This window comes from Polistes dominula, unplaced genomic scaffold, assembly GCF_049000335.1.
Source record: "Polistes dominula isolate Pdom_NZ unplaced genomic scaffold, Pdom_raw_medaka contig_18, whole genome shotgun sequence".
Lineage (NCBI taxonomy): Eukaryota > Metazoa > Arthropoda > Insecta > Hymenoptera > Vespidae > Polistes > Polistes dominula.
In genome coordinates this window covers 3,329,562-3,401,650 of record NW_028301164.1, presented here as the reverse complement: position 1 = coordinate 3,401,650, position 72,089 = coordinate 3,329,562, and the positions used below count along the sequence as shown (strand labels likewise).

General features: G+C 30.8%; 5 protein-coding genes across 5 annotated transcripts in view; 2 read left to right on the top strand and 3 right to left on the bottom strand.

The window, feature by feature from the left end:
- Positions 1 to 31,571: 31,571 nt before the first annotated feature.
- On the bottom strand, positions 31,572 to 35,345 carry LOC107072355 (facilitated trehalose transporter Tret1-like). Its single transcript, XM_089178985.1, has 3 exons — positions 34,721 to 35,345; positions 34,376 to 34,638; positions 31,572 to 34,122 (listed from the first exon to the last, which is right to left on the bottom strand). The coding sequence occupies exons 1-3, from the start codon at positions 34,797 to 34,799 to the stop codon at positions 33,052 to 33,054; spliced, it is 1,413 nt and encodes a 470-aa protein (XP_089035111.1). The 5' UTR covers positions 34,800 to 35,345; the 3' UTR covers positions 31,572 to 33,051.
- A 4,504-nt stretch (positions 35,346 to 39,849) lies between these two features.
- polybromo (protein) lies at positions 39,850 to 50,567 on the top strand. The gene is made up of 27 exons (XM_089178986.1): positions 39,850 to 40,431; positions 40,654 to 40,768; positions 40,912 to 41,157; positions 41,264 to 41,392; positions 41,469 to 41,647; positions 41,729 to 42,174; positions 42,265 to 42,377; positions 42,475 to 42,573; positions 42,669 to 42,752; positions 42,872 to 43,024; positions 43,090 to 43,257; positions 43,354 to 43,521; positions 44,067 to 44,357; positions 45,505 to 45,710; positions 45,806 to 46,145; positions 46,224 to 46,811; positions 46,927 to 47,084; positions 47,167 to 47,339; positions 47,487 to 47,659; positions 47,808 to 47,879; positions 48,674 to 48,847; positions 49,081 to 49,203; positions 49,392 to 49,638; positions 49,717 to 49,867; positions 49,955 to 50,004; positions 50,079 to 50,196; positions 50,336 to 50,567. The coding sequence occupies exons 1-27, from the start codon at positions 40,418 to 40,420 to the stop codon at positions 50,550 to 50,552; spliced, it is 4,995 nt and encodes a 1,664-aa protein (XP_089035112.1). The 5' UTR covers positions 39,850 to 40,417; the 3' UTR covers positions 50,553 to 50,567.
- A 1,355-nt stretch (positions 50,568 to 51,922) lies between these two features.
- Positions 51,923 to 52,569, bottom strand: LOC107072359 (uncharacterized). The gene is made up of 3 exons (XM_015332225.2): positions 52,432 to 52,569; positions 52,227 to 52,322; positions 51,923 to 52,153 (listed from the first exon to the last, which is right to left on the bottom strand). The coding sequence occupies exons 1-3, from the start codon at positions 52,502 to 52,504 to the stop codon at positions 52,014 to 52,016; spliced, it is 309 nt and encodes a 102-aa protein (XP_015187711.1). The 5' UTR covers positions 52,505 to 52,569; the 3' UTR covers positions 51,923 to 52,013.
- Positions 52,570 to 52,614: 45 nt separating this feature from the next.
- Positions 52,615 to 55,578, bottom strand: Edem1 (ER degradation-enhancing alpha-mannosidase-like protein 2). The gene has a single exon (XM_015332224.2). It carries the CDS (start codon positions 55,208 to 55,210, stop codon positions 53,141 to 53,143), a length of 2,070 nt encoding a protein of 689 aa, XP_015187710.2. The 5' UTR covers positions 55,211 to 55,578; the 3' UTR covers positions 52,615 to 53,140.
- A 14,896-nt stretch (positions 55,579 to 70,474) lies between these two features.
- The window catches only part of didum (dilute class unconventional myosin), a 27,190-nt gene continuing 25,575 nt past the window's right edge, over positions 70,475 to 72,089 (top strand). Inside the window, 1 exon segment of the mRNA XM_015328456.2 lies at positions 70,475 to 71,494. Coding sequence (XP_015183942.2) covers positions 71,468 to 71,494 — 27 coding nt within the window. The 5' untranslated portion in view covers positions 70,475 to 71,467.

Here is a 72,089-nt window from a genome sequence, read left to right as displayed (position 1 = left end):
AGACAGAGTTGATGGTCAGCAAAGTTTCACGATTGGGATAGGAAGTGAAAAAGTATGGGACATTGCGTACATCGTTGATCGTTGCCCAGTCGTGCAGATAATGTCGAACGATGCTCTACTATAATATACAACCCTGTTCTAAAATACCATTCCCGACATTCGATAAAATATCACTTTAACCTTAGTTTCCTTTATCCGAAATTTTCTATCTCAAATTTTATTCTCTTTCTATGTGATTTCGATAATTTTTCTTTTGAAACTTTCATTAGATTTTTGTTAAATTCATTTTAACTTGAAATAATAATAAAGAATATTTTTAAAAACTTTTTAACTGGACTTTTTAACTGATGTACACAACTTTAAAAAAGGAAACCTAATCTGAAATAAACGAATGCATAGAAGACAAAAATGTTGTCAATACTATCGTAGGAAAAAACTTGCTAGTATAAATTCAGTTGTCTTATGAAGAATTTAAGCGATAACAAGGCAAGAATTAAAAAGAAAAATGAAAAATAATGATAGATAGAAAGAAAGAAAGATAAAGAAAACTTTCAGTATCATCGTAGTATCACCTCTTTTATAACCTCGTCTAGATATAAATTTATTATTACTCGCATAAAGTGTGCATTTAGCGCCAGTTTTACGAGCATTTGGCAAACTTGATATTTTTCTTACTCGGAAAGTATGACACAAGTCCGACAATGCAACGGGCCAACAGGTTTTTAAAAGCTTCAACGTTAGAGAGATAAGAGATTATAAATATATGTATAAGAAAACTTTTCGGAGAAGATCGTAAAACGGATTAATAGTTGATCGCATTCATTTGAAACTATGTCAAATATATTCTTTATGTTTGCATTATAAATTAAATATTTAACTTTGAACAAAATTAACTGGGAACAAGGGTCCAAATTTTTTTTGGAAACTTCAACATATTTAAAAACCCATCGTGATTCCTTAAAGTTATCATCTAACAGGATAAAAAAAATATATAACAAAAAATTTGATTTGAAACGTTTTTCCGTTTATCAAGAAGGAAAAAAAAGGAAAAATCCTTGACAATGTTATTACAGCCCATGGAATGGTTTTTCTGTAAAGAAAAATTTCCGTTCTACATTTCCATCTCCGTTTCGATCGGTCAACGTTTTTCCACTTCTAAACTTTGCTTACGATCCCTGTTAAGTACATTGAACGCCGTAAGAAGTGATCTGGGAAAACGTTAAGGAAACGAAAAAGGAGTGCATTAGAAAAGTGAGGAAAGCAAAAGGAAGAAGGTGTCAGAAGGATGGTAAACACATCGAGTAGTCTATCCCTGTTTGCGAAAGCATCTTATAAAATATACACCCTGGGAATGGTTCAATTTCCTCAAGGATCGGATGATCTCAGAAAATACGAGAACTTTTCTCTGAATTATACGAAACGATATACGGGTCAACATAAAACGAACTCATACTAGGCTGACCGATATCTTCTTCATCTCCTTTTTCATATTCTATAAATAAATATAAGTATGTGTCTTTTCTGATATGTATATGTATTCAAACGTGTGTTCTTCTCTCTTTCTTTCTCCAATCTAACTATTTTTGAAACTATAGTATTCTTTATTCTTATCATACGAACTTACGACTTTTCAAACAATCGCATTTTGTTACCACCTGAAACATGATAAACAGTTCAAGAAAGTATACATTTAAAAATGAAAAATGATATGAAATATAATATTGTTAAAAATAAATAGTAAGATATTGCTTGTTATTTCAACATTATATGAAATTCGTTAAGTGTTAAATAATTCGATACAAGAAATATTAGATTGTTCAGAAAGTTCGTGCTGATTTTGACGGAAGATTAAAATGCAACGCATTTAAGTTACTCTTTTTTTAGTAATATATTTATTAAATTATATATAAGTGTCATTCTGTTCCGCAACCTTTCTCCATCTTTATGAATAACTTCAAAATTTCGTTCTTCCAGAACTTCTCAGGTTTTTCAACGAAAAATCTTTATACCACCTATTGAAAATCGGCACGAACTTTCCGGACAACCAAATATATAACTTAAACCACTTTCATAATTGTGGTCGCAAATATGTACAACACATTACTGTCATATTATTTCATACGATATAAAGTCCGTTGAAACATTTTAATCGATCTCTCTAGAAAATCGATGCAGTTGGCAATCTAACAATAAGAGGAGAAGCAAGTAGACATAATGTTCGTTACAATGAAATAGCGTGACTTAGTGAACGCGTGGCTAAGCCACAGAATAGACGTCTATGAGAACATATGTATTACATACGTGTACGGGTACGTATATGCACATTTATGTAAATTCCACAACATACGATTCACGCGTATATGCACGCATATACTAGGAACTATTGATGACTTGGGTATTACAGAAACCTGTATACCCGTATACTCAGCTCTGTCTCGAGATATATAAAATAATCCTAATCATACAGAACTTACCAAGTATCTCAGTACCCAGTTAAAATACTTAAATTAATGAAATATTACAAATCTGATGTGCACGCACATTTATTAAATAAACTAATGGTAACCTAAAATATTTAGGGTACTTGGATATTTCTAGAACTGATTCTGCCTCAAGATATTAATTACATTACTCAAATCTTACATCGTCTGCTAAGTACTTAGATACTTATAGCTTATGATACATTATTTTAAAAATAATTACTAATAATACTACTTTAAATACTTTATCTAGTAACATAAATAAAAAAAAAAAACGAGCAAATTATTCAGATATTTTTCATTTATTTATTCTTGTATCTTATTGAGTATCGAGGTACTTGATGGGTTCTATAGTAACAGATGTAACACACATACTTTCATATATATCACGTATACCATTTTCCAGAAATCGAGCTTCTTCGTTGCTTGCATTCCTCCCTCTGTTCCCCCTTCTCATCCTTGACTCGTTCTACTGGCTTTTCCATTCACGTCCTGATCGTCCAGCTGCACCAGAGAAGATTACAAATATTTGTTGCATTATGACGCCTATAAATTTCGAAAATCAATAACGTCGCCGAAACGTTCAACGTAGTCGCGGTTCACCACGCCTATTGTCCATTCCGCACGCTTGTGTTCACCCTACGACACCGATATACGACTACCTACATCCGCAATATATACCGGGTGTCCTTCTATGGACTCTTTTAAAATCATACTTTCCCTAGATTTATGATCTATGAAAAACTTTGAATACTCCGATCGTTTCCATGATACGTTTATGACATACATTGTATGTATGTGTAAAAATGTACGTTCGTATTCTCTCATATTTTCTACATTTTCTTGTAGAATTATTTCTTTTCAATTTTGATACTGTGTTTAAATAATATATCATTTTTATTAACTGAATATTTGTGCTTCTAATGTATTACTTATTTATTATGAATATTACGAGATCAAAAATGACAATTTAATTAATTTAATATGCAAGATAAATTTGTTATGTAATATTCGCTGTATTATTTATTACACGATTTTCCTTTCGCTATTATAACATTTTTCATCTTTTCCTTGACTGTATATCGCGTGTAAAAGTTTTCAGAGCATAGAGGAAAGTACGTAGGTAAATACGATGTATACATAAAATATACCAGAGGGTGGTTTACACGCATGCACATAGGTATACACGCGTCATGTACATAGGCACCTACATGGAACTCGCGTGAAGTACCATAAACCAGACTGGTTCCACCTGTGAGATCCGTGTGACATATACACCGAGTGATACAAGCACGAATACGATTGTTCTATTCGCCCAACACGAAATACATGTAAGTCGCTACACGTAATGACGAATTATTTTTACTATAATTATATATATTTAACTATATTCGATATCCGTTTAAAGTGAAACTATTATACTTCTTTACAAAAAAAAAAAATGAACTAACTTTTTAATTAACATTCTCTTATTGGTGTCTTACAAGGAAACAATCTTATAAAACAATTAATTTACCAAAGAGAATTACATTATTCTTATTAACACAAAACTTAAAAAATTCTTACCTTTTGGTTTTTCCTACCTGACTAGAAATAATATTTATGAAAATAGAGCATTAAATACTTTCGGGTCAATTTCTCGTTAAAGATTTTCAAATAATCTAACGCTTTTAAATGCAATCCTGTCAAGCGCAGTAATTGCTTATTTTCCATTGACTCTTCAGTGTATTGACAGAAATAACGTTATAATATTTTTCTTAGTAAAAACGTGAAACCATTTCTCTTTGGAAATACAATCGATAAAATAAATCAAACGAAATATAAATGACCTGTGTTATTTAACTTGATTTAAATCTAAAGATAATCGAGAGTAACTTTTCCAGTCCAAAGGGTTATATTGATTAAGAATATTATTTGCATCATGCATTAAAAAATAATCCATTAAAAATGTCTATCAGTTTGTAAACAATATTTTGTATGTTTCGTTTTGTTTTTTTCTTTTCTTCCTATGTTTATGTTTTTGTATTCCATTTGAATGAACATCGAGCAGCAGGTAAAAGTAACGTAGAAGAAATTGAACGGTTCGATGACTCGATGATAGGATTGTAAATCACAGCTGGATGCCTACGGCGTCTTGACTGTGGAAGACGTACTCTACGAGCTTTCGATCTTCCACCAAGTACACTCGAATTCACAGTAAACATCGCGTAGAGATCTAGAATTTCTCTCTCTTTCTCTCTCTTTCTCTCTCTCTCTCTCTCTCTCTCCATCTAACTATCCATCTATCTATTTCTATCTTTCTCATGCTCGATCGACAGGTGACGCAAAACCGTTTTACAGTTCGGCAAATTGCTTACGACTCGAATAGCATCAAGCTTACATGAAATTCTCTTCCCATTTTTCCTCCACCAACACCATCCATTCCCCCTTTCTTTTACCCACTATCTTTCTCATTCCATCTCTATAGTTATCTCTCGTTTACCCTTTATCTCTTTACCTTTCTGCTGCAAACACGCGCGCATCCCTTATCCCCATGTCTCCCGGTTGAATTTCTGGGAATAACAGCGACGAGTGCACGTCATAAACTCGACCAATTTATTACGATGAAAATATGCATGTAATATTAATTGCCGGTAGCGGTTTAAATCCCGTTCTGGGTTTAATTCAAATGACTGAAATTATATACCTACGGCATCGATATCAAATGAGAACAAAATATATGCACATGGGTTTACATATCTTTAAATTCATTGTTATCAGAATAATCTCGATCCATCTCGATTTATTGTCATGTTCTATTTTACGTGTACATCTATGCGTGTATAGATTGAACATATATATAAATATTATATATGTATATTTATGCTTATTATTTAAATGAAATTTTAGATTTTTCATTTGAAAAATTCATGGTATGAAAATAATTTACGGAAAAATTTATTAGTACGGGTATTTGATATTAAAAATGAAGTACGTACCAATTAAAAAGCAACGAAAATAAATAAAATGTTCCCTCAAAAAATATATTCAAGTTTTAAAGAGAGAAATCAAGGAATTGCAATATACTGAAATATTCATAAACGATAAGGTGGATAATACGTAAATCATAACCGATTTGAGTCACTAAGATGGAAATGATAGTCTCGCAAATTTATCCAGAGTAGTTTCTCGCTCGTTCGTTCGCTCACTCGAAGGTTTGCTATCACAGATACAAAGTTTCTAAGCTACGTACGCCAATAAAATGAGCTTGTCTATATACACAAGCATATATCTCTATATAAAAATATATAGAAATCCGCTTTTAAGCGGCTTCATGAAATGAAACAATTTGCCGAGTCATCGATTAATACTTCCAAGCAAGAGGACTACCTCTAACGTATCTATCATACTATTACTCTATACAGAAAAAGATATCCAAAGAGCGAGAAAGATAGAAAGATAGAGGGATAGAGGATGAAAGCAGAAATTTACCGTAAAACAGGGTCAAAATGATAGAAATGCTGAACGATCAGATCCGAGGATGACAAGAGTGCAAGAACGCAAAAAAAAAGAAAAAGTTAGATGGATGGATAGATAGAAATAAAAAGAGAGAGAGAAAGAGAGAAACTCTTTTCAAAATTTCCATCGCAAAAAAGGAATCCGTTTGAACGGTCGTTAACGTGCCAGCATGACCGAACCGACCCACCCCGCAACGCCATGATGATGGGTTCTTCGGAAGATGAAGAAATAGAAATATAGAAAAAGGCTGAAAAATAAAAAGAAGAAGAGTGCTCGTAGAAAAGTGGGCTTGGGGGAGGGGTAGCTTCAGTAGCAACACCACTAGTACGGCTTGGTAATTTCAGAATACCGTCAGAGCCTTCAACAATGGCACAGTAATGCGGACGTCAGCCATCAACTACTTGATTGCGTATTGTTGTTTGCATTGTACAGGACAGACCTGGCCTCGCATACAATCACCCACTTTCATAGAACATCCGCGCTCACGCTTACGACGAAACACAGCTCTCCTCGCATACCTACCCCAATCCCCGTTATACTCAACTCACCCGTTCACCATCCCTGCGTCCTAGTGGCAAACTCCATCCGCACTCGTGGCTGTAGCTTTTCCGTTTTCCTCTCACACTCTCTTCAACACCCACCTCACCTACAACTCTATAAACCTCATTCTAACCTTCTCGGTCCTTTTCCTTTCGAGTTCATCGCATGCTGTGACCATGTTACTACGACCTCTTGCTTTTTCATACTCTACTGAGTGAAGATAGTCCTGATACAAGTTTTCTTTATTTCTATGATAAATTGTTTCTCAATATTCTCCTATATTAATGTACACAACTTTTATGTAAATAAAAAAATGTAATAACTTCAAGAAGAAAGCATTGCGAACATGTGCATGTTTAAATAAGAAAACAACATAGACCGGCATAGTCGTCATCCGCATTGGAACACGCACTTACATACGTCTTAAAAGAAGGTATGTACAATTTCTTCTTGGATGGTAAAAAGGAAAGGCGTTTCTTTAGAACATCAAAGGGAAAAAGATCTGTTCTGCGACCTCTGGTAAAACCCTTTGCAATTACACCTGAGACTACACCTAGAAGAAAAAGAAAAAGAAAGAAAGAAAGAGCCTGAAGGCGAAAGAAAAAAAAAAGATGAAAACCTTTCTGCCTCCTGCTGCTTTATGATCTTCTTTCTCTCTCTTATTCACTCACTCACTCATTCGTTTTTTAGCTTTTTCCTTCCCTGTCTACCATGAACTTACACACACATACACATACACTATGGTTGGATGTCTTTCACTACGGTTTAACCTTTCACGCCATAGCGGTGATGGTGATGTAAGGTTTAATAAAGCCCCCTAGGATGTCGTATCACGTTATGCATAGTATAGTGCATGAAATTTATGTAAACGGACCCATCCATGTCCCATAGAGTCCTTCCATAATCATTCGTCGCAGGATAAGTAGATATAATACAAGCGTATCCTATATTTTTCTTTTCTTTTTCATTTTTCAATTCTCTTTTTGGATTCTTTAGTTTTTTTTAAATTATATTTTTCTTATGACAAAAGATTATTAAAAATGTGTTTAGGATGGATTTTCTGAAATTAATAATTAATTACTAATTGTAATAATATGCTTCATTCCACATACACACACATACACACAAGTTGTGTTCATAATGAAATTGAAGGGATGTCAGATATCAAGGAGAAACAGCAAAATGGATTACGCGGATCTCTGTACCGATGATCAGGATTATCATTGGAGTAGGATTACTAAGGATGTTAGTATGCTTCGGTTACATCGAAATACAGGGATGTTTGGGAACGATATCAGATTACCTTACCAAGAGCCATTCCTAATCTGGGATATTTGATTCTGACTCAAACGATCGAAAAGATAGGCAGTCGAATGTGAGATCGTTGCAATGAATATGTTCTCTACATATGTAAATACTTTTACTTACACATATGCAAAGTCTTTCGCTTATCATCTACTTTGAATCACTAATAAATCAACGTTAATTAAATATACAGAGTGTCCTGAAACTGGTGATAAAAACGAGTAGAGAATGATTTTACATAAATAACTAATGGTAAGTCGAAAATGTAAAATAAAACGAACGAATTAACAAAATATTCAGTCACCTATAAAAAACAAGAAACAACATTTGAAGTCTTTAATCTTACAATTAGCCTTTATTACTTTCCTTCAAATAAATCTATCTTTCTTTATAGAAGATTTTTCTCACATTATCTATCCTCCCACCCTTTCCTATCGTTTTATATATCTGCCGATGTCACTAGCTGTGATATACTAATCACTAATTCCTAAATCACATTAAATATCATAATTACAGTGAACTTTCAATATACTTACACCACAAGTACAATTCTAAACATATAAATCACATAATAATAATAAAGTTATTCCCAAAAATATCTTCCAATAATTCATACGAAAATATTTAAATGAAAATTTTCATTATCTCTAATATAACGACAGCAAGACACATGTGATCATCTCTTAAGACAAAAGACAACCCTATCATCTTTCTAACTCGATATTACTTCTCAAAGATAATCGTTGAATGAAGGATACGCTTGTAGAAGAAGAATAAGGAAACTTTCTGATTTAAGACCGTTCGAAAAGTGGCAGAAAGGAACGTTGTCGAAGATATTTAACGTTCCGGTCATCAACATCTAACCAGGCTAACATTTTCTTCTTCTCTTCCTCTCTTTCCCTTTATATCAATGTTCTATGAAACGACTGAGGGAGAAAGAGAGATAGACAGAGAGAGGATAAGGGTGGTAGATATAGCGAAGGAGGTGAGGGCCGGGCTACAAGTTAGGCAGGACAAAGGAAACTTGCATCGTACGTTAGATAGCAGACGTGCCGTGACTCTCATACACTCCCACACATACACACGCATACAGATACACATGCAGACAACGTAGAATCCTAGTCGCATAGTCGTTGGTTGGCTCTTCGAGAAGTAGAGGGATGCCGAACAGACCGGAAATCGTGTGTACGTGGTACTCTCTTGCTCTTACTCTCTTTCTCTCTTTCTCACTGTTCTAGCCAATCCTTCCTTGTTCACGAATCTCGCGAGTTGAGTAGGAGAAAGAGAGAGAGAGAGAGAGAGAGAGAGAGAGAGAAAGAGGATAACGAAGAGATAGGAAGACGATGAAAGTGAACAGGAAAGGGGAAGATGGAAGGCGATGCCACGGAAATATGCGCTGCCCATTGTCTGCAAATATTAATCGTCTGCTGAAGTTTGAGCTTGAACGCTATGCTCCTCCTCCTCCTCCCTTCTCTCTCTTTCTCTTTCTCTGTGAAAACTTGTCTGTACTCCTTGTGCCTTTCTATTGCTCTTTCTTTATCTTACCGCCCGCTATCATATCTCTTTCATTCTCTATTTCTCTAGAAATGCATAAATACGAATACATTGAATTGAATAAAATGACATTATTTCACAATATCATATACGATGTAACAAACAAAAATCTATCTCGAAGAAGAAGATTTTTATTTTCCGTCCTGATCAATTTCGAAACCAAAAATATAACATAAATATTACAAATGATAATTATATAATATACTAGGCGTATAAAATACTGGGAGAAAAAACCACTAGGTAGACCGAGACATAGATGAGAGGACAATATTATTTTGGGGATCTTAAAGAAAGTCGGCTAAAAAATCTGCGAATGAAGGGTGGGCCCAGTTGCGTTCAGGGACGGGAACACTTGTGAGATTTAATATTTGCGGCAATGAACTTTCGAGTTCCTAATTCCAATTAATAATAATAATAACAATAATTATTTAATAACCCCAGTATACTACATATTTTTTTCATCAGGAAGAAATTGTTGTTGAGAATATTCAAAATGTATCGACACGATGAGCTTTCAAACTTCATGAATCCGTGATAGAATAGCTAACGTCAACGAGAGAAACGGAGAGAAAGAGAGAAAATAAATACAATAATTAAAAAGAAAAGCAAAGAGAAAATGAGAGAAAGAGAGAGAGAGAGAGAAAGAGTAATATTGAACCATTGAGACATGTACATAACCGTCGTATGTAGTATATACGAGCTTGCACACACGGCAGGTGGTACGTTGAAAACGGATGTAATGTTGTCTGGAAGCTTCCTTCCTTCGAACTTCCTGTTTCTACGTGGGTGGTCGCATGCTCGTTGAAGCATGCAGATCTGTACGATGCACCAACACACTAACATCCTATTCTATAACGTCGATACGCGAAAAGAGTTTTCCAAGAATTACTATAAAAGGCCGAGCCGTGAATTTTACCGGTCACTGCATACATACATTTATAATATATATTTATAATATGTATATGTATGTGTTATTGCATTGTAAACGATGTATGCATGTATAAATGTATTATATATACAACATTGGCCAAAAGTTTCAAATTATAATTAAAAATAAATACTATATGTATTTTTTTTTTTTTTTTATTTAAATTCTTTTATTATTCAAAAAATCGCAATTCTGATAAATATTAGGTTAATCGCAAAGTAATGTCGTTTTCTAACTTTAAATTCAAACAAATACATTTTTAACAAATTTTTTCTTGTAATCAATATTACAATCAACCCTCGTTATCAATAACCTTAACAAACTTTTTCCATCTAGTAATGCAAACTTTTAATGCCGGATCTATAAAAATCAAACGATTTTTAATTAAATTTAATTTAAATTAAATTTATAATACAAAAATTAATATGCGTATTTTACGATATTACTTTTCGATCCCTCTAACACAAAATAATACAAATTGTTAAAGATACTCCTCTCATAAGTGACAAATAAAATGCATACTGATGCATATATGTTTATGTATGTATATATGAATGTGTTATGATCTATATATTCTAACTCTGGAAAATTTAAAAAAGAAAGAGACGAAGAAGGTATGCAGCCTTCGTGACATCAAACGCATGATTTACTTTCATGGCCATCGAACTTTGGCCTTGTCGACTTAAAATCTTTTCCTTCTATTCGAATTTTCTTATCTTTATCGATAGATATCGGAAAAAGAAATAATTGACGATCTCATCGAAACGATCGTATCGTAAAATTTCAACGACGTGTAATTTTCAATGGTGCATTCAATTGTATTTAGGTAGGGTCATACTGTGCAGAAAATTAATATCGAGAACATTGAAAGGAAGAGGACCGAGAGGTCATGAATGATGGTAGATGATAGGATCACGATTAATAGAAAAGATTTATTACTTATTGAAATAAAAAGAAGAATCAAAGTTGTTACAACGCAGTAGATTATTTTTCATTAAAAATCCAAATAAGTTGTAGATAAAGGATCGGAAATAAATGAGATTTAAATTTTTAATATTTTCTCTCTCTATCTTTCTCCCTCTCTGTCTCTCTCTCTCACACTCTCTCTCTCTCTCTCTCTCTCTCTCTCTCTCTCTCTCTTATTATTTTTAGATATTATAAAAATGATTATATTTATCTATGACTAAATATTAATATGCATACATAAATTATATATGATTATATAATTATACGTATAATTATATATAATTTTAAAAAAGAATATTTATTATTTAATAAACTACAAGAGAAGAGGAAAGTTAAAAAAAGAAATGACTCGTATTATTAAACTCGTGTGAATAAGGGTGCAAAATGCCAGTGGATATTCGTTATATTCTTATCAAACATACGATAAGAATAAGATTTTATGTTAGCACGTTAATGAGAAAATTTATGATGTAGGCGTGCAACAAATTAAACGCACGAGACGAAACTTATCTCTTTCTATCGAAGAATTTTCTTGTTAACACTGGCACTATATATATATGTGTGTGAATGTCTTCCCTAGAGATCTACAAGGCAAGTGCGTTAGTATAAATTATTTCACAACATGAAATCTAATTTTTCGTGAGAAACCCCTAGTAAGATAGATAACATAACCATACAACCCTTTAATTCGTGTTCGCTTAATTAAACCCGAGATAGATCTAACAATAATAATAATTACTTTACACTGTTAATATAAATCTTATTCGAATACAGTTACACGTGTGAAATTTTAACCCCTTTTTCAAACATTAACTATCCTAATTTCTAATAATAATAAATGATAACGATAAACTACCAGCGTTAAGACTTTTAATGTGATTCTCTTAACGTCACAGATAACGAATATTCATCGTAATAGTTGTAGAGGAAAATTTGAGTTTCTATCATTGGTATTACTTTTTAATTACCATTATTAAAGAAGTTTATTAAACAAAAGTCGATGTTTAATTTTGATAACAATAATCGTTAATCGACATATTATTATTACTTCAAAATTGAAGTATCGTTCGTAACTCTTTATTAAAGTTTCCCCAACTAAAAGTGTATTCTCATTAGATCGAAATTGTCGTATAATCGTTTTCTGAATAATAAATATAACAATTATCTACCGAATGATCAAAACAGACAAATAATTATCTACGACAACTCTATAGAATCGTTATGATCAAAACGTTCGAACAATGTGGTCAAATGGGACTAAATTCAAAACATTTATCCAAGTATGTAAACGGTAAAGCTCAAGTTTGTGTGTCGCGTAAAGCCCGGTAAAGTCCGAGTTAGAATCTCAGCACGAAATGCAACTACAACGAGGGAAGTACGCTAAAGTTTCCTACGAGCACGTGACGGGTCACTATTAAACATGAGCGAGTCTCGAGTGAAATTAATTCACGATAATCAAAGCTCGACTCTGCTAGGTCATTCCCTACGCTCGTTCTAGTATTATGCCAAATATTCCCAGCTCTTCTATCAGAGAACAATACTAAACTTTACCTTATATTATTGCACTTCAAAAACGATCACATCCTGTTATCATTTTTATTATCTGATTTGATATGTATATAAGTATTTCAAAAATGGCCATAAAATTTCTTCAAACTACATAATTATTTTCAACATAATATGACAATACGAAAAATACAAAATCAATATAAAAATATACTGTCCTCTAAATAATATGCTAACAATTTTTCTCGAATAGACAGAGAAAATATTTTTAACAAGGAATTTAATAAAGAAGCTCTACTAGAGTAAATAAGTCGTGAACAATAAAAAAGAAAGATGCATTTCTCTTAAGGGAAAACTTGCATCGATCGAAGGAACCGTAGAAAATTCTTAAGATGCTGTTCGCCATCTTGAAACCGTAGAAACTTATTCTACCCATCCTTCGATCCCTACTGCAATACTATCAATATTTATTGTAATGAGAACAAGGATGGGTATGATCAAAGTTTTAATAATTTGCAATTATCTCAAATTACATTTTCTAACAAAATGACTTATAATATATGTGGGGTGCGAGAATGTGAGTGAGAACACTTAAGCATGAGTGGGCCAGAGAGTACTTATCGGATATAGTTAGGCAAAGGATAAACTATGTAATATAAACAGCCGAATAACGATAGAAAGAGCGTCACCCAAGGAAGTAAATTAAAGAAAAGAAACCAAGAGGCAGTCATCGTTTAGTAGCCGAGCAAAGAAGGCGTTTTACCATCACTGTATTTTTACTTCTTTATATTAAATATATTGCATATCCGTGAAGAGAGGTTTTTCTTTCTACATCAACCTATTAATAACACCGCGGAATTCTTTTCTTTTTACTCGTTAGATATCCTTTAGGAAGACTAACAGGAGAAGGGGAATCCCACATATATACTATACAGTCTTCAACAAATATACTTATATATATATATATATATATGTCCAATAATACAACATAATACAAACACTTCATAGATCAATTTAACTAAAAATATAGAAACGAAGTAAAGCTAATTTAAAAATGACGATACTTAAAATAAAATGGAATACGAATTTACTAAGCAAAATAATGTTTGAAGGAAGACATTTCGGAAATCGTAGAAGAAAATTTCTTCATTTCCACTAGCCATTATGAAAATACAAACGTTCGGAAACACGCGAGTAGCATTTCACAATTCGCTTGACTAAAGCGAATATCGCAAAACGAGTGATCGCGACTAGAATAAAAGAAGAAAGAACAAAAGTAGAAGAAAAATGAGTAGGCGTGGCACGTTTCTCACCCTAATAACGCACCGATACCGATCCCTTACAACTTCATTGGAAGTCATTACCTACACATACTCTCTCTCTCTCTCTCTCTCTCTCTCTCTCTTTCTCTCTCTCTCATTCTCATATTCATACTCATTCTCATTCTCATTCTAATTCTCATTCTAATTCTCATTCTAATTCTCATTCTAATTCTCTCTCGTATAAGTCCGTATAAACGACAGATAATAATAAGTCATTAGTTGCACGTTCTTGCTACGAGCTACATCCCGTAATCGTTCTAACGTTAGAACGCAAGCGTGCACGCACACTTCGGAATTGATGAAAGCCCACAAGAGAAAGGAAAATACGTCTCTCACGATGGATATCAGAGATCATAACCATGAAACGTTTCGTGCAGAAATGCGATTTGGCCCTAGGTGCTACCGATCTAAACGATTACTGGCCATGCCACGTAAGCTTATGGCGGTGGCATATCCGTTTCAGACCCTAAACCGTGTAACAGTCATTGACTATAAAGTCTAACGAGGAAAGTGTTCTGCGAGATGTATTAAATGTTTCATAGATTGCATAAAACTGGATCAAATGTTTTCAATCTGGAAATTTGGATGTCAAAGATGCACCTCGTTCTGAATTATCAATCACTGGAAAAACTCGATGAAATCATAAGAAAAATTAAATAGGAACTATAAATTGTTGAAATTAATCATTGAAATGATATCGATCAAATTTAGGACAATCAAGATAATATTGAAAATGTGCAAAAGTGCTGATTTAGTCAGCAAGAGTATTAATATGTCTGGAAGATAAAAGACAGTGACCACCTATCTCTCCCTCGTTGATGATGTACAAGGTTACTGAGGCAGAAGTGAATATAATGTGGGTTAATGATGTAATTATGTCGTTGCTCTCACAGTAATGCCGGTTTAATCGGGCAGCCGTTGCCCTTGCCGAGACTGTTTCAGACAAGTTAAGCACATGTACCGTCTCTCTATCTCTATCTCTCTTTCTCTCTCTCTCTCTCTCTCTATCTACACATCATGATTAAAATGTAAAATCTATATATATTCCAGAAAATTCTTGCCTCTTTTAACGTGTACAAAATTAAAAAAAAATAATAATAATAATTTCTCTAATAAGTACATATACGATTTAATTTCATTTTTATTCTATCAAACGATATCAAAATTTTGTATAATTAAAAATAGAAAAAGAATCTTGAAAATACATTAGCGAATTATAAAATACGAGAAGATTTAAATTCTGGAAAGAAACGAAATGTCATAATTACGTTATCCAATATATCAGAATATCTCATTCGATCAGTAAATTCAAATAATCGAGTATTAAATCTTTATAAAATCTACTACAATTTAACTTTTATATCGTTATCGTCTTTTTAACGAAATTTTATTCCAAACGATCAATGAACGAAAGAGAATTCGTATAATTAATCCTACACATGTAAAGATCGATGTAGGTGTGTGTATTATGTCTGTAACGTCCACCTATGGACATTACACGTGTTCCCGATCGCTTTTCACGAGTTTGATCGTAATCGATGCATTAGTTTAATATGACTTTACTTCTCCCCTCAACCCACCTTCTTCTCTTCACTCCTTCAATCCTTTTCCTTTTCGTCCTCTCTCTATCAGTCGACTCGCCAATCACGATGCAAACCCTTAAGCTATATATATTTAAAGCAGAGAATCTAATTCGCATTGAAACGAGCGAGTTCTTCAAAGCTCTATCGATTCAAAGGCAAAAACTATCGACCGATAATTATAAAAGGCAGAGATCTCGTTAGCCTCTATGTTAACTTCCGAAAAATCGATAAACCTAGAAAATCGTTGAGATTTGTCAATACCATTAATTATTTGAAAATGTCAATGTTCTTTCTTTCTTTTATTTTTATGGAGAGTACTTATTTATATATCAAAGATATACACTTAAATAGTTACGTATACATGAGATACTTAGATATCATCAACTTTTATCACATCGATAAAGAAAATAAAAAAGGATAATATTACATTGCAAGGTTCATTTAACATCCATGGAATCAAGAAAAAAAAAAAGAAAATTCAAAATTCGCGATAGTGAATACCATCCTATTCTTGATCTCCTCTCAATCTCATCAGGTTATTATTATCTGACCCTTTTTTTACAAGGGTGCACCCTTTACGAATACTAAAAGAAACATACAGAGGAATCTCCGTTGTCGTCATCTGAGATTTTTGTCCTAACCCCTTGGGGTCTAGATAAAAAAAAAAAAACGAGAAAAAGAGAGAGAGAAATATATAAGTAAAAAAAAGAAAAGGAAAAAGGTTCTTGGGCGTGTGAAAAAGGGAAAGAAAGTTCCACTTTCTTCTTACCCCGAACGAAGGTAGCTTTAGAAGAAGGAGGAAAGGCAAGATAAAGAAGTCGAGCCTTACGAAAGAAGATGACGCGGCTGGCATAATGAAGAGTGGTCTCCGACACCCTCGAGGCTATATATGTCTCGTATGAGGCTCGTTTCAGCCATACTACTTGACTACTTCTATAGCTTCCTAGACTGTTACGTGCAAATAATGAAGGATATGAGGGTAACTCACTCGTCAAAGGACTCGATTTAATTTTTCTTACGTGTGCACGTACACTTTATTTAAGTACCTATAAGTAAACCCTATTTTTCCTATAATATCCCTATACACTTGCGACTATTTTCTTAGGCTTTACACTATTTTTTTGTTTATTATTTCTTATTAGATTCATGCGATTTATCAGAAAGAGTGTTACTTGTTTTTAAAATATTTGCAATACTTTTAACGATATTCCTAATCAATTAGTTATTTTTCGCATTCACAAAATAAAATATATAAAAACATTATATCATAAGGAAGTTGGACATATATTATATATATTTTATGTTTACAACACATAAACTAACACCAGTAAATCGTGATTAATTAAAAAAAATATCATGTGGGCAGATCACACGAATTAGAAGTGAAACCTTCGAAAAAACTAAGTTTCGAGAGAATGAGACGAATGCAGAATATAAGGTGTAGGATAATTGTAGGATTGATTTTTTATAATATTATTATAATAATATTGTTACCACTTTCAACAATTATTTTACGTTTTATTAACATATAAAACATAACATATTACACAAGAGGCAGGTTCCCAATTCGAAGAAATAAGACAAGTTGCTTCTCGTAACTAAAAAATGTATGATAACTAAACAACTCTATGCACTCAACAAATGCTCAAACGCCTTCCGTCGAACACTTTGAAACTTCACTAATATTTCCTTTCTGCAGATTTTTACGCAACTGGCGTTAATATTCAGTCAAGAGACACTTAAATAACAATTCACAACATCCAATTGGAAATCATCTCCATAGAAAATAAAAGATAATGTTACAAAAGTGATCGATTAAGTTTATGTTTGTCAAGAATGAGTAAAAGTACTTTTTACTCGATAAAAGTACTTTTTCCGAGGTTCTTTCTAAAAAGTAGTGAGGTTTTTTTCGAAAAGTAGTGAGGTTTTTTCCGGAAAGTAGTGAGGTTTTTCCGAAAAGTAGTGAGGTAGGATCTTTCCGATAAGTCCGTAGGGTCTTTCCGATAAGTCCGTAGGGTGTGTTTAATTAGGCCTCGGAACATTGATAATCGAGTTGCTGAAGAAGTTCTAATGAAAGGACGAAACGTTTCACACAGGATCAAAACAATATGTTCCGATTTTTTTTACCTATTCAACTTCCCTATGATACAAAGTTTTTAGATATTCCTAATATTTGTAAAAGTTCTTATATTTTACTAGGACATTTTCTACTTGATTTTTTTCCTTACATAATACATCCAACGAGAAAAATAAATCCCAGGTGTATGCGTTCTACATACGCACATTCATATACAAAGATAAATTCAGTTGATCGATGAACCGAGTGAGATCACTTTTGAAATCGTTTGAAAAAGTAAAGGAACTTCCTGGCAAATTTACTTCCCGCAAATTCTCTTCTCAATGTAGTAGAGCGAGTCGGATAAAACTAAAAGAGGATAATAGGAAAGAGAGAAATAAAGAGCAAGGTAGAAGAGTATAATGCAAGCTAGAGCAAGAATCAAGTGAGAGAAAAGGATGAGAATCTTCACGTCTGTGTGTACGTACTCGATCCGGAATCTATTATACAAAGTCCCATGAGACGCTCCACGGTACCAACGTCGTTCATCATGCGGCTAGGAACCACCTCCCGTAGATACTGAGAAAAGCATCAAGAGAGAGAGAGAGAGAGAGAGAGATAAAGAGATATATAGAGAGAGAAAGTAAAGGCAAATACCAAAGCAGCAGGAGTCACGGACTTTATGCGATTCTCTTCGTCCAAAAGTTCACTGAGACGTTTGCCGCAAAATTGGAGAGTCTTGGATAAGATCCGACGAATAGCTCGTTTGATGGGATATTCGCGATATTCACTTCTGATTCTCTACCCGTACCGATTCCACTCTATGATATATTCTTTTAGAATGTTATTTTCGAGACTTCTAAGAAGAACACTTGCTAAGAGAAATTTCAATATTATTCGCCATTAGAAGCTAAAAAGAAGAAAAGAAAAAAAAAGTTTGCTATTAACCTAACATAAAATGCAAATATGTATAATACGATTTGTGTTGTTCCAATAGTGTAGATTAATATGATATAACACCGGATATAGAAGGTTTTAAAATCATGTATTCCATGGCATTGCTACTAATTACAATGGAACTTAAACGTGGTTATAAATGCGTTTGTCACGAAGAGGGGGATTACATAAATGACGGTTACCGGTCGTATCTCTCTGGTGCGGACACACGGAAAAATCTCTTGTCATGGCCCGTATTCGTGGCTATCCTACGGGATCCATAAATGGTTAATCCCTGAGGACGCATAAACTAAATGCTTTCGATCCTGTCGAATCGACGAGATTGTATGGTGTACTATCGCAGAATACCTGGTTATTTACGAGTAAAAATTCACTCATCCAAGAGAAATGAAAAATATGAATTTTCTTTTAATAAATTTATTTATTCCTACAGGACCTTATTTCGATTTCCTTAGTGATTGGAATAAAAACATGACTCGCATAAGAAGGATCGTGTCCCAGAAGCGAACTCTTCTTCGCTAGGACTTCAAAGCATACGCCAATCCTGCTTTCAAACATGATGCAACTTAGAAGTTCTTTTTCTTTGTTATAAATACTACCACGTGTAATCTGAATGCAATTTGGTTTCATTATAAAAACTAACCATCTATATAAAATACCAACCTAATAAGTGTAAACATAAATAGAACTTAAATATGCAACATACACCCTATACGATATTATAAGATACGATACGGTGCAATAGAAATGAAGGAAAATTGAAGGAAAGAGAAAGTAAATGATAAAGTATGTCTTATTTCAACTTTATCTGTCTCTTTATTTTACATCCTTTTGAAAGTTTGACTAACCATTCGTTTAAAATAGACGAAAGAGAGTACAACGTCTGCGGGGGAGATACTTCGGCTTTATCGAAACGGAGGGCAAGACTTACCTATATCAAAAGTTTGCACAGAGCAAGCAGTAAACAGTTTGACTTTCAAATAGCTCAGCGTAGACTGGAATATAAAGTAGAGCTTTTTTGGTTAGAAGGCAAGTGAAAGCCGTAGTCTCAGGTTTCAAAAGCTGATGAATATTTCACGTGACGGTTCAGCTCCAAACGCAAAGTACCGTCCTATTGTCCAGGCTCGTGATTACGAGATGGAACTCCAAACTTGGTCGGTTTAATTATTACCTTAGTTTACCAATGCTAGTTAGATATATAAAGATTGAACAACAAAAGATTACTTTAAGATAAGCTTGTGCTTAAATATTAATGCAGAAAGCTTTCACAATTAATCAAAATTTCATTTCCTTAAACTTTTCTTATTCCTTTTTTCCTTAAACCCCTCGAGAGTAACATTCCAACTGTTGAATTCTCAACATAGAAGTATATTACTTGAAATACATTGTTAATATTTAGCCTACCTAAAGAAACTAATACAATTTTAAATATTAAGTAAATATACAATAAATAAAAATAACTAGTTTTACAAAAAGAAACATAGTTGTTTTACAATTGAATATAAATATAATGATAATCAATTTAGAACTAGTTTAAATAATAAATAAAACAATTGTAGGATAATAATTAATGAATATTTATCATTTCAAATTGTCGTAAAGTTAAATGAAGAAAAGTAATAAACTTAAACGAAAAATTCTAATTAAAATGTAAAACTATTAAAAACTGGTCGGTAGTGTGTTTAGTGAAAAACTTTCTTATCATTAATAATCTCTCTAAACTTTTGTCCATAAATAATAAATATAAAACGAATATCAATTTCGTCGAAACGATTATGATGGAAGTACTAGTTAAGAACAAAGTTAAATTAAAATAAAAATCGTATGTGTAAAAAATACTTTTCGCATGGAATATCTTTCCACACGAGGATATCTGAAACTAAAAATTCAAATCACGAATCGAAAGTATCGTATAATCAGAAAATTAAAAATCTCCGTTTCATTCGAACTTCTCTCTCTCTCTCTCTCTATTTTTTTTTAATTCTTTTTCTCTTTGACTGCCGCTCTGTAGTATTCTCTCTTTTTCCTCTTTCTCTTGTTCTTTCTATCTCTTTCCCTTTATCATTAAAGCCATAATTTCCATTTTAAGATGGTAGAATAATCTTAGCCTTGAAATATCTACGAACATCTCGGTTTGTTCTCTTTGTAAAGGTAGTGAGAGATACGAGGAAGATTTCCAATCAGCCAACGGAAATAGCGTCTAGGTCGGAGATGAGATCTTCCATGAATACAGGACGAATCATACCTACATTAGGAGAAGAGTTGAAGTACCTGGTACAAAGTACTTGCATAGGCTGCGCATAAACTTACTTCCTGTCGGTCTTATCAGACTCAATATGTATTTTTGTATAACTCTCTCTCTCTTTCCCTTTTATTTTATTTCTCTGTCTTTTTGCGGCTGTTTCTCTTTCTTCTTTCTCTTTCTCCCTTAAAAGACCTGAGCCACTGCTTTCCACAACGTTGAACGCTACTAATTAGGAGGTTTCGTGGTTTCCGCTTTCCATTTATCCACTGTACCTTATTCACCCTTCTCTCCCTACGTTCTCTTTTTATTAAAGAAAAGTACTTTGAGTGCTATATATATATATATATATATATATATATATATATATATATATATATATATATATATATATATATATAGTATAGGAGGACTGAAAAGTTCAGAGCCTATCATTCAGAGGGGTGCAAATTTTTGTAAGGATTTGTGAAAGATTGTGTTAAGATATTTTCTTGCTTATGTAAGATCGAACACACATATACAAAACAACGATCCTTATATTTTAGAACGTACATTTTATAACAAATATATTATCTACGAAATTTTTTTTCTATGTAATATACAAACACACATACATGCATATATGTATACACACATGTACATACGAATGCACATTCGCAATCACACATACGCACGTGATTAACATTTACGACATAAACAAGCAATACATTTATTCATAGTATGTTACTGGTGGAGTTCGAATCGAGAGAGAGAGAGAGAGAGAGAGAGTACGAGCTTTAATTAAAATATAAAGCGTATATTTTAAATAGCAATTACGGTAGTTTCGCTCTCTCGAATATAAATGCACAAAATGGTAACTGCAACTCACGGTGATAATATTTTTTTTCCACAATTGGAAATTTGTCATATATTACGAAATAATTTTTGTCTCCACTGGTTGACCGAATTTAATAATACGTACCATATGTAGGTATATTTAATCTAATCACAATCTCTTACGCTAACTTCACAGTCAAATTCTCACGTTGATATTCAACAAATAAATTTGTTTAAAAGGTTTATTGGATTTCATTAAAAATTTGAAGGAAATTATAACATTTTATATTCTCAATAGAATTTATCTACAAATTAATTGAACTAAATTTTCATTTATTTAATATTAAAGATAAATAATATCTTTCGATAAATAAATAAAAATATAAATAACTCCAATAGTATCACCAACTTTTTCTACAATTTGTTCAAAGTGGACATTCAACAAATATGATTAACAATGAGTGTAGTTATATCACGTAAATGCTCTCTCATTGTCAGTAGAAAATTAATTCAATTATAACGCATTTCATATCAAACCTAACGTTTGATTACTTAATCGATATTATATATATTCATTCTACAGATGAAAGAAATTTCTTTTACTTTTAAATAATATGCGATAATTGGCTTTAAATTAACGATATTTAGACTTGGAACATTTACGTTTAATCATCATTAATAGATGCTTGAACACCCAGGAAATGAAAACGGATCGTTTGTTATATAATTTAACACATTTTAAGTAAAAGAAACTATGAAGAAAGAGAAAGATACAAAAAAAAGAATAATAAAAAAGAAAATTATTACAACTTTTTTGTTCTCGCATAATTAAAAGCTTTCTTTTATAGAACACTGCGATTACGATAATAGATACATGCATACATATCCATGCACATTCATTCATACTCACTCGTGCATACGAACATATATACGTGTGTACGTAAGAATACACATATAAATACGTATAAATTCATATGTATTGATGTATGTGAGTACGTGCATATATAGAAATATCGAACGAGTCGGACAGTAGTAGTTGCAGGCACTGTACTGATTTCTCGAGGGATATACCGGAACTTGGAACCGTAGATAATGTCAATCCAATTCAGTCTCCTCCCTTAATGTCGCTTCCCAGTCGTCTGGTTCCTAGAAACGAGACTGCACGTCTCGTCTTTTTCTCATTTTCTCCTAAAACAATACCTTAAATGTATTGTCATTTGAGTAAATTAATGTTTTTTTTTATATAACAATTTACCTATAAATCTAAATATTTAAATTGATTCAGAAATGTTTACTTTAATACATGACCCGTGTTCCAATATTAAGTTATATTAAATTTCTGTTAAACCTCAAAATAATAGGCCATTTCTATCTTACATCAAAGTGAAAAAAAGTAATAATTTTTGTAAGAGATTTTCATAAAAGTCCTTTCCAAGATGTTCCTTGCAAGTATCAAGTAAAAAAATACACCGTCGTAATTTTGGTCTATCAGATTCTTCAAAATTTGATGTTATTAATATTTGGGCTTCAATACTATAGGAAACAAATGCATCTGGAGTGCACGTCAAAATGGTTGAGAAACGCTGGTATAAAGTATTAGCAACGGCCTCATTATGCTGAGTACTGTCTGTCATTTACGCCGACTTACTAAGATTTCTGCAGTACCCTTCAACTAAGGAGTCGACTTGCCTATACTCGAAGCCAACAACCGTTCTCTATACAGTTATAATTCTTCCTTTAGTACAGACAAGGGAGACACGTTGACTGTATAGCGAATGCACGAACCTTCTACGAAGACGATAGATTTACGAGACCTCGAACGACTTGTAACGAACGAGCTGTGGAGTATCTTAACAATTCTACCTTAAGATTAATGGAAAATTAACCTTCCTTCTTTCACTTATTCTTAGTTGAACGATATTAACGTGTTTACTTTCTTTAGCTTTCTTAACTTGTAATTTAAATTTTTTAAACAAATTTATCATTTAAATTTCAGGATTAGTATCGATGATTTCGATACACAATAATCGACTGTACCTACATTGACCACGGAAATACCAAACGTGTGTTGAAGGCAATCGATGTCGATAATAATCAAAGAGGTTGCTTGTGGCTTGCATACGCGACCAATGGCGATGAAAAAATATGCAGTTACCCTTTCACAATATCATTTGCATGTCTTTGAGCTGGTGTTCAAATAACGACCTTGCCTATGATCACGTATACCTTATAACTGAAATGTAAATTGTAAATCTTGCATCTATATGGTCAACAATCTATAGCTACCTATAATCCCATACAAAATTTTAACACCTTACTATAGTAAGAATACTATAACTAGTAGTACTATTACAACATTTTTGTTGTATTTTAAATTATACGAAAAAATGTTGAAAGAGACAATTAAATGATAAATGAAGAACAAATTAACAAAATCATATCTAATCTATTTCATATTAAAATATAAATATCAACTAAATAAAGATTTAACAACAACAACATTTTCTTCTTTAAAAGTCTAAACAAAAAAATAAATGTTCTCTGAAAATTATATTTTTTATTATTACAAAAAGATATAAATTAAATGCACAGGACTCTTTCTCGAGATACTCTTTAAAAACACTATCTCGATCGAATTCGCGAATAACATCAGAAAAATAAGATATTTTATTTTTCGACTAAGCGTGAACAATGCCGAGCCATTAACAGATATTCGATGTACCCATTGCAACCCTATTACGTTCTCGCTAATGCCAACCCGGTTGTTGGGATGATCGGCCGTTTGTGATAATGAGGAAACTGGGACAGAGCCTAGTTTCTTGCTCAGCTGGTATGAAAAATCATTAGGCCTATGACGTCTAAGCTTGCAACCATCCAACCAAGTGAGTAATAAAGAGAGAAAGAGAGAGAGAGATAACGTGGAAAAAAAAGAAGTAAAATAGAGAAGAGAAGGATGGATGAAGAGAAAGAGAAAAAGAGTAAGAGATTGTGAAGATAGCCTAGAAGAAGAAGGAAACCAATTCTCCCTGAGGAGCTTTACGTAGTCGGATTTTTCCATACATCTCGAAGCTCCAGCACCATTTGCTACTTGCTAACACTAACCCTCAATCCTCCTTCTCTCTCTCTCTCTCTCTCTCTTTATTTTTATTCTGCCTCCCTTAGTCTATGTTTCTTTCTGTCTCTTACTCTTGCTCGCCCTACGACCAACACTCAACACTGTGCAAACAGCCTCGAGAAAGAAACCGAATCTCGGTTCGTGGCTGTGTAAATAGCTAGAGATAGCTGGAGATGGCTAGGGCCGCCCATCTACAAGAAACTACCGCCTGGGATCTCATTTATCTATACTGCTGCAGACACGGCAATTGCTTGGCCAGTAGCAAGATGGGGAAGATGTGGAATGCTAAGTCATTCTTGTATTCGTGTACTCTCCGACAAAGATTTTTTTTATATGTGTGCATGGATGCTCTGTGTGCATGTGTATGTCTATAGGCTATACGTTTGATGAATTTAACACGAGATATCTTTATCAAGAAACTTTCTTGTATATTCTGTCAAGATCTTCTATAATTTCTTTACTTACTGCGATAATTGCCAATATGGAAAATAAATTAAAACTAAACCCATACTAATTGTTTTTTACAAATACATGTAACACCTAGACACAGATATTAATAAGAACACAGAAAGTATAAAGAAAAACAACAAGAGATTAGTTCATTTCGGTTTCGGTTTAACGATAAAAAACTCATCTATAGTTTCTTATTTTCGTTTATAACACGTTATTAGATTCACGCGAGGTGTGCATCACCATGATACCATTGAGCTTCGTCCCATTGGAATGCATTGTAAGTATTCATTTTTATTTACATTTTATGCAATTTTATTTTATATGATTTTGGATAATATTCTAGATAACTTATCGTTTTGTTCTATTTTATTTTACAGATGTAACCATGGAAATATAATAATTAAATATATTACAAAATATTAAAATTTATTATTTATCAAATAATTTGTAGAGTCCTAGTCTGTTTAGATGAATTTTTATTGAAATGTTTCGATGTTTTTGTGTAAAAAAAAAATAATGTTTACCTCGACTTATTTATAAATAAATTCGATATTTCAAATTCACATATTATATTTCAGCACTAATTTAATAAATTAATTCATATTCATTACAAACTATAAGCGTTATACATTTCATGAATAGAAACTTTAATATTGCGATTCCAAATATCAAGGTAAAATTTAAATAGCTTCCCCTATCAGTTAAATTGATAATTCTCGAATCCTCGGCTTTCCATTTACGAATTTATCTACACTTGTATCTATTAATTCGTAATGATGGTTGAGGTAGGAGGAGAAGGATGATCGTACCTTGTCCTATTCTATCGAGTTTCCCTTTCCTATCAGTCATTTTATCACTTCGTACTGATTTTACACGAATTGTTAATATTTGATAGTATTGTTTGTAGGTAACACATATAGATGAGAAACAATTGAACAAAATGAAACAATGTGAAATATTCAAAATCTACTTCGTTGCACTCGGGGCTTTCTATCGCTTTATCGTAATATGATTTGGAATTTTCATACTAATATATTAGTGTATATATTGCAGTAAAATTATTGAAAAAAAATAGATTTTTTTCAATGAATGTGTTAACAACAATATTTATTTTATTTTACATTTTCTATAAGAATAAATTTGTTTATTTTGTCCAAATGAAAACTTTAAGTGTGCAAACTAATCTTATTTAAAATATGTGTAGATATTTCTTGAATAAAATTGATTACAAAAATATTTTAAACCGTAGTACAGTTGAAAAAAGAAAAACCGTAAAAATCAATAGCAGGAGGGGGATGCTTTTAACACTGGAACACGCAATATCGGAAAAACGAAGGAGAACTTTTTTTCCTTCGTCAATGTGAAAAAAAAAAGAAAAAAAAATAAAGGAAAAAGAAAAGAAAAAGGGATAAAAAAAGGCAAAAGCTATTAATTATTACCATCCGCGAGAAGAAACTTTTGAGGAAAAAAGGGCAAAGTTCAAGCCTTTTCTAAGAGAGAAAGAAAAAAAGGAAATGAGTACGAAACTCAAGTACTGTTATGCCATTACAGTCTGATAAACCATATCGGACTTTTAATCCTTAACCTTTACCTCAACCTTTTCCTCTTTAACCTCTTGTGTTTTTTTTTTCACTTTACGTTTCTTATTAAATCCTTAATCGTAGGCATTGCATTTCTTAATAATAAAATAATAATCAAATAATTGTTTCTCGAAAACCGAAGCCTCGAATCAAAAAATATTAATACGTATTTTCGTGAATGTAAAGAAACATTAATTTCAATCTTCGAAACATTCTTAAATTTTCTTCTTTCCTTTGAAGAATAACAAATTTAGCGATAGAGAATCTCTGAGAAATTCGTCATAATGATAGGCTCTTATCGCACAAGTATCGAGTAGCTTGATGGCGTATTGCGGTTGGATAAGTGGCTTTAATCCAGCTTACTTCCAAATACCATGATCGATATGAACGCTAAAGTCGAGGTCCTTTGCAAGCTAGCTACAACGATTTGTTTTACTGCAAATAATCCGATTTTCTCGATCGGTAATCCATCCAACGATATGGAAACGTTCCGTTCTAAAGTTTTATGCTAAATCAAAATCCATTCTCTTTCCATCCACGTACTTTTCCATCGGGATAAAACATTTACTTTGAGAAAAATGTTTGATAGTTTTCAAATCACGTTAGAACTAAAATTGTTACTATCAGACCTATCAATTATCGTAAATTGTAAGATTTTGATCGATATTCATTAGTTGTTTTGGTCAAAATTAAAAAATAACAAATAATTTGAAACAATAATTTTCGAAAATTTCTGTTAATCCTTGTATATATAAATGTGGCTTTATAAATCTATCAGATTTGTATATTTGATTTATTTTATTTATTGTATTTATTTTATTTATTTGTCCGTATATATTTCAAAGTACTCGGAGTACTAAAAAGGATCAAATAATATTCTGCATTTCAAGATAAAATCAGCTATTGAAATACCCAAAGTACCCCAATACTACCGAGTAATTTCTCTAATTAAAACTTTTCGAGAATTTTAATCTTACACGATTGTTAACAAAAAAAAGTATTAGAAGTAATTAACATCTGAACTAACACAGAGCAAATAAATGTCTATGTAATAAAAAGCGAGATCAAGAAGGTATCAAATTGTCGTAAGTAAAGTCGTTTCGATACACGTATATATAGATCTTTTGAAAAACTTTTCTCCATTGAGAGATTTTTACAATGGCAGCTAATAAAAGGTGAAATATAATTTACGACTTTTAATCCAACCCGAGATTTTCTAACGACGATGAACTAAATAAGTGCCGCCGTCTAGGTATATGTATATATGTGTGCATGTGTATGTTAAAAGAGAGAGAAAGAGAGGACGCGCTACACCAATAAAACTTTTTCGCTCGACAATACGGTCGCTTAATTACCTCGCAATTTCGTACGGCCTTTTACGAAAAGTGGACGAACATTTCGATTATACTCGACGAGTTTCGTGATCGTAAAAACTTTTATTAGGACTTGCGTTCTCTTTAAATTCTGCTATTTCCGTCGTACAACACATACTCACTATCAGACTAATTCGCATCTCTTAACCCACCACAAATACTATATACAGGTATTTAAAGTGAATTTATTTTTAAAAATTGCTACTCCGAATAATTCTTGATTTTAAGTAATTTTTATATTAAGGACATAATTAAAGCACCACTTATTGCGAAAAAAAAAACGAGACAGTTTAGAAGAAAATCGCTAATATAAAAGTTACTTGATTTTTAATTATTTTAATTACGAACCTATGTTTTTTTTCTTTTTTTATAAAAGTAGCGTATATCTTAAACATTTTTTTTTTTACAGAACCTACAAACAATTGAATTACAGAGGATTAAATTCATTTTTATTTCCTTCTTTCCTTGCCAATTCTTTTTCGTAACCATCTTTAAACAGTTTTCTTCTTTTTTTTTTGTTGGATTCCTTTTGAATATTTCAAATGAAGAGTTGGTCTTGCGTTAAATATTCGCTCTTGAACGATAGAAAATTTTATTACCATGAACGTTCTTCGCACTACTTTTCAGGTCAATCCGCGCTTACCCGAGAGAATCTCGTATAATTCGAGTTTCTCCTGTGATTTACGATAGCCGAAGCTCGACGGTTTTTAGACCGCGTACTTCGTTATCTATCGCGTTGCATGTAAAATATCGGAAAGATCGGTAAATGGGGACACGATCGAGGTACCAGAAGAAATATTGAAAATCGATACTACTTTTTCTATAACAAAAAAAAAAATAATACAAAATAAATATATACTGGAAGAAAGGTGAAGGGCGGAAGAACTGAGGTAAGGGTCGTAAAATTAACTGAAGAATTAATTAACCAAAGCAAATGACGAAGGTAAATTGTACGCTAATAAAAAAAATATAAATTCAATTTTAAAATTTTATTTCGTTCGCGAATACATAATATTGGGTTGTTCGGAAAGTAATTTTGTTTTTTCCTGACACAATAAATGCATTAGTTGATGCAAACTGGCAAATAACAACACGTGAGATCGGTGAAGGATTAAATTTATCACATTCAATTATTTATGCGCATTTGAAAGGCCTACGTTTAACATTGAAGCAAAAATTGTCGTCTTCATTTTCACAAAAGAAAAACGAAATTACTTTCCGAATAACCTAATATTTTCATCATTTTTCGAAACGCATAAAATATAAAATTTGACTTAAAAACCATCTAAATTAGCCAGTTATAGGTTTAACGAGATTCATTTATGTAACATCATATTTCCTGAGGTGACATTAAAAGCAATGTTAAATTTGCTCAGAGAAATGAAGCTGGATAATTCTGCATACTTATGGGATAAACACTTTTATCTCTAATAATCGTAATCGCTGATTAGACGAAACTTTTTATTGATGTTAGTAGTAAAAACTTTCTTATTGGCATAATCCAATTTGATTTCTTACTTTAAAGGTTCACAGAGTATCATGAATATAAATGTTATGAATTTCTCACTGTCGGATATAAACGGGATCGTAATATCATGCATTTGAATATGTTTTCGGAATCGAAAAATATTCTTATAATGGAATTCAAAAATTACGTCACATCAAGAATTCGAATTTGTAGAACCCAAATAAAAAAGAAAGAAAAAAAAAGAAGAATAAAAAGAAAAAGGAAAAGAAATGAGAAAAGCAGGAGTGAATTGGTATCGCGGCAAGAAATTTTTTCTGAATACTACGAACTTTTCCTATTCGTTTTATCATTTGCGAGAGAGAAAAAAAAAGAGAGAAAGAAAGAGAGTTATGCTAGAGAGAAAGTTTGGTGGAAGAAGTTACCGGATTCAAAAGTTTGACGGTAGCAGAGCAATGTAAATTTCTCATAGAATTTTGTCAGTACACATCCGCCATAAACATATTACCAGATAGAGAATAAAAGCAGGAATATTTTCTTCTATAACAAGAATCAAGCCCAACAATTCTTCCTTCGTATCGTCCAAATTGCAGCAATTTTCTTTCTTCCTATCGGACTCGGTGTGCCGGATACTAAACGAGAACATTTAACTTTTTTTGAATTTTGACTAAGTAGATATGTCATATTATAGCATTTACATTGGAAAATGTTCATTCTATTTAATAGTATTAAATAAAAAAATATAACAAATATCATATAATAATTGTTTCAGGAATTTTTTTTCGGATCAATATTCGAGCAAGTTTTGTTATTTCGCATAGAGCTCTCTTTTTGATCATTCCTTGAATAAAACTATCCAATTGATATGCGAAAGCTCTCTTCCTAGGAGTATTATGGTATTGTCTCCAGAATTTTAGAATAATATGGTATTGTCTCTAGAATTTTGGAATAGTATGGTATTATCTCCATTGTATTGTACCAAGTATTTGGCACGTAAGTTCGAAATAGGAATATGATTTTGATAGCTAATATAAATGTATTACCTCTATAATTTTATTTTATTCTTACAAACAAGGAGAATCAATAACAACTATATGTACCTACCAACTGAAATAATTTTAAAAAATATATATTAATCTCAGATATAGCAACATCTACGTGCATTTATATTGATCTAATTGATTACATTTCATTTCTCATATCTGTAAGAATGAGAACTAATTTTGGGCATACACGAAAACCGGTTTTCATTCATTTCTTCAATCCATGAATATATACTTATATATATATGTGCACATGTACTCACTTTATATTTGTATAGTCTCACATACTAGTATGGAACCGTAGTCTAAATCAAACAGCACTGTAAATTGCAAATGAGAGCTAATTGCTTTCGTGCTTTACTTACAACCGCAGAAACGTTTTAACAGGCTCTGACGCGCCGAAGTGTTCGTAAACGGATAGTCGCTGTGTTACAGGGAATTTAATCCCAATAAAGGACCAACCAATGGAACTTAACTTCCGACTATCGTATCACGCTTGGAACTTCAATCGAATAATACGATCGAGCGCGCGCGTCCTTTCCCACCAACGATTCAAACATTCAATTGCATAGATTTTCAAATTGTCCCTTTTGAATTCTGATTTCTAAGTTTAAAAGTTTCATTCCAACAATAAAGAGAGGAAGTGAACATTCATGCGCATATATATATATATATTATAACAGAGAGAGAGGATGTAGGGGAGGGGGGGGCTAAAAATCTGTGTTAACATTGAACAAATCAAAGATAGAAGTTCTAATCAATAGTTTATTAATATAATTACAATAGGGATGCAATAAAATTCTATATATATATATATGAATGTCATCATTAAACTCTACCTTTTAATTACTGTTATTAATACTAAGTTGTTAATACATCAGTAATTATACAGTGTAAAATTGTCAAATAAATATTGCCAGATTTTTTTTTTTCTTTCTTGTTTTTTTTTTTTTAAATAATGCAGAGAAAATCCTTGGAAACTAGATAGGTATGCGTATCTATTTACAGAACGTGTTTGTTTGTGTGTCAGGGGTAGTTAGGGTGTTTGGTTCGATGATACAATTGTATGCATAGTGTGGACTCTATTTGCCAGAGCACAAGATACCAGAGTTGGTTGGTATTGGTCAGTCCATAGGCCCGGTGAATGCATAGGCGGATATCTGTGTTTGTTCATCCAGAATACGCTTTGAGCTTTGTGATGACAGGGACGTTACATCTACGGATCTAGCCGCAAAGTTGAGAGCGATTCGCTCGATCACGCTCTTAAGCCGATACTCCAGCCTCATGTTTCCTCATCAACACGATCTGTATGGCTATTTCTATTAACGAGCTTCATAATCTTCTCCTATACTATACTTTTAAACGTTAACACTAAACCTACTAATTGGTTAAACATTTAATTTCGAATTAAATTTATATCTTTTACTATTGAATGTAATACATTACAACATATAGGTACAATATTAATTTGATTATCATTAAATTAATTTGATATCATTAAAATGATCAGAGTTAAATGACAGTAATGTTGAATAGAGAATTTTCATGAAAAATTGTAAAACCAATCGTCTTATTAAATTGTGGTGTGCTACCTTAAATTTTCAAAAGATGAAAACTACATTGCATTTCGTGCTTTAGAAATATCAACCGGATTTCATACTTACGAAACAAAGGATTTCGCGAACGAAAGGAAACTGTTAATCTACTCCTACAAAGTAAGATAAGTAGACAGTAGTTTCTGTTTATAGCTTTCCCACAGGCTGTATCTACAGAAAGAAGAACTAATTCCAACCACTAATGGTTCTGCCAATAGCAATGTCTTTAAGACTGAATAGTGATTATCTTTCGTAAGAGATCGGAGCTAACTCCTATTAAAAATAAATGCAAACAAGCAAAAGAGATCTTTGCTTGACAATAAATTCAAGAATTACTCGCGACTAAACTATTCAATTATTTACGAAAAATTTTAATTAATATTAACAATGATGAACGTTATATTAAAAAATTTATTATCCACGTGCTTACAATATAAACAAATGTAATTACATAGAAGATTGTTCCTTGCGAAATCTTGAAATATCACATAAAACTGGAGACGTTTACAAAAAGATTAAATAGGATTTTCGATTTATGAATCACGATTTCGAAACTTACCACGTCATGGTAACAAGGACAGGATCATGAACGTGTTTCAAAAACTCATCGTTTAATTATCGTGTTAACAAGAGTTTTAACGAATGATTGTAACACAAAAATTGAGATTGTACTTTCAACTTTGAAATTCTTTTTGAATTTCTTTAAAAGACTTGCCTTTGGTTTCCGGTAATAATCTAAGCAACAAAGCTGTAGTAAACCAGGTGACGATACAAAATACAAAAAAAGGATAAGCATGACCATAATTTAAAGTTATCGCAATATGAATATAAAGTTTGCTAACGATGGTCGATATTAAACCATTAAAAATTCCGCATATACAAGAAGCAATCGCTTTGACTTCTATAGCAAATATCTCGGAATTCAAGATAAACACTATATTAGAAAAACCAGCGTTACCAAAGAATACCAATAAAATGGGTGCAACGAATGATACCAAAATGTTTGATGACATATCCGTGATGAGATAATCTTTTGCGTAAAAATAAACGGCCATAGTTAGAGTGCAAAAGCCAACCATGATACCGGATACAAAGATAAATGGTTTACGACCTAATTTGTCAACTAATAAAATTGTTAGGATGGAAGATAACACTAGTGCAATACCAACAACTACGTTCACTGTGTAATCAGAAATTGTACTTGTTGTTTCGTGGAAGATCAGCTGTCCGTACATGAGCATCGTAACAAAACCACCGCATTGCATAATTATGAGAATGAGAAAAATGATAAATAAAGCTCGTCGATGTCCTTTAACCATTAATATATCTTTCAATATGGTCCAAGTAGTTGATTTTGTTGATTTTGTATTTTCCTGTGTCACTAAGGATTCCAAAACCATTGCTAATTCTTCAGATACATCAGTCTTACCCAGTAATTTTTCTAATACCTGTTCAGCTTCCTCGTTTCTTCCTTTCATCGCCAAATAATACGGCGATTCTGGCATAAATGAAAATAGAACAACGAAACAAACCGACAAGAATAGGAATATACCAGCTGCTTTTATCATCGACAGATATGGCACTAATATATAAGACATTAAGATACCAATCGTGAACATTATACCCAAAATTGATACGCTAGCACCTCGCGTCTTTACTGAAGATATTTCACCACAGTATAATGCAGATGACATTAAGCCCAATCCAAGACTAATCCCAGAAAGAAACCTAGCCACATTCATCACCTAAAAACATTAAAAAAGGTAAGAGAAATATAAAACACTTTCTTACGAATAATTGCTTCACCCAAAATTACTTATCTTATCAGACTTCAAAGTGATGTGTAAATAAATCGTAAATGTTACAACTAAAAGATAATTCGAAAAATAATTGCTATGTAACTTTAAACTAATATCATTCTAACAAAAAACGTCTAATATGGTGAAATTCTCATTTAAGATACTTTAACTTTATAATAAATAAAAATGTCAAACTTACCAATACGCTTTTTGCCATCATGATCATACTCCAACCAACGATGAGTGGTAGACCACTTAATAATAAAGTATATTTTCTTCCAATTGTATCAAGTATAAACATACTGATTAATGGCGCTAACATATTACCAACTGACATAACAGCCGTTAAAGTTGAGATATCTGAGCTAGTAAAAGGAATTGGTGAATCCGGTGATATTAACAATACAACGCCTGGTGCATTCCATCCTAACACTATACCAACGCACAAAGTCAACAGATTACCTAAAATATTTAGCTAATTAAACATGGATTCCATTTTTCATTTCGATTATTCGTACAAACACAATTTTCAAGGAATCCTTACAAAGAAAAACTGCCAAATATTCCCACATTTTAGAGCCATCCGGTGACTTATATTTTCCCCTTTCTCCGTCGTTACTCATTTTTGATTTTTTACAGAAAAAAAAAGAAAAACAATTCTTTAGCCCAATTACGAGGAAAAATGATGAAGAAGCGATTGACTTAAACACCGTCGTTAAATTCACGAATGCACACGAGTGATCGTCGAACTTTGTGATAACTTCTATTTTATTTCAACGATCGCTACCATGTTAACTGAGATAACGTAACAAACGAGATTGTTGGGAGAAGTAAATTTATGACAACTCTTAAACACGTGTATTTCTAACTATTATTACTCGCGAGATACTCGTATCTTCTTGTAAATCAAAATATCTTATTCTTTTTACCTAAACAATCCATTCTCAAATATTTAGGTAGACGCATATTTATATACACGTGTGTTCATTCTGAAATCAATTAATGATACATTTTGACGGTGCTCAATTTGTTCTTTTATTGTGACCTCTCTATTTTAATATTCTTTCATTTATCTTTTAGTTTCTTATTATCTTGTAAATAAAAGTATTATTGTATAAGGGGTAAGGGTCAAAAGTAGTCGATTTGACATGGAATGCCCCATATATATATATATATATATATATATATATATATATATATATATATATATATATATATATATATATATATAGATATTCACACATGTTGAACTTATTCGAGGAAAAAGTAGAGAAATTTGATAAATTTGTTACACTCGTTATAAATAAATCGTACTAAAAGTTTGTGTGGGGGCAGTTGTCGGATTTAACAATAACCAAAATATCATCTTAGGTCAAGGTGCAATGTCGTTACTCGGAAATAGGACAAGTTAGAAATTCGTCTGATCCTGTCGGTCTGTCTGTATGTTGGATCATTAAAGCCTCGCCAGACGTAGCCAGTTTAACGACAACCCTTAATTGACTTCGTGTCCAATGCTTGTAACCTCCCTTGTTAGACGTCCAAAGGAGTGGTTACGTTTGCGGCTCTCCGATCCTTTGGACCGATCTAAATTGGGCCAAGTCCCCTTTCTCAGACAATCCGTGTTGTTAGACATTGTTGTGTCTACGAAATACCTCCTAAACTAAATTAATATTGTGTTTTCTATATCCAGATACTCTTGAAAGGATTTATCATTATTATCTTTTAAAATTACATTTAAAAGATTTTCCAATATCGAAGAAATTGTCAAAACTCGTCGAACTGGTGTTCCTCGAAATAGAAAAGACCAGCACTTGCAGCACTTCCACCATTGCTATTCAGAAACGAGTTTCACCATCTCGGACCGTAGAGAAATTTTAATACCGCACGAGCAACATGTCCCTGTAGAATCGACAAGTTCTCTCAAAGGACATACTATCCTGAGTATCTGGCAATTATACAGTCGGATAAGTAAGCTCAGCTTTCGAGGAAAAACGTGACAGGAATTAATTAAAACATGGTCATTCGTACGCTTGCGCAAACCATCTAAACGTAAGAAGCAAGAATTTCATGGAATTTTATCTTATTTAACATTATCTATATATATTTCCTTTTTTTTTTTTTAATTAGTATTTAATGATAATTATTTATAATAATTATCGATGCAGTTTCATTATTTTACAGTCACTAATGCAAATAACAAATTATTTTCATTTTCCTAACGAGGATGATATTTTTATTCTTTCAAAAACGAAAATGTGATAAGTAAAAGAACAAAAAAATCTGCTCATTGGTTTGTCGGCTGATACGTGCTTTGAAAAAAAAAACAAACAAACAAACAGAGAAACAAACAAACAAATAAAAAAAGAAAAACAATAGTATTTGGAATGTAACCGCATATATAGAAGCACACAAAGCGCAAATGTTGACGCCAACGTTCGTTCGGCTCGACATTTCTCGTTTTCTCGCGAATTTTTCTATGGATATCGAGCCGTAATCGGTGCATTTTTTTCTCCCTTCTATTGTTATCTTTCCTCTGCTTTTTCTATTATCTTCTCTTTTTTTTTCTTTTTTATCAAAATGAAAAAAGTCGAAAAAATCTCCATTTTCATAAATAAAACTTTCGTTTATTGTGTCGGTAAATTATCAAAAATAGCAGTCCAAAAATAATTTGCCTCTTAAATATTAAGAATAATGGCCGCGTATCGAAAATAAAAAGAATTAAAAAAAGGAATAGTAAAAGAAGGAAAAAGAGGATGAAAAAGAGTGAGAAAGGAGATTGGAAAGAGTCGTATTTTTACTTAGCTAAGATGAGGTGTCCGTCTTTTGAATCTAAGCAGCTCTTCATTTAGAAGAAACGTAAGAACAGATGAAAAAAGCTCATCTCCCTTTTTGCAAATTCATAATGTTGACAAAATAGAGAGCAACATACTGATAGGGGAAGGGAAAGAAAATGAAAAAAAAAAAAAAAGAAAAACTAATTACAAAAAAGGAACGTGAAACTTATATTAATCGGTTTGAGTAAATCCAAGTTTTTTTCGTTTTCCAACGAGAAACATGTGAAAAAAAAAATAAAAGAGAGAGAGAAATATAAATAAAAAGAGAAAAAAAAACTCGTGCTTCGTGTTCGACTAATTGTGAAAAAAAAAAAAAAAAAAAAACGTATATTTCCTTTTTTAATTGAGAAAATATTAAAATCTTGCTCGTTACTCTTTTACTCGCTTAATACGGTGATATTTTACAAAATCTTTCTAATTAATTCGTTTGAAAGATGAATTTGTACTATTAATCAATTAATAATCAAAAAAATAAAATTTACACTCGTGTACATATTTCTCTTATTATGAATGAAAATATTAAACAATGTTTAACGATTATCAAACACAACCATATTAAAGATTAAGCTATCTATTCTGGATAATAATGTCCATCAAATATTCAGAAGCATTTCACCGCAAAGTTATGTTATTCGTGTTCGTTCAGATATGCCAGGGTAATTTCAGCAATTTGTGTCTATGGCAAATGGTTAGAGAAAGAGAAACTGGCGAGTGGTATATTGATACGAGAAGATAACAAAACCGATAAAATATTACGCTGTTCTACGATATAGCTCTAATGACAGTAAAAATAATAATAATAATAATAATAATAATAATAATAATAATAATAATAATAATAATCAAATAATAATTTAAATAATTTCATTTTTTATCAAATTCACATTCATTTTCTCTTATAAATATCCTGTTTCTCGAGGTTTACGTAATGAAATCTAATTTTTGGGCCATTTTTTTACACTGTTTTTCAATATAATACAATACAAATGAAAAGTTAAAGGAAAATTATCTGTACATAGAACACAAATAAGAAGAATTCGTATCAGAGTTTTGATAAATCGTCAGAGACACGCATCTAGTTTTTGCATCAGCGAAAATGAAACTGACGAGACCGTTATTATCGCACGTCGAAAAGTCAGCAGAAAAATTGTCGAGAATTTTAAGGAGCGAAGAAAAAAGCATGCACCGAAAAAGATAGATCGACGTGAAAGGACAGAAAATAACAAAAAGATAAAAAAAAAAGAAACATGTGTACATATCACATAAATTAGAAATGAACTCTTTTAATAAACAAGTTTCGAAGATAATTTATTCTATAATATTATTATAATATTATTTGTTTTTATAATTTGTAATTATTTATTTAATTATCAATTTAATTGTATAAAAATGCGCGCCTGTTTGTATGCAACCTTCCAGACACACTTTGAAAATGTTTATACACGTGTGTATGACGGGTTGCCTATCTTTCGGGCAGAAACAAATTCCGTCCCGACAGAGTAGTTGTATCTCTGATTAACATGAACCTTTTTCAGGAGAATATTTTACAAGAGATTTACTACTCATTTATCGAATCAAACTCACGGTCTATAAATGCTTTTCAACAAATAGAGATGTCTTCAGCTCTTGGATATCGTATATCTACGTGCTAACTCAGTATCACACAGTTGAAAATTAATAGGATATGAACTAATTCGAGAAGGTAATAAATCTCGATCGTTTCGCCGTTTCCTTTTAACTTACCTACCTAAACTAGAAATCCCTCTGTGCCGTCTACGAACTACTCTTACTCCAGTTAAATTTCTGCGCATGGATCGCGCGTAGCCAGATAAATTCGATTAACCTGCAAGTTTCGTTAACAACCAACGTTAAACTAACGCTATTACCAGTAATTCCAATTTGTCATCAAGAAGCCTACGACAGAGAGAAAGAGAGAGAGAGAGAGAGAAACCTTGTCCAAAGAAATATACAAAATTGAAACCAAATAAAATAGGTCACATAGAAGTTTGCTTGTTCTTGTCTATTATTTAATAATAATTTTTATATATTTTCTTATTAAATAAATTCTTATTTACTATAGTTTGACATTATATTATATATTTATTAATTTTGAAATGCAATCGCAATCAAATATTTTCCTTGCTCTTAAAGCATAGTATTATTCATTTTTATTTCATTGTTTTCAACAATCCATCGTTCAAAATTTTATTTATTTCTGTTTCTTTATCATTAAATATTAATGAAGTACTGGCTTCGCTCTTTTTTATTTAATGAACAGTTCAAGTACAATTTAACAGGAAAAATATTTTATCATTTTGTTTGAGTTTTGATAACTAGTGTTGACATTTTCTTCGAAACAATCTTTTAATACCATCATACATGAAGTTTTGGTACGCATACATAGAGAAACATACAATGTATGTAATAAATAATATGCACAAAAGGTAATTTATTTTTTATATGTTTTAAAATATACATTATTCTCTCACAAGTGCTATCATTTTCTCACATAATGTATTGCAACTATATCCGTAAAGAGTTTATAATTACTTATAATTTCTCATTGCTAATTAACCCTTTAAATTATTTAATTTAAAGTCATTGACTCGTTTTATCATAGATAAATTGACAAAGTCATTAACGCTGATTAAAACAGTAGTAAATTTTATCAAATGGTAAGACAGTATCAATAAAACGTTCTACCTTATCGACACAAGAATAGTACTGAGCTATCTATCGAAAGAGGCGCTGCAATAAAGTTCTTAACATTTGTCGATATTGTAGAACGCATATAGTTAACGATAATCACAATAGAGTGCGCAATGTTTCAAACAGACGATTGCTGTGATTACGGCATGGCGTCGGCCAAGTCGTGTGTCATCGTTGATTATAGGTGAAAAACGTATTAAAAGATTTAATTAGAAAAGGAAGAATTTTACATGCAGTTTTATTAATAAACAAGCTCTCGTAATAATTTTAAATGCAGGTGAGAGTCGAAAATTAGGAGAAATGTTATACCACATGGAGATCAAGGAGAAAATTTTGATCGTACGAATTGTGCGACAACGCAGATTGGTTTACGTTATGGCGGCAAATTCTAGTTGAAAAGTGTATGGTTAAAAATGACAAATATGTTTAAACGTTGGTACGTCGATAATTAAAAAGTGAAAACAAGAATATTCTGTATTTAGTTTAATTCGTGTTATTCTATTATATCAAAAACAAACATTTAATAATAAAAAGTTTCCAAACTCGTTACCTTTTAAATCGCACAGTGGCGACTTATCATGGCGGCGAAATTTTCTTAACTGTGGTCGTCGTGCTATGCGATTACCATCGTACATTATATCGGCTCGTTAGAATCTCAACTGTTTGAAGAGTGTATTTAATGTAAAAACGTGGTGTGTATGATATGCAATATGTAAATACCTATATTTTCTTATTCATTGATTGTGTACATACGCGCATTCTTAATATTATTATATTAGTTTAGGTTGAGTGTGTATAAGTTCAAGAACCTCTTCTGTGTATATTCTTATTATTCAAAGAACTTAATTTTCTAATTTTGCATTTTAGACTGTACGAGCTTATTCTATATATACTTCTGTAAATATTGTGATAATTGCCATTAATGTGTTTTAAGATCTGGCAGGATGAATAAGCGTCGCAGAACTTCATCTGTTGCAAGTCGTGGTACAGAAGATGACGGAGAGGACTTACCACCTGAACCAACTAAAAGGAGAAAAAAATTAGATCCTGTAAGTTTTATATTAACTATATCATCAAGCATTTATTTGTTAAATTTATGTTAAGAATTTCAATATTAATTCTTTACTTTATATTGCGCTAACATAATATTATTTTCTTATTGTCATATTATATGTATACAATGTTTCTATAGAGTGATTTGTGCCAACAATTGTATGATGTTCTTCGCAATCAAAAGAAAGAAGATGGAACATTATTATGTGATGCATTTATACGTGTGCCTAAGCGTAGACAAGAACCAGGTTATTATGAAGTAGTATCCAATCCAATAGACCTCTTGAAAGTTCAACAGAAATTAAAAACCGATGAGTATCGTGATATGGATGATTTGGCTGCAGATATTCAACTCATGGTCAACAATGCCAAAGCTTTTTACATGGTAAAACTAAAGAATTCAAACTATTCTATTTTTTTTCCTTTTAAATTATTGTTTATTGTACATTATACTAGATACTAGATTCGAAATAAATCTTTTTCTTTTATAGCGTACATCTCCAGAATACAAAGATGCCTCTGAACTCTGGGAACTATGTACAAATACCAAAAATCGTATTATGGAAGAATATGAGGATCCGGAACCTAAAGGAAAACTAATATTAAAAGTTGGAAGATTGGTGACATATCGTTCTTCAAAAATATATAATAAATGATATAAAAGATAATAAAATTAATTCATTTTTTAATTTGTAGGCACGTAAAGCTACTTTAAAGCAAGACGATGCTGAAGATACTTCTGAAAGTTCTACGAATCCTGACGAAGAAACTATGCAACAATTTGAAGATTTATTTGCAGCTGTTATGACAGCTACAGATCCTACTGACAATAATAGGCCATTACATCCAATGTTTCAATTAAAACCATCTAAAAAAGGTTTGCTTCCTGATCACGTTACTTATCTTACGATTAATATAATTTATACACGCTGTTTAGAATGTTAACAAATATTTTAGCTGTATCCAGAATATTATGATGTTATTGAAACACCGGTGGACTTAAAAACTGTTGCAAGAAAAATTCAAGAAGGTGCATACAGTGGAATCGGAGATATGGAAAAGGATTTAATGCTAATGTGCAGAAATGCGTGTCATTTTAATGAACCAGGCTCACAAATATACAAAGATGCTAAACTTTTAAAGAAAATTATTACAACCGCTGCAAAAAGACAAGATTCAGGACTAGGAAATAATAGTATAAAAATTTCAAGCACAGCACCTTCAACACGAAGTAAAAGAGGAAGCCGTACAATGGCACAGTCAATGATAGCCCAAACAGCTTTACTTCCAGATGAAGATGAAGAAAGTGATGACGAAGAAGAAGAACCTGCAGAAACAGAAGAAGCAGATAATCCACAATGGCAGCTATTTCAAACTATTAGAACAGCTCCTAATAATCAAGGTATTTTTCATTAATTGGTCAACACATATTATGTATAAAATGTCAAATTATATATCAATATATTAAAATTGATAATATATTTTCTTTTAGGTGTTCGAATGAGTGAATATTTTTGGAAATTACCATCTAAACGATTATATCCTGATTATTACAAAATGATTAAAAATCCTATATCTTTACTACAAATTCGTACAAAAATAAAGGTACATTTGAAAAATCATTTTCATTAACATCGTAATCTAATGAAATTACTTTTTGTTTGTATATATTATATGTACATAAAAAATAATACTTTTACAGAAAGGCGAATATGGTACTGTTAGTGAAGTTGCTGGTGATATGAACATTATGTTTGAAAATGCTAAAAAATATAATATTCATACTTCTAGACTATACAAAGTAATCATCTATATTAATATTTTTTTAATCAATATTAACATTCTATGATTAAACACTATCTATATATATATATATATTTGTTTTTTATTTCGCAGTGTGCTGTAAAATTACAAAAGATAATGCAAGAGAAAGTACAAGAATTGTTAGAGTTTGATCAGGTAAATAAAAGTTATTATAAGGTAAGTAAAACTCATTGCATTTTTTTTTATTCTAATCAGTGTTATCGCATACATATTTTATGACTCGATACTATCTTTTATTCAATCATTGAAAATAATAATACATTTTATATTTTCAGGACTCGGATTCAGATAGTGAATCTGAAAACAGTTCGCAACAGCCAAAGCTTATTAAACGAGCGTCTAATCTTTTAACTCGGGGAAAATATAAAGATAATATACCATTGAAAAAGCGTTTATACGCTTTAGTTAAATGTGTCATAGAATACGTTGTAAGTAATTCCATATTGACGTAAACATATCAATGGTAGTTAGTATAGAGTTTTTAATATTTCAGTGCGAAGATGGTCGACAGCCAATGTTAATGTTTATGGAAAAACCTTCAAAAAAATTATATCCAGATTATTATCAAATAATAGCAGAACCTATAGATATGTTAGCCATCGAGGCAAATATAAAAGCAGAAAAGTATCAAAATGAAAATGAATTGATTCAAGATTTTAAGGTACTGCTTTAAAATAAATTAATATAGATGAATTATAATTCTTTGTGATTGGGAATACGATATATATCAGATAAATATAATCATCTATATTTTTAGTTAATGTTTAATAATTGCCGTCAGTATAATGAGGAAGGTTCATTAATATACGAAGATGCAAATACATTAGAAAAAGTTTTAATGGATAAGGTAAAAGAATTAGGTCCCTTACCTGAACAAATAAAACCCAAATCAACAGCTTCTACACCTACTAGAAATGTTGGGTATGTGAAGATTTTAATATTTTTATTTATTTCATAATATATAATAAATATAATATTAATATTAAACAGAATGTAATGATATATAGGGTGTCTCATATAACTGAACTCACGATTTTTCAAGTACTTGCGATAATCTATATTCTAATAACCTCGAAAACAAAGAAATGAATAGAAATGGGCGATAATAACTTATATTTATTATTAAAATATTCGAAATTATATTTAATTCAGGAACATTGACTAATGTTGTATTACTAGAAACTTAATACTGGCTACAATCAAGGTTATAACACTGTAAGGTCAAAAATATAGAGTGCCATTTAAAAAACTAAAGGTAGCCTTAAAAAACACAAAGAAAAATTTGTTTAAACTTTTTTTTATTGCAATTTATAGTCAATCAAAAACAGATCAACTTTTGTTCAAATTACTTTTTTGTCAGATTATCCCAAGTACTTAAAAAATCATGAATACAGTTATATGGGACACTTTGTATATGTGTGTAGCTTTTTGTAATATCTTAATTGCAATTTCTGCAAAATCAATTAGGAGGCCAAAAAAGTAGTACCATTACATTTACAAAAATTAAGAACTATGTATGACACTATAAAAGATTACCACGATGCAAAAGGAAGACAATTATCTCTTATTTTTATGAAACTGCCAAATAAAAACGAATATCCAGATTATTATGAAGTTATTAAACAACCAATGAATATGGAAAAGATTGCATCTACTTTAAAAAATAATGGATATGATAATCTGGAAGAACTGGTATCAGATTTTATATTAATGTTCGATAATGCTTGCAAATATAATGAACCCGATTCTCAGATATATAAGGTTTGTATTTTTCTTAATTATAAAATTATTATACATCATTTCTTTACATTTAAGTAACCAAAGAAAATTTAAAAACCAATTAAATAACCAACAAACAATGAATCTATTGAAACATTAAATAAATCGTTACACTTGTTAAAAAAAAACCAATATCTAATATTCTAATTATTCATCTTGTTATAAAAACAAAATTTTCTATAAAAAAGAAGGAAATATACAAAATTTAATGCTATTTTCTAAATCTTTAAAACAACATTATAACTATAATTTTACATTTATACCTAAAATATTTAAAAATATTAAAAAATTTAAAAACCTAAAAATATAATAAAATATAATTTTTCATTATACAGAAAATACTTCAAACATTGAATGGCCATATCTTTCTTTTCTTCTCTTTTTCTTCTTTTTTTTTCTTTTATTTTTGACATTAAATATTTTTTTATTAATAAAAATTAAATTAATTTTTATCAATAAAATAAATACCAACGAATTTTCAAATTGAACAATCACAAATTATTCAACTTTTTCTTGTTCGTTAGAATTTTGTAATTCTAATGAACGATACTTAAATTGAAATTTCGCGCTAAAACATGGAAAGCTTAAGCTGTTTATGAATAAGGGGTTTGAGGTTACGTACTATCAGCATCCTTCGTGCTATCGTCGGTTAAAAATCGTGTGATTTATCGAGTATTGTGATCATTAAAGTTACAAAATTTATTAAAAGATAAAATAAATGTTCTTTTTGCTCGTATTAACAATATTAAAATAATAAAAATATTTGAAATATTGATGTGAAAATACTTTTTAATAAATTAATAATACTCCATTGTGGTCTAGTTGTATGATCTATACTGAATACTTAAAAAGATTAAAAAATGAACAATCAAGGTTATGTGCAACAATTAAATAATGTTAATAATCATAAACCTTTGAAAGTTCGACCCTGTTTTATTCGATTATTAAGAAATAAAGATGTCGATCAACGTACAAGAAAAAAATATAAGAGAAATGAAACAGATGTAAATACCTACAATTAGCATATAATTAGATTTTATATAGAAAAAAAGAAAATATCTACAATTAATAGTATTCTTATTTTCAAAACGATAAATATAAGAATAGTTAAGATCGAATGATGTTTCAGGATGCTTTGATTCTTCAGCGACTAGTATTACAAACTAAATTACAATTTAGCGAAGATGATGAAAGTGTACCAGATGTCTCAGCAGCTATTCAAGAAATATTAGCAACAATATTTACAGCTCTTTATAATCATCAAGATGAAGAAGGAAGATGTTATTCGGATTCTATGGCCGAACTTCCAGAACATGACATTGTAGATGGTAAAAGGTATATATCGTTTATATATTTATATATATATATTTAATTATTAATATGATTTTTCTTTGGAAAATTACTAATAAACGTTATATTTGTAATTACAGAATACGAGGATTATCACTGGATTTGATTAAAAGAAGATTAGATAGAGGCGCTTATAAAAGATTGGATAGATTTCAAGAAGATGTATTTACATGCCTAGAGCGAGCAAGAAGACTTTCACGTACAGATTCTCAACCTTTTGAAGATAGCGTTGAATTGCAAGCATTTTTTCTGCGTACGCGTGATGAAATAACACGGGGAGGAGATCTGTTACATTCTCCTGCACTAAATTATACACTTCTTGATCTTTCAGCGCAAGTAGCAGAATTGAAACGTATTAAACATCAACAAGAGTTAACTATGCCGAACGAAGATGAAAGTTGCGATGGGAATGAAACTAAGGTCTGTGATATTATTCTATACTGTTTAATACTTATGATTTGAAACAAAATACATATATCATATTGAATCTTATTTTAGGATTCTGAAACGAATACCAGTACAGAGGGTAATCATAATGATGGTGGAGGAGGATCTATGAGTTTTAATCAAGAAGTATACAGAGCTGGTGATTTTGCTTATATAGAACCAACCGAAAGAGGCATGGAATATAGTGTTGTATTAATAGAACGTCTTTGGACCAATACGGAAGGACAACAAATGTTATATGGAAATTTATTCTATAGACCAAGTGAAACCTACCATATTGCGTCCAGAAAGTTTCTTGATAAAGAATTATTTAAAAGCGATGCTCATGTTGCAGTACCATTAGTTAAAGTTGCTGGCAGATGTTGCGTTTTAAGTGTAAAAGATTATTTTAGAATGCAACCTGAAGGATTTTTAGAAAAAGACGTATATGTATGTGAATCTAGATATTCCACTAAGGCAAGAGCTTTTAAAAAAATAAAAGTCTGGAATTTTGATCCAGATCATTTAAAATTAATACCACGAGAGAAACCTTTAGAACCAAAACGTGTAATTTCTGTGTATAAAGAAAGATTAGAAAAGCATAAAGAAGAAATTGCTGAATTAGAAGAGGGAGAAAAATTAACAGAAAAAGAAAGGCCTGTATGTTATCAATTAATTCGAACTTGGATCTTTTTTTTTCTTCTTTTCTTATGATAGAATCTTAACATTTTGATAATTATTGTATAAAAAATTGTATTTTAATTCTCTTTCATAGAATGTGATATTATATAATCCTGAAGATACTGAAAATACGTACTATGAACAATATAACACATGTGCTGGATCTGTGAAAACTGGAGATTTTGTTTATGTAGCAACAGATGGTGGCAGACAACAAATAGCTCAAATTGATGCAATATGGGCAACGAAAGAGTATGTCCAAACATTTTAATATTTATCATTAGTTGAAGAGAAATGAAAATATTTTAATAAGTAAATATTACATATTTTACAGCGGCAAATGTTACTTCAAAGGTCCTTGGTTATTAATGCCAGGAGAAGTTCCACATGCGCCTACTAAATTATTTTATAAGCAAGAATTATTCCTATCTACAGTTGATGGTACTCACCCTATTGTTGCAATTGTTGGAAAATGTGCCGTCCTTGATTATGGAGAATATATATGCAGTATGTATATTAAATAATATATAATAATAGTATTATTTTAATAATGTATTTAAAAATGATATACTTATTAGTTCTTACAATAATATCTTTCATGAAATTAATAAAATAATGAAGTAAATAAATATTAAAATAATTTATTATTTGTAGGTCGACCAACGGAAATACCAGAAGATGATATTTATATTTGTGAATCTCTTTACGATGAAAGTAAAAGTTTAATGAAAAAACTAAGTCAGGAAGGATTAAAAAAATTTAACCATAGTTCTGCTGTTACAGAAGATGAAATTTATTTCTTCCGGAGACCAATTAATCCTGCTAAAGTGAGTGTACTTCCTTAAGAACAATATATTAACTTAAATATTAATGACACCTTTAAATCATATAAATTCAAATTAACAAAGTACAGCTTCATTCTTATACGCAACTAACTATAAAATTATTGCTTGGCATGTAATGCGTGTGTTATAGGTTCCGGGTGACGTGGCTCAGACGCAAAATCAAGTCAAGTCCGTCACACCCAGTTCAGCTCAGTTTGATATGGTAATTACTAATTTACAAAATTGTACTATCTGTCCTGAGGGAAGCAACATCAAAATTGCATGCATTTAATATCATACAGACTGATGCAGCAGATTAAATTTCAATATAATTCAAATATCAATAATTCAGTCAACGAGATTAGGAAACAAAAGAATAAACTATTGTTCTTAATACATCAGTTATATAATATAAATTTCAGGTTTATACATCTTGCTGTATCGATCTGTCCATATGCATGTTGTGTTATTTTATGCCGGCATATTTATTTTCTTTTATTATTATTGTGCAGTTATGTTTTTACACATGGCACTCATAGGGATGAGCAATAATTTAGATATAGGGAACAAATTCAGAGCACCTGTTGGGTTTATATTGTTAAACCTGTATATATAATATACAACACCACCGAAAATTTACTTGCTTCCATGTCGCTCTAACCAGATTTATATAAGAATGAAAAAAGTTGCTTTAAATGGAGTGCATAAGATACTAATATTTTTTTACCGTAAATGAAATTAATCTTCAATTAAAATATAATATATTTAAATATGTATATGTAGCTTCTTGGGTTTGAATTGTTTAATAGAAAAAGAAAAAAAAGAAAAAAATAAGTGAATTTAGTATTTAGTAAAAATGACTAACATTTTTGAATACTTAAGGATAACAATTGTGCAAAGCCTATGTTAAAATGTATTCCATTGTTTGTAATATTGTGTAAGATTATATTCGAAACTTATCAAATAACATAACATTCGGTAACGGATAATGAAGGTAACAAAACATAAATGGTATAGGAAGCATCGCCATTGTTACTGAAGCTGGAACCTGAAGTACTACTAAGCGTGGGAGAAGGATTAGGAGTGGGTGTTGGGGAGGACAGCATGGATGCTGGTGGTCCACCATCCGTTGGATCTACTGAAGCTCAACCGGTGCTCTCTAGTATTCAAACACCTGTGTCGTCTAGAAAGGTAGGCTTTATACAGTGAAATCATTTGCTTACCAAATTGTCACTTGTTGTATTTTTATTTGTTCACTTTATTTTTATTTAAGAAATATGCCAGCATACTTTGTGTTTTTGCACCATTGAATTTTCGTTCTCTAACACTAGTTCCACAATAGGATGTGTTCCTCTTGAAGGTATACTTAGGCAATATCGGTTCACTATACGGTGACATTATAATTTGTCTTTTCTTCTGTTTAGAAAACTACCGGTAAAAAATTAGTTACGGGCTATATTTTATATTCGAGTAAAATGCGAACGCAGATTACACAAAACAACCCAGAATCATCCTTTGGAGAGATTAGCAGAATTGTTGGCAATGAGGTATTTATTTCTTTGTTCATTCATATTTTTTTGTTTTATTATGAAAATATGTTTGAAGGAACAAGTATGCAACATAATAATTATTTTAAAATTTCACATACTTAATCCTTATTTTTTTTTTTTTTTTTATTTATAATGTACATAAATTAGAATATTATAAATAATAAATAACAATTTATATATTTCAGTGGAGAAAATTACCGGCAGGAGAGAAGCAAGCTTGGGAAGAAAGAGCTATTAAAATAAATGAAGATGGAGGAGGACAACTAAAAGGTGGATCTATGACAGTTGGAACTAATGCATTACAAGATGTAGTATATGAATGTTGTTGGGATAACTGTGATTGGCAATTTGAAGATATGACTGATTGCATTGATCATTGCATTGCTGAGCAAAATGGACACGTACAGTCATCTTTCATGAATGCTGCTTCTGGTAAGATATTAATTGTTTAATAATTTATATTGAACTATGTCATATAATTTATATTATACCAATTATTGTATTGTATAGATGTTGAATTCCAATGTCAATGGCGTGGTTGTGGTCGTACTAGAAAAACTGTACCACCATTTCCAAGTGTACAGAGACTTGCAAGACACGTTAAAGAAGTACACATTCTTAAATCAAATGGTCGTATCATCCCACCCTCCGAAAGAAGCAAGTATGTCCTACTATTTTATTAAATATTTTATACAATTTATATACATATATTTTTAAGATGTAATAATTAATTGACACGTTTATTCAGAAACTATATGGCTTCGAAAGGTCCTACGATACTCCCACCAATGGAAACAGGTAAAGTATTCATTAAATATTAATTAAATGCTATGCTAGAGAAGATATTTATTAATTTATAATCTATGTGTTAGAAACATCAGCTGCAGCAACACAGACTAGTAATATACCAGCTACCAAACAACCAGAGCCATTGTTTGTTGCTGTACCTCCAAGGCCGAGTCGAGTATTACATTCGGATGCATATTTACGGTAACATTCTACATTATAATGTACAATCATTATAATGAGAATGTCTATTTAACACGTTATTAATGTAAAAGTCATTCGTAAGAAGAGATCAAATTTGAACATAATATTACGAACATATAATATCTGAGTTGATTTCCAGGTATATTGAAGGATTAAATGTAGAAAACCGTTACATATCAAATTGGGATAAACAAATGAATGCTACTCCTGAAAATACCCAAATTCCTGATATAACTAAATTACCTGCTGAATGGTTGGGCAATGGTGTGGGCAACCATGGAAATGTGGTGAATGCCTTATGGACACTCAGAAATATGATGATGCGGGATGTGTTAGCTATCAATAAAACTTTATAGTTTATAAATCGTTAAGATCTGTAATTTTTAACAACTCGATGCTACCTTAACTACAGTTTATAGGTCCGTCGATGCTAGATGAAAGACTGACAAATTTGAATAGTTTCAATATTAATATATTTATGTATTATGATTTTCTAATTAATTCTGAGTAATATTTAAGAATATTTAATTTTTCATTTGAAAAAATTTAATAATATATCTCATTGCCATAACTGTGAAAAAAAACAAAAAAAAAAGGAATGAACTTTTACACACTTATACAGATATTTTTAATCTAATTATGCATTATCATACAAATTTTTATATTGGGTAATGTTTAGATTATCCAAATGTACTTTTTTACACAGAGTATAGTATTGAAAAATAATAATAGTTGAAAAATATTTCTCTCTGTGAAAACTATTTCAAATAAACAAAAAGGAATATAAACTATAGAACTTATTAAAAAAAAAAAAAAAGAAGAAAAAAAGAAGCAAAAAAAAAATATTTTATGTAAATATTTTACGAATTTTTATTTTTTACTTCTCATAAATAAGATCTTGTATTTTCTATATTACATGATATAAAACTATAACTTGAGAAGTACTCATCTTGTATTGTTCATTTCAAACTAAATCCTAACATTAAAAAACTTGTTTCTATTTTATTTCATCTTTTTTCTAAATATATTAAACAAGTAAAAAAAAGTGGTTTCATATAGTCTTCCATAAAAGAATATTATTACAATTTTTGTAAATTTTAATTACTATTCTATAATCTTCTTAAAATATCTTTTAAAAAATTAAACACTAACAATATGTTAGTAAAGAATTTTTCTGTACTTTTAAAAAAAATTATTATTATCATATATATATATATATATATATATCAAATGTAAATGTGATTATGTATGTACATTCAGCTTTACTGGTAGTGCATAAGATTAGGCTTTAATAAAATTCAAGTATATAAAACATATTTTTATAAATAATAAATAGTTCATAATATATATTCCATGTATAAAAATTTACAAATGAATTTCAAAGTTCTTTCATTACTTACAATTATTCATTTACTGAAATTTATAATTAAAAAATTTGTTCATAAGTACATTTCATGTACTCATAAAGGAAATAGATTAAATATTTATTTCAAAATTCTATAAAATAAAAATTTAATATATAAATTAGAATTTTTCCCCTGTTATATATACATATATATATATATAATGAATAATTTTTTTTAAAATCTAATGTATATCATTTCACCTAGCATTGACAACCATAACAGTATGAAAAAAATATAACTTGTAACTGTGTATTTAGAAGAAAAATGAGTACTATTATTTACTTATTAAGTAAGATTTATATTAATATGAATTTTGTAAGTTAACGTTGAACTGAGATTGTTATTTTTTCTTGTACTTTGGATATACATTTATATCTTTAAATGAAAGAGGGATATAAAAGTATTTTTTGCTCAAAAGTCGCTCACCCTTCCACCGATTTGCCAATCACCCCATTTGGTTGGTTCCTTTTCACTATTTGTAATTAATTCTCCAGTTTTAGGATCGGTATCGACCAATACCAAATCAATGAAACGTTCACGTGGTGATACACCTATTTATATGAACAGTATTTAAAAGATATCTATTCATATTTTAGCTAATTTAAAATATGTATTTTTACATACGTGGCATTGGCTGTAATTTCAGTTTCTCATGAAATTGTTTCATTCGTGCTGATTCTTCCTTCTTCGATTCTGAGTTTTCCATTGCTCTTATATTACCTACGAATATTACATATATCATTAGTATAGATATCATCAATTATCATCACTATCAAAACATGCTGCATAAAATTAATAATTTATTATTCATACTATATTTAATTTATACCTGTCATTAAGGTATTAATCCTCTTCATTAATGAAATTTGTAAATGTTTATGTATATTCGAACGAGCTAACATGCTTATGATACTTGATACCCAAAAATCAGAGAATAATTTTTAAATGATATTGATTTATGAATGATGGTATTGTTAGTTTAAATTCTACGTTGATTAGTAACGAAACAAAATGCAAACGATAGACAATTTTTGTTCAAATAAAGGGTGGCTATAACAAACAAACAAAAAAAGCATCTATTCAAAAACTTATAATGATTCAATTTAAAGCATTTAAGCATGAATTCTTTAAAGAGAATATCTATGTTAATAATTTTAGTTATATATTTATTTACTTAGAAGTTCATCTGTGACTTATCAATATTTATAAATAAAAAATTGTCAATGATCTTAGATAAAATCAACGAAGAACTTCTATGTAGATACATTGAAAATATCTGATTTCTACCCCCTATGTTGATCAATGAAATTCTTAAAAAACAAAATTGCAAAATATATATTTCAAATAACAATTATCTCACAGCCATTTAAATCAAATAAAAAAAATAAATTTATTTATATATTCTTAAATTCAAAAATGAATTTATTGTTTTAAAATTGAAATAAAATAACAATAAAATTATAGAAAGAGGCTTGTTGTTAAACGAACAAAATTAGAGATAGAAAGTTATACACGAGTAAAATTATTGAAATAAGTATTTAAAAAAATTCTCCTATGATAGCTATTCGTTGTAGGAATGGTTGCGACTGGCAGGACAAAATCTGATACATTGATTTTGCTGTAGTATTCGTTGGATACATATTTTTCTTTCTAATATTTTCTAACATAATTTGTGGTTCAAATTTTGTAATGTGATTGCTAACTGTTGTTTTAGGTAGTTTTGTATTATTCTGAATAGTTGTAGAGTCATATTGATCATTTGAAGTAATGGGTGTCTCAAAAGTATCTGCGTTTTCACTATCATCAGCCTTGTAAATTACATTTGGAGGTGCCATAACTTGCATCTTTGCAGAATCTGATTGAAGCGTTTTATTTTTATTAGTTTCATCTTCATTTTTTGAAACATTTTCAGAAACAATTTCTTGCATAAATAATGTTTCAACATTTTCATATTTTTTAGTAGTTTTTACTTCGTTCATCAGCTTATGTCTCAATTGTGATAATTTAATAATTTCTACAAAATTATTAGTGTCATTTTTATGTACATTATCTTCTTCATGAATCCTATCTTTTGAATTGTATTCTTCTTTCTGATCGTTTTTAGTAAAAAATTTATCTGAAGTTGACATTTTATCCGGTAATATATTTTGTATCCTGCGACAGCAATATAATGCACCAGGATCAATGGGATGTGCTTCGGTATTAAAAACATATCCTCCTGAATCAACGATACAATGACCCCATTGTGTTTTTATGATATCTCCTTCTTGTCCATTATTGTGAATAAAATTATCTGGATCGAAGAGAAGGTACAAATATTTAGTTGTTTCTGCAAGGAAAAAAGATTCCATTCTATCTGCTTTCCGATGATCACGTACATCATTAATAGTTGCATAACCACATTTAGTTTTGGCACTATGCTGTAGACTTCTGAGTATATCAACTCCTACTTCAATTAAATACGGGTCTCCAGTAGCCCTATATAAATACATTACAGATTCTATAAGTTCTGGTCTCAATGGATAACTTTCTCTGTTTGTTCCAGCTTCACCTTGGGGAATATTATAAAATTCAGGAGTAAAACCAAACTGTTTCCAAACACGATGGTAATTGTGTAAAGATCTCATTGCATCTCCTATTTCTCCGAATAGACTTAATACACCTGGCCAATAAGCATCTAAGGATTGAAACACAGGTAAAGTAACTTGACCTTTTGTCATAGAAACCCATAAATGCCAATCTTCTCTGCGAATGTACTTTTCTACAACAGCTTTATGTTCATGAAACATTGCAGCTAGCCATGGGTCCTGAAACAATAGTGTTCCTTTTGCTAAGTACTCAAAATATGAATCGATTCCTGCACCGATTCCAGAATCCTGAGCTGTCCAATGACCAGTCAATACATCTATATGATTACCAACTAATCCAATATTAGATTTGTAATGATTTAATGCTTTCAAAGCATTGATAGCAACTTCTTCGTAAATGGGATCACCGGTTAAGCGAGAAAGTGTACCAAATTCTAAAATGAAGGTACCAATTCCAGCTGTACAAGTAATACTTGTTTCTCCCTCAGGAACACCATACTTCAAATTAACAGTCCCATATGGCATTCCTGTTGGTGTATCAAAAGCAGGGAGCAATCTTTTGGCCATATCTTCAGCAAGACGTAACAATGGACCATTACATGGCCATCCTGGTTCTAAAGGTACACCTGCTTTGCGTGACAATAAATGAGCACTCAAAAGTCCACCAACAACTCGAATATTTGTTTCAAAAACAGATACATTAATGTTAGCTTCAAAATTTTCTCTTTCGCTTATAATCTCAGCGACACGACGAAACTCAGAGAAATTTCCCATCACAGCTAAGGTATCTAATGCATCGATCAATGTTAATGAAAAACTACCCCAAGTATCAAAACCATCGCAGCTAAGTGATCTTAATTCATCATAAGGATATGCATAAGATAAATAGCTAGAATATGCATGATCAAACATTGATCGCACTTCTTCCCTCAGAGCGATTAAATCCTTTTTCTTATATTCTCGTGCACCACTTACGAGTATTAGAAGCCCAAAAAATAAACTAATCTTTAAGAAAATCATTATATAAATAATATTGTTTACTCTTTTCAACTAAGGGCTAAGAATTTCTCTAGAAATATTATAGAAACAAATAATTACTTTTTATAAAATAATATCAAACTTTATTATTAAATTAAATTGTCCACTGTCATCTTTGAAGTCTAATACACACCATGTGGTCATTACTCGTGAACTATTTTAACATATTGATTAGATTTAGGTTACTGTATATACGTTTAAAATCACTCGCGCTCTCTGGTAGTTAAATTTTTTATCGAGTTCTTTTTATTAATCTATTACAATCCATTATCTCAAATTAAAAATATTGTTACTATTACTTTAGTAGTACTTTTTATAACGTCAACACTAAAGAAAGATAATCATACCATTGTAAATCATATGAGCATTTAAATTCAATATATTCTTTAGATCTACTGTCGGTAAGGTAGGTCATTAGTATCAATAAAAAAATCAGTAGGTAAGACATAGTCGATAAAGAAATCTGCATTGTAAAATCGGTAAAGAAGGTTTAAAGGGATTTATAATAACAATCAAAATAACTTTCATTATCCATTTATTTGGATATGTGCTTGTGAATATTAATTATATTTACCATTACATATACATAGGAATATACTCCGAAAAAATATTTCGTACTTTTAAACAATAATCGATACTTCTATCAATTAATTAACAATTATTTTAATATTCTAATACACTCTTTTTATATTACAAATAATTTAACACTTGGAAATTCATCACTGCGCATGAACAATAAAATAATTGTATTAGAATGAATAAAATAATAAAATTTGAACGTTAAAATATTGAATTTTATGTATTAGAGTTTTAATTACCGTTGCAGAAATAATCAACATAAGAAAAATCGTAAACAACTTTCTAATCAAAGTTTTGTTTTAGAGAACAATGGGTCAGTCTATAAGTGAATTTCGAAGAGGAAGGTACTCCGAAAATATATCTCGTACTTTTAAACAATAATCGATACTTCTATCGATTAACTAACAATTATTTTAATATTCTAATATACCCTTCTTATATTACAGCATAATTTAACACTCGAAGTCATCACTGCGCATGAACAATAAAATAATTACGTTAGAATGAATAAAATAATAAAATTTGAACGTTACAATATTGAATTTTATGTATTAGAGTTTTAATTACCGTTGCAGAAATAATCAACATAAGAAAAATCATAAACAACTTTCTAATCAAAGTTTTGTTTTAGAGAACAATGGGTCAGTCTATAAGTGAATGTCGAAGAGGAAGGTACTCCGAAAATATATCTCGTACTTTTAAACAATAATCGATACTTCTATCCATTAATTAACAATTATTTTAATATTCTAATACACCCTTTTTATATTACAGCATAATTTAACACTTGGAATTTCATCACTGCGCATGAACAATAAAATAATTATATTAGAATGAATAAAATAATAAAATTTGAACGTTACAATATTGAATTTTATGTATTAGAGTTTTAATTACCGTTGCAGAAATAATCAACATAAGAAAAATCGTAAACAACTTTCTAATCAAAGTTTTGTTTTAGAGAACAATGGGTCAGTCTATAAGTGAATTTCGAAGAGGAAGGTACTCCGAAAATATTTCTCGTACTTTTAAACAATAATCGATACTTCTATCCATTAATTAACAATTATTTAAATATTCTAATACACCCTTTTTATATTACAGCATAATTTAACACTTGGAAATTCATCACTGCGCATGAACAATAAAATAATTATATTAGAATGAATAAAATAATAAAATTTGAACGTTATAATATTGAATTTTCTTTATTAGAATTATAATTACCGTTGCAGAAATAATCAACATAAGAAAAATCATAAACAACTTTCTAATCAAAGTTTTGTTTTAGAGAACAACAGCTCAGTCTATTAGTGCATTTCGAAGAGGAAGGTACTCCGAAAATATATTTCGTATTCTTAAACAATAATCGATACTTCTATCGATTAATTAATAATTATTTTATTATTCTAATACACTCTACCTATATTACAGCATAATTTAACACTCGAAGTCATCACTGCTTATGAACAATAAATTAATTATATTAGAATAAATAAAATAATAAAATCTGTACGTTATAATATTGAATTTTCTTTATTAGAATTATAAGTACCGTTGGACACATGCTCGACATAAAAAACAAAAACATATACAACTTTCTAACTCATGTTTTGTTATAGAGAACAATGGCTCAGTCTTTAAGTGAATTTCGAAGAGGAAGGTACTCCGAAAATATATTTCGTACTTTTCAATAATTATCGATACTTCTATCGATTATTTAACAATTATTTCATTATTTTAATATACTTTAATTATTTTTAAGATGGTTTCAACGCATATACATTGGTTTAATCGTTACATACACATTAACTTACTGTGAATAGAAAATAATTTTAATATGAATTAATTTTTTCAGTTTATCAGATAACTGTCTTCAACTTGATTGCGTTCCTAGATCGGAAGGTAATATAATATACTCCAATTACTTACATTGCAAATAAAATTGTATTAATATTGATTAAAAATTTCTGTTTCAGAAGTGGTTTAATGGGTAGCGGGTAAATTTTTTGTTCGTAAAGGGTGGTACCATTTACAAATAAAGAATTTACTTCAGGGATGCGACCCTGCCCACGCGAGCCATGATTCTATCTTACTCCCAAGGATAGAATCATGTTCATTTGACTTTTAAGCTGGAGCTACCGTCTTTATTTCTATTTTTCCTTTTTTCTTTTTTGGCTTTTTGATATGCATAGATAGATATGCATTTAGTATGGGAAACTGAAGCTTCATTGTAAGGGAAAACATCTTCCGCTAATTGTTAGACGGACCCAAGGATTCTTTTCCGTAAGTTCGCTATAGTATACGGTGTTGGACTGAACATTTAGTGTAGGTTTCTCCAAAATTTAGAGTCAGTGGACTAGTCCAATCGGGGGGAAACCACTTAAAAAAAAAATCGTGAAAAGTTCCGCTTTAAAAGTTATACCTATCCCCCCTTTTTCCTATCCCTTTTATTTTTTAACTCCTTTTTATCCCTTTGTTTTCTGTTGAAGATTGAACTATGGTAAGGAAAAGGCCAGAAGTGGACCAAAGAAGGACCATAAAGGAACAAGAAGTGGACTTGGTAATGTAGGATAGTATAAAATAATTATTTGTATAAATAAAATGAAAATGTGTATCTTTATATAATTCTTCTTTTAGCATCGAACGTGTTTGATAATTATTTTTAATGTATTTTCTTTATTTATAGATTCCATGGTACAACTTATAATTGTATACTCTTTTTAATTATTTTACTTTAATTTATGGAGATTGAAAATTATGTATATAAATGTATATAGATTGTATTTCTATAAGTTGAAGTTATTCTAGGGTGTGTTAGTTTTAAGTATCATCGATGATTCTATTGAATTTCTTTTCAGGTTACACTCCTTATTTATCATTTTGTATTTTTTGGTATTGAAATTTTTCTCTTGTATTTTCGATAATAATTTTAACGATTTTTCGGATGGTACTCTTATGGTGGGGCCTAAGAGTTAGGTTCATTCCTTTGAATTATATTCGGATGTGGTCATCGTTAGGATGCACATCCCTCTTGGGTCTTCAGAAGCGGTTACCTCCTCGTGGTTAGACCTGGGCAATGGATATTACTTTCCATGTAATGTTTAACATATTTTGATATGTTTTACATTCCATTGCAAGTAAAATCCAGCCAAAGACCGCTTACCATAAGCATTATAATTGTAATTAGTTTCTGTAATTTTCCAATGGACATATTTTTATTCCTTTCCTTGGCTCCTTCTATCCATTTCATCTCCAGAAACTAATTGCCTTATAATGTTTTTTCATAACTTTTATAATGTTACAGGCATTACACCGATAAAACAAGAAATCTTTTATTGTAATATTTATTTTATTTAATTTCAGAATAAAATTATTTTTGTTATAATGCATATTTTATTTTTTAATGCAGGTTTCTACTATCTCACAATATGTCGATTTCAAACAAGTCTGCAATTGAAAAGAAATATCATACCTTTCTAAAGATAAATTTTTGCAGAGAACAACAGCTCAGTCTTTGAGTGTATTTCGAAGACGAAGGTACTTCGAGAATATATTTCGCTCTTTTAAACAATAATTGATACTTCTATCGATTAATTAATAATTATTTTAATATTCTTATACACTCTACTTACATTACCAATAATTTAACACTTGGAATCTCATTACTGCGCATGAACAATAAAATAATTACGTTAGAATGAAAAGGACGTTAAAATTCAGACGTTATAATCTTGAATTTTCTTTATTAGAATTATAATTAACGTTGGACACATACTTAACATAAAAACATGTCATATAAACAACTTTCTAATTAATGTTTTGTTCTAGAGAACAACGGCTCAGTCTATAAGTGAATTTCGAAGAGGAAGGTACTCCGAAAATATATTCTGTACTTTTCAATAATTATCGATACTTCTATCGATTAATTAACAATTATTTTATTACTCTTATACACTCTACTTATATTACAGCATAATTTAACACTCGAAGTCATCACTGCTCATGATCAATAAATTAATTATATTAGAATGAAAAGAATGTTCAAATCTGAACGTTATAATATTGAATTTTCTTTATTAGAATTTTAATTACCGTTGCACACATGATCAACATATATGAAGTCATATAAACAACTTTCTAATCAATGTTTTGTTTTAGAGAACAACAGCTCAGTCTATTAGTGTATTTCGAAGAGGAAGGTACTCCGAAAATATATTCCGTACTTTTAAATAATAATCGATACTTCTATCGATTAATTAATAATTATTTTATTATTCTAATACACTCTACCTATATTACAGCATAATTTACCACTCGAAGTCATCATTGCTCATGAACAATAAAATACTTTCTTTAGAATAAATAAAATAATAAAATCTGTACGTTATAATATTAAATTTTCTTTATTAGAATTATAATTACCGTTGCAGAAATAATCAACATAAGAAAAATCATAAACAACTTTCTAATCAAAGTTTTGTTTTAGAGAACAACAGCTCAGTCTATTAGTGCATTTCGAAGAGGAAGGTACTCCGAAAATATATTCCGTATTCTTAAACAATAATCGATACTTCTATCGATTAATTAATAATTATTGTATTATTCTAATACACTCTACCTATATTACAGCATAATTTAACACTCGAAGTCATCACTGCTCATGAACAATAAATTAATTATATTAGAATGAAAAGAATGTTTAAATCTGAACGTTATAATATTGAATTTTCTTTATTAGAATTTTAATTACCCTTGCACACATGATCAACATATATGAAGTCATATAAACAACTTTCTAATCAATGTTTTGTTTTAGAGAAAAACAGCTCAGTCTATTAGTGTATTTCGAAGAGGAAGGTACTCCGAAAATATATTCCGTACTTTTAAATAATAATCGATACTTCTATCGATTAATTGATAATTATTTTATTATTCTAATACACTCTACCTATATTACAGCATAATTTAACACTCGAAGTCATCACTGCTCATGAACAATAAATTAATTATATTAGAATGAAAAGAATGTTCAAATCTGAACGTTATAATCTTGAATTTTCTTTATTAGAATTATTATTACCGTTGGACACATGCTCAACATAAAAACATGTCATATAAACAACTTTCTAATTAATGTTTTGTTATAGTGAACAACTGCTCAGTCTATTAGTGCATTTCGAAGAGGAAGGTACTCCGTAAATATATTCCGTACTTTTAAATAATAATCGATACTTCTATCAGTTAATTAATAATTATTTCATTATTTTAATATACTTTAATTATTTTTCAGATTGTTTTAACGCATATACATTAATTTAAACGTTACATACCTATTAACATACTTTGAATAGAAAATAATTTTAATATGAATTAATTTTTTCAGTTTATCAGATAACTGTCTTCAACTTGATTGCGTTCCTAGATCGGAAGGTAATATAATATACTCCAATTACTTACATTGCAAATAAAATTGTATTAATATTGATTAAAAATTTCTGTTTCAGAAGTGGTTTAATGGGTAGCGGGTAAATTTTTTGTTCGTAAAGGGTGGTACCATTTACAAATAAAGAATTTACTTCAGGGATGCGACCCTGCCCACGCGAGCCATGATTCTATCTTACTCCCAAGGATAGAATCATGTTCATTTGACTTTTAAGCTGGAGCTACCGTCTTTATTTCTATTTTTCCTTTTTTCTTTTTTGGCTTTTTGATATGCATAGATAGATATGCATTTAGTATGGGAAACTGAAGCTTCATTGTAAGGGAAAACATCTTCCGCTAATTGTTAGACGGACCCAAGGATTCTTTTCCGTAAGTTCGCAATAGTATACGGTGTTGGACTGAACATTTAGTGTAGGTTTCTCCTAAATTTAGAGTCAGTGGACTAGTCCAATCGGGGGGAAACCACTTAAAAAAAAATCGTGAAAAGTTCCGCTTTTAAAAGTTATACCCATCCTCCCTTTTTTTCTATCCCTTTTATTTTTTAACTCTTTTTTATCCCTTTGTTTTCTGTTGCAGATTGGACTATGGTAAGGAAACGACCACAGGTGGACCAAAGGAGGACCATAAAGGAACAAGAAGTGGACTTGGTAATGTAAGATAGGATAAAATAATTATTTGTATAAATAAAATGAAAATGTGTATCTTTATATTATTCTCCTTTTAGCATCGAACGTGTTTGATAATTATTTTTAATGTATTTTCTTTATTTATAGTTTCTTTTATGGAGATTGAAAATTATGTATATAAATGTATATAGATTGTATTTCTATAAGTTGAAGTTATTCTAGGGTGTGTTAATTTTAAGTATCATCGATGATTTTATTGAATTTCTTTTCAGGTTACACTCCTTATTTATCATTTTGTATTTTTTGGTATTGAAATTTTTCTCTTGTATTTTCGATAATAATTTTAACGATTTTTCGGATGGTACTCTTATGGTGGGGCCTAAGAGTTAGGTTCATTCCTTTGAATTATATTCGGATGGTGGCATCTTTAGGATGCACATCCCTCTTGGGTCTTCAGAAGCGGTTACCTCCTCGTGGTTAGACCTGGGCAATGGATATTACTTTCCATGTAATGTTTAACATATTTTTATATGATACACATTCCATGGCAAGTGAAATCTAGCTAAAGACCGCTTATCATTAATATTATAATAATAATTGGTTTCTTTCATTTTCCTAATTAATATCATATTCACATTCCTCTCATTGTTTTCCCTTAAATATTTACCTTTATATTATATTTCACATAATAATACTCGATTTATTTTGTAGTAACTTTAATCATGTACATTCTTTCAGTCGATTTTTTGACGTGTAGTGCGGTCGGTTTAAACACGTCTCGGTCGTGGTCGCGTTCGCGTTCGCGTTCGCGTTTGTAATAAAAAACTTTATTATAGTTTTTTATTTTCGTTACCGTCTACTGGTCATCATCATCTTAAGGGTAGGAGACCCATCGGGCATTCATCACAGAAGACTACAAGTAAGTATAATTTTTCTATCAAACATTTTGATGGTAATTTCAAAGTGATTTTATATTATGACGATGATATTAATAGTTCTTTTTCATTTTTCTGTCTCAGAGTACCATTGCAATCGTGCGTGTTGGCAATGAAGGGATCGTTTGCTTGCATCGTTCAACAAAATCGCGAATTAGAGTCAGTGTTTGTTCGTCGTATATAAAAATGTCGGTTTTGTTCGGGAAAAGAAACTCCGATAGTTTCTTTTATTCGATTTACACGCGCGTGCATCGTCATCCTAAGGGTAGGAGACCCATCGGGCATTCATCACTGAAGATAGAAGGTAAATGAATTTTTCTATTAAACTTTTACTTTAATAATTACTTATAATTTTGAAATGATAACGATGATTCTAATCGTTTTGTACTTTTTTCTTGTTTCAGAAGGATAAGCAGTGTTAGTGTTTGAATTTTTGGACTGCGTGCAATGCAGTTAATAAAAATTAGAGTCAGTGTTTGTTCGAATAATTAAAGTAAAATTGAATCGCGAAGTAGAGTCAGTGCCGTGTTCGCGATAAGAAACTCGTAAAGTTTCTCCGTCGTTTGAACCGTCTACAGCATCGTCATCTTTAAAGGTGGGATACCTGTCAGGCATCATCTAAAAAGATGAAAAGGTAAGTTAATTTTTCTATTAAACATTTCTTCAATAATTTTATATGATTTTTAAATGATAACAATGATACTAATCGTTTCATTTTTCCTTTTTCTGTTCACAGGTAAGACGTGTGTCGGGTTTTGATATTTTAACTGTCCGGTATACGGTTGTAAAAGTAGAGTCAGTGTTTGTTCGAATAATTAAAATCAAATTTTTATCGCGAAATAGAGTCATTGTTTGTTCTTTTATGTTATATTATTTTTATATCACGGATTTAGAATCATCTATAACTGCGAGCAATGCAGTTAATTACAATAGTGTATTTGTTCGTTTAAAGTTGTTTTTTTTATTTATAACAGTCGTACAGACTGTTCGCGAAAGTAGAGTCAGTGAAGTGAAGACCGGGAGTGAAATTATCGTGTGTTTGCATTTGACTGCGTGCAATGCAGTTTTTGTTTAAAGTAGAGTCAGTGTTTTTGTACGATTAATTAAAAAGTACAATTTTGATCGCGAAGTAGAGTCAGTGACCGGGCGGGCGTAAATTAAATTCAAATAATACGCGTATGTAGAGTCAGTGTTGTTCGTCGTATCAGACAAATTTCGGTTTCGCGATAAGAAACTCATCTATAGTTTCTTATATTCGTTTAACGCGTTATTAGAGTCACGCGAGTGAGTGTGTAAGTGCAAGGAAAGTGCATCAAGAAATTCTCCGATGGACCTGATGGACGAGGGATGCAGCTGAGACCATTTTCTACGAAGTAGGAGTGTTTTGGAGCCATCGCAGAACTTCTTAAACCGCGAGTTTTTATTTAAAGTCCCTCCGGTGCTCAATCATGCCGAGGATGAAAGGTCCGAATCGGCACGAGCTACTGGTTGTAATTTTTACAAGAAAAATTATTGACGAGCACATGAGTTTATTCCAAAAAAGGATTAGTCCTTTTTTGGAATGGCTCATGAAACTGTACATTTCATTGTATGTATGTTTCATTAGTTTAGGATAGGTCTTCTTGTCTTATCGGTTAAATTCATTTTAATTTACAGTGCAAATTACTTAAATGCACTTTTATTTTTTATTACGTGTTTGATTCGGGTTTTAGTAGTGGTGAAATCGAGTATTAATTTACTCGATTTCGTACCAATAAAGCATGTAATAAATGTCTTACATGCATTGCTTCGTAATTAGTATATTTAATCGCGATTAATTTCGATATTATAAATAAATGAGCAAGAAGACAAACCCCTTTCGCGAACGGATAGACTCTGGCAATTAAGTGGCGGCTATAAAAAGCCCAGTTCTTTAATTAGAACAGCCAACTGAATCAAAGGAGTCGTCCGAGGTTTTTTAATTATTTTCAATTTTTAATATCTTTTTTTTTTTGAAAGTCTTAAAGACTTGTAGAGTCATAGCCCGCTTAGATTTATTTGAGAATATTTATTTTATTGTGTTAATCAATTTTTAGATTAGGATTTTCAGCAACTAATATACTAATACCCCCTTTTCTCCCCCCTATGCACGCTTCGTTCTCATCTATGCGTGTTACCCAGGTGTTACACGTATGGGTGAGAAAAAGATTGCATGGGTTATTAGTTTTTAAGTTTTCCTTTGGCGGCTGTCATTGTGCTAGTGATTGCACGGTGTACAGTGCACCTGTGTGTGCGTAGTAGGTGGTGCATTGTACATCGTTCGGGATACGTGTAATATCGCGTATTTTTGAAAAAGTTATTTAAATAAAAATAACTTGTAAAGTCACGCGTGCGTACGAATTTTCTTTTTTTTTTTTAATAATCGTTTTGCATAATAGAGTCACCCACATTTATTTGTGGAAACATACACGTATATAACTAGTATGCACATATACTAGTGTATACTTGTATTTTTGCAGTAGTTTTATTTGCAATAATCACTAGCCTTGACAGACGATTACAGCAACTGGTACGTAACCTTTTAGAATATAAGTTTAGAAAACGTGGTTGAACTAGGGTGACGGAGGTGCCCCGGGGCATACTCTCTAGTGTAGGCTTTTGCACCCTGGTGGAGTGTGTGAGAACCGTGGAGTGAATGGGTGGGTATGCATGTGTTTTTTACTGAGTGAATGTGAAACTTTAATTTTAAGTATGTAGGACCCCGGAAAAGCACATGGTACACTTGCACTTTAATAGTGCAAGTCCCATCTCCGGATTTTTTTATATAGAATTGTCACAAAATTTTATCTTTTTATTCTATCATGCTTACTTAGTAAATTTATTTTGTGACAATTCTATCATTTTTAATATGTATCATGATTCAAAGGTATTTGCAACCATTTGAAAGATTTATTTTTACTTTGATTCTATCTCGAACGAGATATAATCGAAATTAAATTCGCAAAATCTTTGATGAATTTGATACTTAGTTTTAAGTATAACAGGTTTAACACTTCGCACTATCGCGATTTAGTCTTTGAAATGTTTGATATAATTCAATTTAAATTAAATAAAACTATTGGAAAGAAATGCATTGCATTTTTAGTATTAATTTTATTTCAATTCGTTTTTATTGTAAGATAGTAATAGTGCGAAGTGTCATGGATTAGCTCAATTAACTGCTCGGACATTCGATTAAATGTGCTCGTGTAACATGTGCACAGTCGATGAACTTTAAGTTCATTGATTGTCCACGAGCTAGGATAGTTAACGGTAAACGCGAATTTATTTTGTAATAATTATTTAACAGAGTTATAACGAACATCGGAATTATTTTGCAAAATGGTATGTATGGTAGAAAAATAAATGAAATTATTTCATAGGTATTGTAATATGAAATGTATTTCATTTATATTAGTGTTATAAGCAGTTGAGAGTAATTGGGTGAAAATGTCTTGAAGTCGTTTCTAAATTGTAGGACCATAATTTGGCATATTACAACGATATGGTATTAGAATAGAATCGATAATTTACATGGTTAATAATATTCCTTTCGACGAAGAGATATCTCTCGATCAAAAGGTAATAATTATTTTCTATGTAAAAAAAGCTCAGGATGTTTTACTAATCACATTTTTATTTTCAGGGTTGTGTTAGGGTTGGTTAGGTCGGGTTTTTTTTCATTTTATAATTTAGAATCAGGGACGATTCTAATTCTATATCATTGATCGTTGTAACATGCTAAATTATGAGAATACTTTTTGGGAACGATTGACGTTTTTGGTCAATGATTCTTTTCATGCTCGCACGTAGGGAATGTCCGACAGTAGGCATCAAGAAAGAAGAGGCTCATTGCCGAAGAGGCCCCCACTTAATTGTGGCTCAAGAGGGCAACTATGGACTCAATGAGTTATTTGCAAATTCAACAGCATGGTTGAATTTTTGCGAATAGCTCGTTGGTCATTTGATATTTTGATTGTTTTATTATTTTGCTCGTCAATAATTTATAGTGGTTTTTTAAGAATGGAAGTAATTAATATAGTTTTCTTTATGTTATAGGTGAACATCGTTGGAATTACCACCACCAACTACCAGAGATTTTTATTGCCAAAAATAAATCGAGTATTTGATAAATTTGATTTTATAGAGTACAATCCCATTTAGAATCCCCCCTCACTTTAATATCATATCATTTTTTCATTTCCAATTACCCCACACCTTTCTTCATTCTCCATTTTATTCATAGAAACTAATTATTTTATAGTATTTTTTAATATATCTTTTTTTCTAGGTATTAGAAACCTAATTTTCATTTTATTTTGTTTCAGAATATGATTAATTCTAATGCACTTGTAAGTGCATCGGATTTTTCATCAGGAACTTGCCCTTCGATGCATTCATTGCATCTTTTCAGACCTCCAAAATAATCTTTTCTTTTTCTTTTTCAGGTTCGTTTTGAGTTTCTTTTCTCAGTGGGTAACGGGTAAATCTTTCTTTGGTTTCTTCACAAAGAAAGGTCTACTTTAGGGATGCGACCCTGCCCTACGCAAGCCATGATTTTCTCCTACCTCCAATAACTGGGAGAAATCATGTCCTTTACCTTGAATTTCACCCCACCAACCATCACTCCTTCCCTACTTCTTTATTTTTCTTTTTGTTTTAGGTTTCTTCCTGTTCTAGGTTTCTTATAATAATGGAGTATTCAAGAGGAGAGGAATATGGACAAGAAGAGGACTGAGTTATGGTAAACAGGTTGTATTTTATTCGTTTATTACTTTTTTTATTCACAGGATTAATTATAAAGACGATGCAATATTACATCCAAGACTAATAGGAAGCAGAACTTAAGAGGACAATCATTATAGTAAAGGGTAATATAAAATAATTACTTGCAAAAATAATTCAAGAATTTTAATTCTTTTTATTTTATTCTTTCAAGCAACGTATATGTATGATAGTTATTTTTAATGTACCCTTTTTCTTCTACAGGTATCATCTAATATCTTCTTTTTTTTTCACAGGTACCGTCTAATATTATATATATTTATATTTATTATACTATATTTTAGGTAGATTAAAAATTATTAAATATAGAATATTCATAACTTGTAATTTCCGAAGGTACATATATTAAAATTATTCCAGGGTGTATTAGTATTAACTATCATCGATGATTCTATTGAATTTCTAACCAAGTTACACTCCTTATTTATCATTTTGTATTTTTTAGTAATACAATTTTTTTCTTGTATTTTCGATAATAATTTTATTGATTTTTCGGATGGTACTCTTATGGAGGGGCCTAAGAGTTAGGTTTATTCTTTTTAATTGTATTCGGATGTGGGCATCTTTAGGATGCACATCCCTCCTGGGTCTTCAGAAGCGGTTACCTCCTCGTGGTTAGACCCGGGCAATGGTATTTTACTTTCCATGTAATGTTTAACATATTTTTATATGTTTTACATTCCATAGCAAGTAAAATCCAGCTAAAGACCGCTTTTTACTTACATTGCAAATAAAATTGTATTAATATTCATTAAAATTTCTGTTTCAGAAGTGGTTTAATGGGTAGCGGGTAAATTTTTTGTTCATAAAGGGTGGTACCATTTACGAATAAAGAATTTACTTCAGGTATGCGACCCTGCCCACGCGAGCCATGATTCTATCTTACTCCCAAGGATAGAATCATGTTCATTTGACTTTTAAGCTGGAGCTACCGTCTTTATTTCTTTTTTTCCTTTTTTTTCTTTTTCGGCTTTTTGATATGCATAGATAGATATGCATTTAGCATGGGAAACTGAAGCTTCATTGTAAGGGAAAACATCTTCCGCTAATTGTTAGACGGACCCAAGGATTCTTTTCCGTAAGTTCGCTGTTAGTATATGGTGTTGGACTGAACATTTAGTGTAGGTTTCTCCTAAATTTAGAGTCAGTGGACTAGTCCAATCGGGGGGAAACCACTTAAAAAAAAAATCGTGAAAAGTTCCGCTTAAAAGTTATACCCATCCTCCCTTTTCTCCTATCCCTTTTATGTTTTAACTCTTTTTTTATCCCTTTCTTTTCTGTTGCAGACTGGACTATGTTAAGGAAACGACCACAGGTGGACCAAAGGAGGACCATAAAGGAACAAGAAGTGGACTTGGTAATGTAGGATAGTATAAAATAATTATTTGTATAAATGAAATGCAAATTTGTATCTTTATATAATTCTCTTTGTAGCATCTCACATGTGTGATCATTATTTTTAATGTATTTTCTTTATTTATAGGTTCCTTGAAACAACTTCTAATTATATACTCTTTTTAATTATTATACTTTATTTTATGCAGATTGAAAATTGTGTATATAAATGTATATAGATTGTATTTCTATAAATTGAAGTTATTTTAGGGTGTGTTAGTTTTAAGTAACATCGATGATTCTATTGAATTTCTTTTCAGATTACACTCCTTGTTTATCTCATTTTATATTTTTTAGTATTGAAATTTTTCTCTGGTATTTTCGATAATAATTTTAACGATTTTTGAATGGTACTCTTATGGTGGGGCCTAAGAGTTAGGTTCATTCTTTTGAATTATATTCGGATGCGAGCATCTTCAGGATGCACATCCCTCGTGGGTCTTCAGAAGCGGTTACCTCCTCGTGGTTAGACCTGGGCAATGGATATTACTTTCCATGTAATGTTTAACATATTTTTATATGCTCTACATTCCATGGCAAGTGAAATCTAGCTAAAGACTGCTTATCATTAATATTATAATAATAATTGGTTTCTTTTAGTTTTTCAATTAACATATTTTTATCCCTTTTCTTAGTTCCTTCTATCCATTTCATCTTCTGAAACTAATCACCTTATAATGTTTTTTAATAACTTTTATATTGTTACAGGCATAACACCGAACAAACAAGAAATCTTTTAATGTAATATTTATTTTATTTTATTTCAGGATAGAATTATTTTTGTTATAATGCATATTTTATTTTTTAATGCATGTATCTACTATCTCACAATATGTCGATTTTAAACAAGGCAGCAATTGATAGGTAACTTCTTACCTTTCTAAAGATAATACAGATTTCTACTGTTTCATAAAATCAATTTCACATACAATTCTGCAATTGGAATGTAACTTCGTACCTTTCTAAGGACAATACAGATTTCTACTATCCCACAAAATCAATTTCACACATGCCTAATATTGAAAGGTAACTTCATACCTTTCTAAAGATAATATAGATTTCTACTATCCCACAAGTATATATCGATTTCCCACAAATCTGCAATCGAAACGGGATATCATCGCTATCTTAAAGATAATCTAGATATCTACAACCCCACAATATATATCCCACAAGAGTATATATCTGAAATGTAAGATGACACTAAACGTAACGTGACTTCGATCTTTAAAGGAAGAGAGAACATGTCGGTGTATCGATGAGTTTAATGCAAAAGACGAAGATGGAAGTATGCGCGTCGATCGACGCAAACGAAGGCCGCTGTGTACGTGGTGATAGCGTTGTTGAGATTGACAGGGGGTTTAAGGGGGTTGAGGGGGTGAAAGTAAAGGGTGATAGAAGCAGAGAAAAAGAGAGAGGGAAAAAGATAGTGCGGCTTGTGGGAAACTTGGCAGGAGGTGACAGAAAGAGAGAAAGAGAGAAAGAAAGAGAGAAAGAAAGAGAGAAAGAAAGAGAGAAAGAGAGAGAGGGAGTGAGAGAGAGGAAGAGAGAGAGAGAGAAAGAGAGGCGGCCAATCTAAACCCGATAACGAACCAGCTGGTTGGCAGTGCCGTTCTGGAAGGTTTTGCGGGAAGGTGCTTTTTTCAACGTTGTCAGTGAAAAATTCTTTTTCTTCCCTCTTTCTCTTTCCTAAGCTCTTTTTTTTCTACTTTGCACCTAATTACAGTGGTGCGTGATGAGTGCGTGTGTGTTGGTGTGTGTGTATATTATATGTATGTAAATGGGTGGATGATAAGAAAGATGAGTTAGTGGGCTGGTATATATTTTTTTGTTACATTTTGTTACATCAAAGGTGACAGTTTTCGTCACAATCTACGTTGCGAAGACAAAAGGAAAGAAATAAACAAATTAATTAGAAGGTGATATATATACATACATGTATATCAGGTGTAACGAAAGATTCGTATCGTTGAAAGGTATCTCTCATTTTCTTTCGATCGAGAAGAGGGGAATCCTGTTGTGGACGAATCGAAGAAACAAATAAAAAAACAGAAACCAATTTATTTAATTTGACTTTACTTTACTTGACTTGACTTGACTTGACTTGACTGACTTGACTGACGGACATACGGACAAGTAAAAAAAAATAAAATAAAAAAGGAAAAAAAAGGAACATAACAGGAAAATAAATAAACAGATAAGAAAAAAGGATGCCGTGATCAGAAGAGAGAAGAAGGTCGGTGGTATGTATCCGGGACGAGAAGGTCGGCGGTTCACGTAGAGCACGCGCGACCATTCCTAAACCTAAACCCAAGACCAAGAAGAAGAAGAAGAAGAAGAAGACGAAACACCTCGAATAATAGAAAAACGACAAACATAACAACCAAACTGTTAACAGAACGAATCAGACAATTATAAAAGGAATCCTAAATTTATCTGAAATTAAATCAATCGCCATGACTTTAAGACAGCTATACGTTAAGGTATTTATTTTATTATAATAATCATTCATTGTTATTAATATTGTTATTATATGTTTTTTATTTTTTCTTCAAAAATTTTATCATTCATTTTTCAACCTGGATTTTGTACTTTTCTTATTCTTCTTTACATTTATCTTCTCTGTAAACGTTCTTACCCTGAAGGTCAACCGGTCTTTTTTTTTCTCTTCGTGTTCGTATGAGATGAGTCATTTTTTTTTGTTGTTTAATGGGAATCAAACGATCTTTCTTCATTTTTCTTTTTTTATTTAGTTATTTTATATGAAAGTTTTGTAAAATTATATTTAGTTTATTTATTTTTGTTGAAGAAACGTGTTAGATAGTTTAAGGGTTGTCTGTTATTTTCGATTTTAATGTAACAGTTATAATTGTTCTATAATAATTATATTATTATATATATATATATTATAATTATATATAATATATTATATATTATTATATATTAAAATATATGTTAATAATATAATATATATTTTAGTATTAATATATATTATATTCTATAATTGTTGTATAGTTAATATCTTGTTCGATAATTGTTCATTCCTAAATCGTTTGTAAAATATTTGTTCTAATTTGT

Excerpts from the sequence above, each read along its gene's own strand:
- LOC107072359 (XM_015332225.2), bottom strand. The coding sequence starts at position 52,504 with ATGTTAGCTCGTTCGAATATACATAAACATTTACAAATTTCATTAATG. Across the intron at positions 52,323-52,431 it reads GATTAATACCTTAATGACAG|GTAATATAAGAGCAATGGAA; the intron begins GTATAAATTAAA and ends TAATATTCGTAG. Across the intron at positions 52,154-52,226 it reads GAAATTACAGCCAATGCCAC|GTGTATCACCACGTGAACGT; the intron begins GTATGTAAAAAT and ends TCATATAAATAG.
- LOC107072355 (XM_089178985.1), bottom strand. The coding sequence starts at position 34,799 with ATGAGTAACGACGGAGAAAGGGGAAAATATAAGTCACCGGATGGCTCT. Across the intron at positions 34,639-34,720 it reads ATATTTGGCAGTTTTTCTTT|GTAATCTGTTGACTTTGTGC; the intron begins GTAAGGATTCCT and ends TAAATATTTTAG. Across the intron at positions 34,123-34,375 it reads TGATGGCAAAAAGCGTATTG|GTGATGAATGTGGCTAGGTT; the intron begins GTAAGTTTGACA and ends TAATGTTTTTAG.
- polybromo (XM_089178986.1), top strand. Across the intron at positions 43,025-43,089 it reads AATGTGTCATAGAATACGTT|TGCGAAGATGGTCGACAGCC; the intron begins GTAAGTAATTCC and ends TTAATATTTCAG. Across the intron at positions 47,340-47,486 it reads TTATGGAGAATATATATGCA|GTCGACCAACGGAAATACCA; the intron begins GTATGTATATTA and ends TATTATTTGTAG.
- Edem1 (XM_015332224.2), bottom strand. The coding sequence starts at position 55,210 with ATGATTTTCTTAAAGATTAGTTTATTTTTTGGGCTTCTAATACTCGTA.